The sequence below is a fragment of the Camellia sinensis genome, chromosome 4 (assembly GCF_055761805.1).
Source record: "Camellia sinensis isolate YWXY chromosome 4, ASM5576180v1, whole genome shotgun sequence".
In the NCBI taxonomy this organism is placed as follows: Eukaryota; Viridiplantae; Streptophyta; class Magnoliopsida; order Ericales; family Theaceae; genus Camellia; species Camellia sinensis.
In genome coordinates this window covers 154,882,843-154,954,931 of record NC_138964.1, presented here as the reverse complement: position 1 = coordinate 154,954,931, position 72,089 = coordinate 154,882,843, and the positions used below count along the sequence as shown (strand labels likewise).

General features: G+C 37.8%; 3 protein-coding genes and 1 non-coding gene across 9 annotated transcripts; 2 read left to right on the top strand and 2 right to left on the bottom strand.

The window, feature by feature from the left end:
- Nucleotides 1-1,531: 1,531 nt before the first annotated feature.
- On the bottom strand, nucleotides 1,532-1,605 carry TRNAI-AAU (transfer RNA isoleucine (anticodon AAU)). Its single transcript has one exon. It is a non-coding gene; the product is annotated as a tRNA-Ile (tRNA).
- A 13,202-nt stretch (nucleotides 1,606-14,807) lies between these two features.
- Nucleotides 14,808-18,296, top strand: LOC114315117 (thioredoxin-like 1-2, chloroplastic). Its single transcript, XM_028261687.2, has 4 exons — nucleotides 14,808-15,511; nucleotides 15,627-15,809; nucleotides 17,443-17,607; nucleotides 17,727-18,296. The coding sequence occupies exons 1-4, from the start codon at nucleotides 15,293-15,295 to the stop codon at nucleotides 17,985-17,987; spliced, it is 828 nt and encodes a 275-aa protein (XP_028117488.1). The 5' UTR covers nucleotides 14,808-15,292; the 3' UTR covers nucleotides 17,988-18,296.
- Nucleotides 18,297-18,847: 551 nt separating this feature from the next.
- LOC145789609 (uncharacterized) lies at nucleotides 18,848-23,442 on the bottom strand. 6 transcript variants are annotated; one of them, XM_082866610.1, is made up of 4 exons: nucleotides 20,726-23,441; nucleotides 20,146-20,407; nucleotides 19,978-20,069; nucleotides 18,848-19,846 (listed from the first exon to the last, which is right to left on the bottom strand). In XM_082866610.1, the coding sequence occupies exon 4, from the start codon at nucleotides 19,655-19,657 to the stop codon at nucleotides 18,938-18,940; it is 720 nt and encodes a 239-aa protein (XP_082722736.1). In that variant the 5' UTR covers nucleotides 19,658-19,846; nucleotides 19,978-20,069; nucleotides 20,146-20,407; nucleotides 20,726-23,441; the 3' UTR covers nucleotides 18,848-18,937. The 6 variants fall into 6 exon arrangements, with proteins under 6 accessions (XP_082722736.1, XP_082722737.1, XP_082722739.1 ...); XM_082866611.1 differs by having other exon boundaries at nucleotides 18,848-19,822; XM_082866613.1 differs by having other exon boundaries at nucleotides 18,848-19,822; nucleotides 23,261-23,441.
- Nucleotides 23,443-65,849: 42,407 nt separating this feature from the next.
- On the top strand, nucleotides 65,850-68,387 carry LOC114315115 (thioredoxin-like 1-2, chloroplastic). The gene is made up of 4 exons (XM_028261686.2): nucleotides 65,850-66,644; nucleotides 66,750-66,932; nucleotides 67,540-67,704; nucleotides 67,824-68,387. Exons 1-4 carry the CDS (start codon nucleotides 66,426-66,428, stop codon nucleotides 68,085-68,087), a joined length of 831 nt encoding a protein of 276 aa, XP_028117487.1. The 5' UTR covers nucleotides 65,850-66,425; the 3' UTR covers nucleotides 68,088-68,387.
- Nucleotides 68,388-72,089: the final 3,702 nt, after the last annotated feature.

Genomic DNA, 72,089 nt, shown 5'->3' with positions numbered 1-72,089 from the left:
AAATATTAAGAAATAGACTTAAAGCCTAAGTGCTCTAAAAAATAAACAAATGTTATGTGATTGTATTTACTCTAATGAGTGGTTTGGCAAGCATCTAAAATAGTCAAAAAGTCATTACAAAAAAGTTTTTTTTTTTAAATATTTATTTTTTTTATATCTTTTTGTAAAAAGTTAAAAAATTAATTGAAATAATTATTTCCTAAAACAACCATAAATTTTAACTGAGATTATTGTAATTTATCATATTTTATATGGTGTTATTAATTAATTAAAAATTACATACAAAATTAAATGAAGACTTCTATTAATGTAATCATATAATATCCTTGGCTATTGCAAAATAAATAAGATGGTTAACATAACATTTCCAACCTCGATATGATTGATATCCAAAAAGTTTAGGTGCACGTAGGACTAAGGTCTTATTTGGGATGTTTTAATAAAGTCAAAAAATTACTATCTTATTTAAGTCACATCACCTCTCTATCACATCACTTCAAACTCAACTCATATTTTATAAAAAGTCAAAAAGTACACTTATTTAGAATATCACAAACAATCTCTAAACATAGAAATTGTGCATTCGGTCGTCTGGTTAAACGATTGCTCAAACAATTAGTTAGAATTTATCGATCACAACTATTATGGTATCTTTCGATCGTCTAATAAAATAATTTTTATATTTAATTTTGTATTTAATTCTCTGTATATATAGCTAGACTGATATTGCATAAGTAGGGGTGAGGTTCTAGACACTCATACTTGTCATGCTATCATTCCTACTTATTGTCCCGTTATCATTTCTACTCATAACATCTCATCCCAATTGACAAACCCATAACTCTCTCTCTTGTGCATTTTTATTTTGTGTGTTTTATTATTATTATTAATAGTAGTACTCTCCTTCACGTGCATTTTTAATTTGTAGACGTGTTTTATTATTATTAATAATATTATTGTTAAGACATAATTGGAGAAGGAAGAAGACAAGTTTTTTTGGGTGAAGAAGAAGAAGAAGAAGACAAGTTATTGAATAATAGTTTATCCAAATTGATAGTAATGGTTAAATACTATTTTTAATTTTATTTTTTACAACTTTTTAAATTTTATTTTTTTATAATTTTTCACATAAATTTGGGAGTTATTTGGGATGATTTGAGTAAGTATACCTTTGACTTTTTACTAAAAAATGTGCAAAAATGATAGTTTGGAATGATCCAAATAAGTATACTTTTTGATTTTTTATAAAAAAATTGACAGAAAAATAAAATTATAATATGACTCAAATAAGTGTTTTTATATCAATCATACCAAATAATCCCTAGCCTTTACCAAAAATGTAAACAATAATTTTTTTTCCCCTCTTTCTAAATGGATTTCGACAAATATCCCATTGGACTCGAAGCAGCCCACTCCAACTCTTTCAGGCCCATCAGAAATGGGCCACATTGTCCTTCAGCAGACAAAATGAAGTGAAATAGAAAAGCCCAGTCCATCAGCAAGATGCAATAGATAAAAAATGAAAACATGATGGCCCATGCAGGTCTCGAACCTGCGACCTTCGCGTTATTAGCACGACGCTCTAACCAGCTGAGCTAATAGGCCATTTGAAATTTAGATTCAATATAATTAATTTAACATTAACTAAAGTTAGGAAAAGATTTAACATTAACTAAAGTTAGGAAAAGCCAAAGCAATTGCTCAAATCAGGACCATTAAACCAAATTTACTTTTTCTATGCATGAATGAAAAGAGTACTTGTGATGGGTGATTAAAATTTGGGGGACTTGGGCCAATTTGGTTTGTTCTATAAACCAGATTTTAATATTCAACAAATATTGTTTTAAGTTAATAGGATTACATTTTCACATTTACACTCACAATCTAATCTATCAACCCATAATTCTTAATTTGCACTAATTCTTATCACGGTGGTGTTACATATACCAATTAGTATACATACTAGTGTACTAACTGGCGTTATGATATTATTATTAACCATATTTAGGGGTTGTTTGGGATGACCTAAATAAGTGTACTTTTTGTCTTTTTATGAAAAGATGTGCACAAAAAATAGAGAGGTGATGTGATGGAAAAAAGATAAAAAGATGAATTATATTGGAGTTGTCAAACTTGGCCTTATTATACAAGTTACAAATATCCAAAATCATATAAATGATGTCACATCATCTGTTAGTACACTAGTGTGTGCATTAATTGATATATATAGCATTATTCTTCTCGCAATAAACTTTTTGTTTTTTCAACAACAAAAATTATGACTTTCATCAAGATTAATATGTACATAAAAATCTCATTCAAGATTTATCGAGTAATAACTCTAATCAATAAGGCCGGTTGGTAATTTTCTCTCAAAAATTTTTACTATAAAAGAAGACTAGAAATTATTGTACTGTATTGTTCAAATTTAATTGTAGGGTATGTAAAATGAAATTCCAAAAACAATACTCCGAAATCTGTGGTGTGGGCAAGTTCTAGAAGATTCACATGCCTTGGCATATGGGCAACCCACAGTTCCAACAAAAACAATGGGCCATCCATTGCAATCTCTGAGGGGGACACAAATAGGATCTCCTCTCTCCTCAAAAACCATTGGCAGCTCATAAATATCCCTTTACCTCTGCAAACTTTATCCCCCAAATCCATCTCTATCCACTATCCAATTCCAATTTAAAAAACAAAGATAAAAACAAGGATTTCTCAAACTCATATCTCTGGACTGAGAGAGGAGTGGGCAGCTTATCTGCTACCATCTACATCATCATCATCTTCTTCCTCCCAAACAAAAAAAATATCTCCCCAAGTCAATTTGAGAAATTCCAATGTGTGATATTTTGGCGGTTTGATAAGTTATTTTAATTTTTGATTATTTTAATAGGTTAAAATTTTTGTGTTTGGAAAGATGATTAAGGGCTTGTTTAGTTTGTATCTTAATATATAATTTTTGAGAAAATTTTTCAAAATTATGATTGGTTCAAATTTTTTGAAAAAATTTTTCAAAATCATTTTCTTTCTCTCCTATACATTAATCAATCACTTTTTCTGTCTTCTTTTTTATTTTCAATCACTTTTTTTCTCACACATATCTACTCAACTATAACATAATATCAAATCATCCCAAACTCCCAAACTCTAAAATTATTTTCAAATTATACAACCAAATAAATCAAAAAAAAATTCTAAACTCTCTCTCCAAAAGTTTTTTTAAAAATTTATCTCAAAACACAAACCAAATACATCCTAAGTTTTTTTGTAGTTGACGTGATATTTGTAAGAAAAAAATAAAATAATTATAAATTTGACGTGATATTTTATCTTATTAACTATTTTAATTTATTTTATAATCTTCACTCAAAAAGCAAAAAAATGGCATTTGCCAGAAGACTCACAAAACATAAAAGTCGGATCAAAAAGCATTCACCTGTTAAAATTTATGTAAATTATGGACATATCTTATGAAATGAACTTAATTATTTATAAATTTTATACATTTTTTAATACATTAATAAATTCTAAAATATTTTATTGATGTCAACACTTTTAGAAATATTAATAGGTGAAAAACAGAACAAAACTTACGAATAAATAAGTATAAATAGGTTCATAGACCCTGCCAAGTTATACTCATTCTTCTATATTTCAGATTTATTTATTTATCTGTTTTTAATAATGAGTAATCTCTCAATCAGTTGGAACTACATTTCAGGGTAAGTTCTTATCAGGGATATAATTGGTTAGGTACAATCGATATTTAGGTAAAATTTTATATCAAATCGATAATTTTAGTTTTATTATTTTGAACACTGATACAGATCGTTTCTCTCATCAAATTACATCAAATTGTACCAATTGAAATGGTTCGGTTTAATGCGGTTTAATCGGTTTAGTATCTTTCAAATTTAAACTATTTTTGTGTATAGTCACTAATTTATATAAAATATGAAATTAGCCCTTTGTCAACCATTTCAAACATATCCTATCTATCCATTTAATAGATATTTTACAATTTCTAGATAAACAAAAATACAATAAAAAACTAATAGTAAATATTAAGATTTCAAGAAATAGTGAGTTAAAGTCAAGAGTATAATAAAGGTAAACTTAGGTAATAGAGATAATAGAGTTAATTAATTGAGATTAATAATTTATTATACCTATTACTATTATTATATTATTAAATTATATATATATATATATTATAAATATAATATATGTTGAAATGGTTGGTTTCAAATACGAACTGAAAATCGAAAAAAATCAAATTAAAAAACCGTACAAATCAACTTTTGCTAATAAACATACCAAATACAGTCGATTTGATTCGATTCAATTGATTTAGTCAATTTTTTTAAATTTTCTTACCTCCCTAGTTCTTATTCACAAATTATAGGTATTAGTTAAGTTCAAAAGACACCAACGGAAATTGAATTCAAATGTCTAAATTTACCGTCCATCTCAAAATTTGTTATAGGGTACTCCTGTTGCAACCTACCAACTTTAAATGGTGCCAGAAAATAATTTTTGATTCCACATTCTTTCTTTCTTTTTTTTTTTTGCCCTTTTGTTTTATTTCAATTGATCCTGCTCTATGCTCTAAATCTGGTCAATGGCATGGAAAACTACCCATGCATGCATACACATTAACGTTATATTTGGTTTAAAGATTTGGAAAGTGGTTTGACAAGAAAAAGAGAAAATAAAAGAGAAAATAATAATAAAATATGAATAAAATATATTTATATTTTTCTTAATTTCACATATATTTTCTTTTTTTTTTTCTCTTTCTAAATTTCTCTTTAAATCTATAAACTAAATACACTAAGGAGCAGCATACTCATCATGGTGGATAGAGCAAGCCTCAAAGATTTTTTATTTTATTTTTATTTTATATCATTTCCCCAATCTATAGTACAAATATGTTACAACTTTATCAAGCACATTCTGGTTAGTTTTTATAAAATAATATGAAAAAAATAAAGAGAGTAATATGATAATTTCATAATGACTTTTTAACTAAAACTCAAGTTGTCAAATTAGGCCTCATCTATATTCTCATAAAAATATATAATTTTTTGAATTACTTCTTTTTAAATACATTTTTTCAAATAAAAAATAGAAGTCTACAATGAAGATTAGGCGATAGTCATTTAAGCCAAACCCTAATGTGTCTGTATCCCGTTTGGTAGAGTTGTGAGAAAGTGATTATAGCTTATAGCTTATAACTGTGAACATAAGTTGATTTTTGACTTATAAATTAAGCATCTCTTTCCCCACTCAAAAAATAAGTTAATTTTTGACTTACAAAAAGTTATAAGCTATATTATTAAGCTGAACCAAACACATCAAAATAACTTAAATTAAGCTAAAAACTAAAATAAACTGGAAATAAATCCTACCAAACAGGGCCTGTGTAAGGATAAGATTAGTTGGATATGTCATCAATAATGCTATATTTCATCAATTTAGAATTTCAAAATCAACCTCAAATGACATGACAAGTGTTTATTGGTAATTTTTATATTTTAGTGAAATTCTCTAATAATATAACTTATGTCACATCACTTAAAATTAATTTAAAGATTCAAAATTAGGGTCGAAACCGTTTTCCTTTTGTCATTGACAAAACCCTAGGGAGGGCACTAAGCACAAGACATTTTTAATAGTGATTTATTTGTTAGGGAAGAAAACATGCAGAGATGACTTGGGTTTTAATTGGACACCCTAATATTTTATCAATATATGCATTAAAGGGTCGCTATGTTTTGTCTATGCCAAAAGACAATTTTGCCCATTTTAGAATATGCCTTGAAAGTAAAAATAAATGTTAGAACAATTTGCTATGTCTAGGTGGTCTAATTTGGAATTACAAGTGCTAGAAGCATTGAACACACACTTTATTTTATTTTTGGGAGTAGCCTTATTAAGGAGGGTCACACTGGACTCAAAACCATATACAACAAAAGAATAATGTTATATGTATTAATTAATGTACACACTAATATATTAATAGATGATGCGATATCATTTGTGTAATTTTGAATATTTATAACTTATATAATAAATATGGTCAATAATAATATCATAATACTAATTGATACACAGTGTATACACTAATTAGTGCATATAACACCACCGTATAAAAATGTAACGCTAATTTGACTTTGAGATCATTTAAGCTTACTATTCATTCCAAGACAAATGCCCCGTTTGGTGTAGCTGTTAGAACAGCTTATAGATAATAGTTTAACAGATTATAGATTATGACTTTAATAAGAAGTTGTTAATCTGTTTGGTGTAACTGTTAGATTATAGATTTAAGTTGCTGAGTAGTGTTTGTTAAATAAGCTGTGAAATACCTTTTTCAATTAATTTTTATTTTTTGTTTGTCTACATTTCTCATAAAAAATAATAATAATAATCTATAGCCCATTTGGGTCTTTTTCTATTTTTAAAAAAATAAAAAATAAAAAAATTTAAGAGTAGAACCAAAAATTAATATGTCCACAGCAGAAACTGATAATCAGAAGCAAGGGGTGAACAGCTTCTCAGAATCAGCTTTTTTGTATTAAAATAAGTTGTTAGAATCAGAAGCTGTTTGAAATAAGTTTAACCAAACAGTCCAAAATAACTTTTTCAAAGCTAAAAGTCATAAGTTAGTTCTGAAAAACTGAAACAAACACCCCCAAACTCATTTACGATTGGACTATTCGTTTGATATAATTTATTGAGAAAACTTTTAAGTGTGCATTACATTATATATGTGTTTTTATTATATAATTTTGTGATATGAATTATACATTTTGTGAAATGACTTATGTAAATTTATAAAAATTTACATGATTTTATAAATTTTAAAGCTTTTATAAATCGACTTATTGTGTTTAACTTATGTATTTTTGTGAAATTAGTTATATAAATTTTTTTTTGTGAATTGTGCATATGGTGTGCAACCCTTGAAGTTGGTTATAATTTAAAATTTTGAGTTTTTGTTAGAATGTTTAATACAGTTTCTGCTTATAGGTTATGAAATAAAAATAATTTAAATAAATTGAAATAATTGATAATTAAAAAGTTGAAGAAGATATGTATTTTTGCTTTTACCTTTTAATTATTAATTTTCAATTTATTAGAAATTACACTAAACAAGCTGTGATGATGTATTTTCTGAATACCAACACATGGCAAGGTGACACCGACGTGTCAGTTGAGATGCCACGTGTCCAGGTTGTGACGCCGAGGTTATCTCGGCAAGGCCGAGGTTATCGCCGAGAATATCGGAATCCGAGATAATCGGATAAAGGATAAGGGACAAGAGTCCTAAAGTAAAGAGGAAACTTAACCAAGATAAGGATAAAGCTCTTAGAGAGTTTATCTTTATCTCTTGAGGAGTCCAAAGTAAGTACTGAATTGGAGTCCATAGAAGTCAAGCTTCTAGTGGGACTAGGATTGAGTAAACTATAAAAGAGAGGCACCCCCGTGGGTCTAAGGTACGCAGTTTTATGCTTTGAATAAGTGAGTTTAGCACTTGATTATATTTGAGAGATATACTAACTTGATCGTCGGAGTGCCCCCGGGTGAAAGAGCCACCACCGGAGCCTTTTCTTTCTGTTGCAGGTTAGCTGAATCCATCTATTCTGCCGGTGCTCTCCAGCTGATTACTAGGCGGGCAGTGTGGTCAGAAAATCACTCACACAATTTGGCGCTGTCTATGGGAATCTTAGAAGAATAGATGGCCAGTAACGCACATAAGGAAAACATTGGGGGCGACACTCCTGCTGGGAGTGGCAGACCAATTGACCTTGACGTTGAAGAAGACAACCACAATGCAGAAACTCATGACCAAGGCCACGGTGAAAAAGACATCGGCCAAGAGGGCGATACTTCAAAGAGAACAGACCAAGGCAAGTACTATCACAAAGACAACCTTCACGTATGGAGGGAGAGGTGCCTACGGAGGGATGAGGAAGTAAAAGAATTGGCGAACAAGTTAGCAGACCTATAGTCGGTCGTCAACTTCATGATGCAAAACAATGTCATGCAGCCACCATACCCGCTGCAGGATACGCCGATGCCAGCAACTAACACCTAGAAGGGAGGAGGAAAAACAATTCCCGAAGTCCCTCAGCACGCCAGGAGCGGAAGACACTCTCACCGACTTTCTAGGGAAGTCGGACGAGAGGAGCCGAGACAAGAGGAGTCCTGAAGAACGTATCACACGAAGGACACAGAGCCCAAAGAACATCGGCATGTTCAAGGGCAGGCGCTCTGCTTTGACACAACACATGGAGAGAGATCAAAATGAGCCCACCACGAGGCTGAAAGTAGTGTGCCAAAAAGATTGAAGTCCAAAGATAGCCGAGCTACAGGAGGGAGTAAAAAAGACTTGAGAGATTACCTCAAGAGGAAACAACAGAATGTTGAAGCCGAGGTAACTTCCCCGGTTACGCCGAAGACACCGTTCTCGGTGGAACTGGACAAATTTCAAGCACCAAAGAGATTCAGTATGCCGAGGTTCCAAATATATGATGGTAAGTCAGATCTCAATTTTCACGTTGGCCTATACCTGAATTCAATGGCGTTATATAGTGGGAACGAGCCGTTACTCTGCAAAGTATTCCCCTCATCCTTCGGGAAAATTGCATCAGATTGGTTCCATAAACTACCGAAGGAAAGTGTAAAGACTTGGGAGGTCGTGGCCGAGATGTTCGTGGCCAGGTTTGTGACAAATAAACTACAACCCTTGAGGGTCGACGCACTGATGGCTTTAAAGATTGCCAAGGATGAAGGCGTTAGGGCCTACGCAAAACGCTACTACGAGGTGTTCAATCGAATACCCGACTACAACCAAGAGGTGGCGGTTGTGTCATTCAAGAACGGCCTGAAAGATGACTGTCCATTACGGAAATCTTTGGCAAAAACATTGCCAAAAAGCATGGAAGACCTCATGGCAAGAATCGAGAAGCACGCCAGAGCCGAGGAGGATACATCGGGACATAAAGAAATAAAGTAGGAGAAAGGAAACGGCTCGCCGAAGCGAAGCCGAGGTAACAACGGACCGACCAAGCAAGAAACGGACTTGAAGGCAAAACAGGCAGTAACGACCATATTCCGAGTCCCGATCCACAAAGTCTTGGACCAAATACGAAACCAACCATATTTTAGAGGACCGATAAGAACACCAGGGGAATTCATGGGAAGAAACGTCAGTAGGCGTTGTGCTTACCATAATGAAGAAGGGCATCCAACTCAGGGCTGCAGAGCCCTAAAAGCACACTTAGAAGACTTGGTAAGGCAAGGACATCTGAGGGACCTTGTTGTTGAGGCCAGGACTAGAGAAGAACAGGCAAGATTGCCTCGAGCACCAGCAGCTCTACCTCCCCCAGCACAGTAACCACTCGCAGGAGGACCACGGGTGGTTAACGTAATTCACTCAAAGGTGAACGAAAACGACATACAAGGGGAGACCCAGAAGGTAAAACACCTGCAACACGTAAACCAGGTTGGACATAAACGACCTCGGCTTGAAGAATGCCAGGGACCACCGATAGCATTTACTGAAGCCGACCTAGAGATGGTCCAGCATCCACATAATGATGCCTTGGTAGTATCCCTCCAGGTTGGGGAGTACCAAGTAAAACGTATCTTGATTGATCAAGGCAGCTCTTGTGACATCATGTATGTTAGATGTTACAAGGAGCTGGGCGCCTTCATCCTGACGACTTGGAACAATCCAATAACCCGATGGTCGGCTTCAATGGAACGCCGACGTGGCCACTTGGCGCAACAAGCTTGGAAGTACAAGCTGGCACTAAGAAGATCAGGACAGAATTCATGGTGATTGACACACCTTCACCATATAACATCATCTTGGGAAGACCATGGTTACATGCAATGGGGGCAGTTCCCTCAACATTGCATCAACTACTGCGGTTCCCAACAGAGCAGGGGATTGAAGAAGTCAGAGGAGATCAATTGCAGGCAAAAAGTTGCTCCATGGCAGCAATGAAGTCTACTTGCAGTGTTCGAGAGCCAAAAGAGGCAGAAATTGAAGATGAGGACGTGGAATTACTAGAAGACGTCAGCAAAGAACCAGCCGATAAGAGCAAAGAGGCGCTAAAGAAAATCCTCATCTAGGATGGAGACGAAGAACGCTTTTTTCTTCTCGGCTCGGGCTTAGCCGAAGAAGATGAAAAAGAGTTGGAGACTTTTTTAAGAGCCAACATTGAGGTGTTCGCCTGGACACCTTACGAAATGCCTGGCATTGACCTCGAGGTCACTTGCCACAGACTGAATGTCGACAGGTTGGCAAAACCTGTGATTCAACGAGCCAGAAGATCAACGTTGATGCACGTCGAAGCAGTAGAAGAAGAAGTGGACAGACTTCTGGAGGCCAGGGCCATCCGAGAAGTTCATTACCCGACATGGCTATCCAATACAGTAGTGGTAAAGAAGAAGAACGGTAAATGGCGGGTCTGCGTAGATTTTACAAGCTTGAACAAAGCTTATCCCAAAGACTGCTTTCCTCTACCCAAGATTGACCAATTGGTAGACGCCACATCTGGACATGAAAGGATGAGCTTCCTGGACGCTTACAGAGGATACCACCAGATAGCCATGTACCCTCCAGACGAAGAGAAGATAGCGTTTATCACCCCGAAAGGACTATATTGTTACAAGGTAATGCCTTTTGGGTTGAAAAACACAGGAGCAACTTACCAAAGGTTGGTAACCAAGATGTTCAAAAATCTGATTGGCCAAATAGTGGAAGTCTACATTGACGACATGGTCATGAAGACCAAGGATCCAAAGGGCCATCTTGCCGATCTAAAAAAGGTCTTCGATATACTCAAAACATACCGGTTCTGACTTAACGCATCAAAGTGCGCGTTTGGAGTTGGATCAGGTAAGTTTCTGGGGTACCTGGTAACAAGAAAGGGCATTGAGGCCAGCCCAGATCAAATCAAGGCCATCCTAGAGTTGAAAAGCCCGACGTCGGCAAAACAGGTTCAGATGCTTACTGGAAGGGCCGCAGCCCTAAACAGGTTCATCAGCAGAAGCTCAGACAAATGTAAACCCTTCTTCAACCTGGTGAAGAAGGCCACGGACTTCCTATGGACTGAGGAATGTGAGGCCGCTCTGGCCGACCTAAAAAAGTACCTAACCACGGCTCTAGTCCTCTCAACACCTGAACCTGGGGAAGAACTGTTTTTGTATTTGGCAGTTTCAGAACACGCAGTAAGTGCAGTGCTAATCCGAGAGGAAAAGGGGGAGCAAAAGGCTATTTACTATGTAAGCAAAACCTTGGCCGATGCAGAAACAAGGTACCTACCACTGGAGAAATTAATGCTGGCCTTAGTAATGGCTTTAAAGAAGCTGAACCATTACTTTCAAGCGCACAAGATTGTAGTGCTAACTGAGCACCCATTGAAATCCTTGTTACAACAAGGAAACTTAACAGGAAGAATAGCAAAATGGGCAGTGGCCTTGGGCCAGTGCGACCTGGAGTTTAGGCCTAGAATAGCAATTAAGGGCCAAGTTTTGGCCGACTTCGTGGCCGAATTCACGCCAGAATCCATCAAACATCAGGCTCCGTTGAGCCAAGACGAATAATGTCCAAGCAAACAAAGAGAAGCCCAGCCAAAGACAAAAGAACAAGGAAAAGAGAAACTAAGACCCTGCAGCATTTACATCGGCGAATCCTTTCGCCTGTTTGTCGATGGGAGTTCAAACCGGCAAGGAGCGGGGGCAGGAGTAGTGTTAATATCTCCTGATGGGGAGATATTGGAACAGTCTATTCAATTGGGGTTCAAGGCCTCAAACAATGAGGCAGAATACGGAGCACTAATTGCAGGACTGAAGCTAGCAGTGGCAGCAGAAGCAGATGAGGTAATAATTTTTTGTGATTCACAACTTATAGTAAATCAAACAACATGAGAGTTTGCAACCTGACATGAGAGGATGTCGGCATACGCAAAGGAAGTCGTCAGGCTGGCAACCTTGTTTCGCAACTGCCGACTTCTTCAGGTCAGCCGAGATGATAATAACCACGCCGACGCGTTGGCCAACTTGGCAAGCTCAATGCAAACTGGAAAAATAAGAACAATAATGATTGACTATCTGTCAAGCCCAAGCATAGAACAGCCGATCACAGAGCAAGAAGCAATGTGTGTGGACTTGGGTCCAAGCTGGATGGATGCAATTGTTGCATTCCTGAAAGAGGGAAAACCACCAGAAGACCACAAGGAGGCACACAAGGTCAGATTGAAGTCGGCAAGATTCAGTCTGACCGCGAACGGACGTCTATATAGAAGGTCTTTCACTGGACCACTTTTAAGGTGCGTACACCCTTTGCAAGTTGAAGATTTTCTTTACGAAATTCACGAAGGGATTTGTGGAAGCCACGCTGGGGGCAGATCGCTAGCTCACAAGGCTATTACCCAGGGGTATTGGTGGCCCTACATGCAAAAAGATGCCGAAGCATATGTGAAGAAATATGAACAATGCCAGAGGTTTGCACCTTTGATACCCCAGCCAACTGCTGACCTGAACCCTGTATCCAGTCCTTGGCCATTTGCCCAATGGGGCATGGATCTCATTGGGCAATTGCCCCAAGCAACTGGACAAAGAAAGTACTTGCTGGTAGCAACAGACTACTTCACGAAGTGGATAGAAGCAGAACCTCTTGCCAAAATCCGAGATGTGGACGTCAAGAACTTCATATGGAGAAACATCATCACCAGATTTGGCATTCCAAGAGCAATAGTTGCCGACAACGGAACGCAGTTTGACAGCAAACTCATCAAGAACTTCTGTGCAAAATTCAAGATAAAAAATTACTTTTCAACACCACAGCTATTGCAAGTGGATTTGTTACAATATTTTAAGGCTTTATATTATGTTTTTGACTTCCCACATTTTACACAAGTACCAAATTATCAGGAACGATATCTTAATGAAAGACGTTAATTCTTATGCCAGGATCCTATTAGAACCGCACGCTCGAGTGCAAGGAGGCCCGCTCGAGCGCCAAGAAACAAAAGCGAAATACATCCGCTTGAGCGCGAAGAACTAGTCCGCTCGAGCGTAGATTTTCATCTCTCAGAACTTTTTCAGAAAAGAACTACCCGCTCGAGCGCTACCCGCTCGAGCGCAAGAAACTCGCTCGAGCGTAGAAAACACACCTGCAGAAGTTTTGCAGGGACACGAAATGCTGAAAGGGTGTAAACCCTGCTCGAGCGCAAAATGACCTGCTCGAGCGGACCATTCAAAAACTGGGCAACAACAATGGGAGCCAAGCTCTACCAAAGGCCAGCAGCATGCCATGCCAAGGCCAAGGCAGCCAAGCCAAAGCCAGCAGCATGCCGTGCCAAGGCCAAGGCCAGCAGCATGGCCTTGGCCCGCATGCCTTGCCACGGCGTTGCCCAACATGCCATGCCACGGCCTCGGCCAGCATGCCTTGCCACCGAGTTTTGATGTGTTTTCCAGCAAACTAGCCCAAGAGGATCGATATTTATGTTTTAAAAGTTGAATTTGAGCTTGAGGTTCAAATCTGGGAATTCCAGATTTGAGGCCCATTTTGATCATTCGAACTGTTTATATTTTAGTATATATCAAGTCGAACATGCTTGCAAAAAAATCAAGTTAATCAGATATTGTTTACCCATTCATCCACTCACAAGACGCGTCTTGAATTTCGACTCACCAACGACTTCAGCGCAAGAGACAATGCGAGCGATCATGGAACAAGTAAAACAGAATGAACAAAGGCAGGCAAAAGGGTAGTCGCTACTTATTAATTTTTTATTGCATTTGTTGCCTTCTATTTCTCAATTTTGATTGCTTCTCAATTTTTAATTTTTTATTGCATTTGTTGCCTTCTATTTCTCTCATGATTTCCCCTTTTTACTTTCTATTATGTTAATTATGTTCTTGGCTGGTATCCCTTTTCTTCATATACACCATTTAAAAAAATAAAAATAAAAAAATACATCAATTCACACAACGAACATATGATACTATATAGAATACACTACTATTTTATGAAATAAGATCTTTTAGCCTCCGTTTGGGAAGTGGGTTGGCTTTTTGACTTTTTGACTTTTTTGGCTATTTTAGCCTGGGCTAAAAAGCTTGGTTTGGGAAGGGCTTTTTGACTTTTTGGCTTTTTTGACTTTTTTTGTGAGAGAAGAATGTAATGATTATAGGTTGGATGTGATGTTTTGTTTGTTATGGTTAAAATAGCCTATTTTGTTTTTTGTGACTAAAATAGTCAAAAAAAACCTGAAAAAGCCCTTGCCAAACACAGGCTTATGCGTATACAAATATGTCAGCTCACATACTCACGGAATAAATAAATAAAAATTGTCAAATATATTAGGGCCATGGCAGTAAAATAAATAAAATTATTATAAAATATTTGATTTGTTAATAACTTATTTAAATTGTCTCGTTATAATCAAACTTCATCATATTTTAAATATGGTTAATTTTTTAACATCGATTCAAACTCGACTCAAAAATATTATCTACATTATTAAAAAAATTAAGTAATTCAAACTCAAATGAAATTTATCTAAAATCAGCTTAAAAACAAATAAATTAAATTCGTTAAAAATTTAAACAGCTTTAGTATTCTCTAACTTAACTCAACTTATTTTTAAAATACAAAAAATATCATTTTCTATTAATTAAATACTTTGGAGTCTTATCCAAATCGGAAGACACACAGTCAGCAACACCATGGATTGCCAGTTGCCAACTGCCAAATCGCACCCCCATGATTGAATATGGGTCAGTTAGTTGAATATCAAAAACAAAACACCCAAACAAGGCCTACATCAAAAACAAACATCCACATTAATATATTTTTTATAAAAAGTCAATTATCCGATTGGTAAAATCTTTTCAAAATTTTGGATAAAGGAATAAAGAAAAATCCAAATCATTGTTCATTGATTTCACCTACCTTTCTCACTTTTTCCTTCTTCGAATCTTTGAAGCTTCAAAACTAACGCAAAACGCTCCAACTCTCCCTCTCTCTCTCTCCCTCTCTCTCTCTCTCAATATTTTTCTGCAATCCCTCACATTTCACTGAAAATAAGTGTGAGTCTTTAGATTTCTCTTTTCTGGGACATAAGCCTTGTTTGGCTTGACTTCTCATTAGAAACAGAAAAAAAGTGAGAAAAACTAGTAAAGTAGAGGTGGGTTTTGTTGGGTCTTTCTTGTTTGAGTCTCTCTATCTAGTTTGAGAAAAGGTCTAATTTTCACAGCCATGGCTTGTTCATTGAAGACTGGTCTCTCTGTTTCTGGGTCTAATCAGACCATCCCCAGGTCCAAAACCAAAGGGGTTCTGCAGCTTTCTCCTTCTAATCACTCTCTCCAATTTACAGACTCACATTCAAAGGATTTTCTGGGAAAACCCATGTTTGTTGCAGATCACAGGGGTTTAAGAGATTGGAATTCCAAACCCTCCTCAAAATATGCCATTCATGTATGTGAATCTGCAAATCTCTCTCTCTCTCTCTCTCTCTCTCCCTCTCTGTGTGTGTGTGTTTCTTGATTGTAATTTTTTGGGTTTTGAAGTGACATTTATTCAACAATTTCAGGCACAATCATCGATTTGTGTGAGCAAAGCTCTGCGTTGGTGGGAGAAGACACTGAAACCTAATATGATAGAGATCCAATCAGCACAAGAACTTGTAGATTCATTGTTGAGTGCTGGTGATAGATTGGTTGTAGTTGACTTCTATTCCCCTGGTTGTGGAGGTTGCAAAGCTTTGCATCCTAAGGTACTATTCCAACAATCTATACATTAGTTTATTCACCAAACGGGTTGGTTAAGTGGATAAGACCTTGAATTCCTCGCTTAAGGCTTAGGTTTGAGTCTCCATCGCCTTTGTTGGGACTAAACATACTCTTTAGCGCCTGTCCTAAGCTTCAGTTTTGACGTAGGTGCAGGGGGGTGCTCTATCTGTAGGTGCGGTGGGACAATATTGGCTGTTGAATATATTGGAGTAGTATCCATTTTGTTGAATAAAAAAAATATAGGTTAGTTTATTCGGATACCCATTTCAATTTTAAGTTAATCTTCATAGATTTTGCATTTAAAGTTCAATTATTTTGGGCTAATTTCTTAATGGCTTAATTTTTCTAATCTTTCGGATTATTGGTGATCTTTGATGTATCATAGTTATTGTATGGGGTGAAATATTCTCGATCCTCTGTATTCCTTGAATCCAAGCTTCGCGTAGCGTTGCTTAACTTGAGAACAGAAAGACGGTGAGCTGCCCGACGGTGTGCTACCGGATAAACCCTCCGACGATCAAGTCAGCACACTAGGAGAAGAAGAATAATGAATCAAGCGCTATAAAGAAAGAGAGAGTTGGAAAATCTTTCAGGTTTCTTACCTCTAGCGTCTCCTTGTTTTTCCTTTTCAAGGCTGGCCATGCAGCGTCAAAGATTGTGGGCGCACTACCTCTGTTGTCCTTCTCTGGACAGACAGCTATGCTCCCCTTTACCTTTCTTACACGTGTAGAGACCAAAACTTTCAAAAAGTATTTGTTGAACTGCCAAATGGTATTAACGCATACCAGTAGTAGATTTCCCCTTTCTTACCATTGGTCCAGTAGCTTACACAACCGAGCTATCACTTGAGAGACAGACATCACAATGGACAGTCATAGTCTTCGAGCAAAATCAAACCGATCTATCAAAGCCGACAAGTCGCGGGGCACGCCACTTGGCATCTCGGCCTCACACCGCACCCTCAAGGGTCGTCTATTTCTACATTCGCGGTCCGAGGCACTTATAACTCGGTCAAATAAATCTCAATCCGGTCTATGGGCCCGCTCGTCCAAGCCCGGCCCAACACCATAACCTGCGTGGGCCAAGCTCGGTTTGACAACGTGTTCTGCCTTAGCTCGGCCAAGTGTATCTTGGTCAATACTAATGTTCCGCCGCACTCGGCACGAATCCAATTTGGTCTCGGCGCCCCAAGCCCTCCCTTCGAGGCCTAACACCATGTTCAGTGTTGGTATAGATCGGCCAGCCGTTCAGCGCAAATCTCCCCTCAGTTATGATGTCTCAAGGTCTTGGGCTCTATATTGTTTCTTTTACTGCTTTTGCATTTGAAATTCGATTGTTTTCATTTGATAGCTTGATATACATTATTGGACTAATTATCTAATAGCTTAAGCCATAATTGGTGATTTTTGATGGTATCATAGTTATGATTCTAGGCTTGAATCTTGTTATCTCTCATTATGCACTCAGTCTAAACACTCAATCTGTACTTATATTTCCTCTACGTGGAGAGTGATAGCTTAATATACATTGTTTAGCTCATTTACTAGTAGTTAAAGCTTTTTAGATAACTGGTGATTAAAATGTTGATAGTCTCTCTCCTTTTGTATCTTGTATCAGATCTGTCAACTGGCTGAATCGAACCCAAATGCGATTTTTCTCAAAGTTAACTATGAAGAGCTCAAGAAAATGTGCCATTGTCTCCACATACATGTCTTGCCCTTCTTCAGATTCTACAGAGGTGCTGAGGGCAGGTTGTGCAGCTTCAGCTGCACCAATGCAACTGTAAGCATTTTAAATCGATTTTAGTCCATATTTATAAAAATCCTCAAAATTTAATACCAAGCTATTAATGGGTTTCTTGTAATTTAGCTGATAAAATTTGTGAATTTGTGTGTAAACAGATCAAGAAGTTCAAAGATGCATTGGCAAAACATGGGACTGATAGATGTAATCTTGGCCCTGCAAAAGGACTTGATGAGTCTGAGCTATTGAGTTTAGCCTCAATTGGTGAGATACCTATAAATTCACCATTTCCATCAACCAAGGAAGAGAAAATGGAAGACTTGGTTCTGAAAAACATAGATTTGATTGGTGCATTGGGCAAAGCAAGCAATGATAAGATAGGACTTGAAGCAGAGAAGGGTGCAATGTTGTTGGCTTGAAAGCTTGATCCAAGATTATTGGATATGGTTATGGTGTAAAGCAGCTCCAAATTTCTATGATTTTTGTTTTTAGTGTTTTTGGGGCTTGTTTGTATATATACGGTCCCGTTTGATAGAGCTGTGAGAAAGTGATTATAGATTATAATTATAACTTACAGCTGTGAACATAAATTGGTAACCTGTTTGGTACAGGTGTGGGATTATAAATTTAAGTAGCAGAGTAGTGTTTGGTAAATAAGTTGTAAAATAATTTTTTGCTGTGTAATTGTCATTTTTGCCCTTATGAACATAAAATTTATAATTTTGTTATTTTCTTCACTTTAAATTTTGAAAAAATTATTTCATTAATGGAAGTTGATATAATTAGTGCCTAATTTGATACATTTTTCCGTTACCCAAATTTTTTTTTTTTTTAATTTTATTTTAATATTGAGTTCACAAAGGAACAAAAAAATGTCATTGTAATAAAAATGTCATTTTTTTTTTAATATTGAGTTCACAAGAGAAGCCTAGCCCTTACTCATAATTTCTTTAATTATACCTCATATTGTATTTAATTATGATTTTTTTTTTCAATTATGACTTAAAAAATTAAAATTAATTTTTTTTTATAATTATAAGATATATATGGTTCATACATAACGTTTTCTCTTCTTATTTACACTTTATAATGTGAATGTTATTTGATCAAATTGGATAGGCCTGTGATGAGAGCAAAATTAGTAAATAAAATAAAATAGATAAACACATAGGGGGCATTAAAATTAATATTTTATCAACCTTAATACTTTTTTGTTTGTATCTTAACCTCAATTGAGAAAATAAATTAGGCAACGCAAGTTCAATACAACTGAAATCACTTGCCAAAACACCTTCAACAACTCCAATTTTTATATCGTTCACTTCCATTAACCTGAACATTAAAAATAAAAATACATCAAATTACAATTCTAAACAGTTTTAAAGTACATTTGACTCCTTAAAGTAATTTTGCATTCTTTTCCACTAACAGTAGCAGCCACTAAATATATGGCACCCTTTTGAATGCTTCCAACATTTCCCAATAGCGTATCTTTGTAGTCCGTCCAAACATCAACTGCGAAGAACCGATCTACAACTTCTATACCATGACGAACGTACTCTTTGTCCTTGCCACCAACGAGCTTGAATCTCATTTTCTTTAGCATCTGAAAACAGTCGGACTGGTCAGGATCAACAATCCAAGTCTCAGGATTACCCTCGCCAACTCCAATAAATATCTTGTCAGGGGTAGGGACAAAATCTGACGGACTATTATCACTGATGACAAAAAACAACACGTGGTGGACCACAGCTTCGTCCTTAGCATCCTGTCCCAATTGAACATTACCAATGAATTTGATACCCTTAACCACGATCTTGTCTGATTGACGGTCAGATCTCTTATTACCCAACTCAATACCATTAAGTAATCTCGTCACGCCTTTATTATCAAACTTAACGTCCCTTAATTGTTCATCGTATAGCTGTAATTTCCTTACTCCCCTCTTAGTCTTCTTAATAAATCGGGGAATATTCTGAACGTACCGTCTGCGAACATACTGGGTCTTAAAAGGTGCACGACTACGGTAACTACGCCTATATCCACTGGCCGCCGGTGTCCTTGACCTCCGGTGTCCTATTCCTTCCATTTTTTATAAATAACTCCAAATCTTTTATACGAACACTTCTACAGGATCTGTTACCTCTGCTAACCCTTCTGTTCAGACACCTTAGCTTTGATATTTTTGCCCTCTGCTCTTCGTACACCGGAACAAACTTCACCGGAGCTCTCCGCTGGCTCTCTTCCCACAGTCCTAGTTGCCAAGTCAAAAAGCGATCTACACATATTTGAGTGAACTGCCCGTAATTCTCGAGATACTCTTCTAAGGAGTACAACATTGTATACCAAATAAATCGACAAAAATGACAGAAAGAAAAGGAGGGACGAAACAAGGTACCAAAAAATCACCTCGGTGTAATAACTCTTTAACTGCAAAAGCATATCTCTCTTATCTCTCTCCACCGACAAATATCTGAGGTTGTACCCAGATATATAGACAGCTGCAAATACGGAGATTCGGAATTTAAAATTTGAATTCCTGCCCATTACTGTTCATTCACGCGGAATTCTGTGCACCTTTGCTTTATATCCAAGCAAAACCACCACAATCGTGACACGTGGGTGGACAGGAGATGGCCACGTCTACTCACACCAAGCCCCGGCTACTCACACCAAATAGTGATTACTATTTGGTGTGAGTACGGATTTAATCTCCGCCTTACACGTCACCATCCGTACGTCCATCAACGGATGAAATTGCCTAACGGGTACAATTTCAACAGGGGGCGCTAGTAATATTATATATAGCGCCCCCCCTCCCCAGCTGATGTGACCTCCCCTATATAAATCGCCAAAAAAATCATCAAAACTTTTCATATAAGAACACTAAAACAATACTTCTATCAAACAAGTTTTCATGATTTTATTTTTTTTTCTTTTCAAAAAACAAAAAGCTATAACAAACATCCTCTAAATTTGGCAGTAGCTAAACAATACAACCAAATCTAAATTCCATCTCTGAGTAGTCTTGAGAAAATTGTTGATGCTATTTGCTAAGCAAACCAAACATATTATCCCCATTAGCTTCTCTTCACTCCCAACAAATATGAAATGCAGAGAAGCTGTGAGCTCTGAGTATGTTGAAGTAAACTCAGACCTGAAATCCATGCCCACTATCAACCTCACTCTTTCATCGCCACCACCATTGATGTCCTTTATCAAAATATCTATATATTCATAATCGCCTGTAAATTCAAACATTTCATGAACACAACACACATCAAAAAATGGGTCCTTACCAAAATCCACAGAGAGAGAGATGAGAGAGAGAAAGAGACCTGAATGGCGGCGACCAATGGTAGCAGGCCAGGAAGTTCTACAGAGAGAGGCTTCAAAACCATCCCTAATAAGCCTCAGGACAATCCATTTCTTCAAATTGCTATTGGTTTCATCTATGAATTCGATGTCTCTCAGGTAGATTAAGATTTTTTCAAGGATCTGAGTCTATGAATTTGAAGAATTGAATCCAAATCCTCTAAGGATAAAACTTGTTAATAGTCAAAACTGCAACATTTGATTTGTTTAGTGTTTAAAGGACACTCAAATAACCGTAATTTTCTTTGGTCCTCTCCCTTAAGGCAAAAAATTTAGATGATAATAAATTACATGGACTACATTCTGTTGTATTCTCCACTTAACTAGTACCACATTCTATTCTGGGCTTTCTGCAAGATCTTCCAGAAAAAAAATAAAAAAGCATTCAACATTTGATCATAATCCCATGGACCTTCTAAACATTATTCACAATTAAGAGTTAGAGAACAGGTGACCTTCTACCCTTATCCTAAACATTATTCACAGTTAAGAGTTTGAGCAGCATTTGCAAAAATTCACATCAACCATTCATGTGCTTGTGAAATTTCTTTTAATACTTTTTCAGGCTGAGATCTGTCATTACTCTAACAAGGCTGGTTGTTCTTTCATTGTTAAATTTTCACCAAGTTTCAAACTTAAATCAAAATTAGCTCAACTAAACTTAAATCAGAATATTTACAATTAGAAAAGTCATAAAATGAAAACAATTAACAAACATAATTTAATTTTCAAGCTAGATAAAGTTTTAAAGATTTGTTGTGTAACGATAAATTAGAGGATCAAATACTGTTTTAAACCCAAGTTCTACATACATTTGATGCTTCCCAGGTAAAACTATCCCCATTCCCAGGTAAAACTATCAGATTTAAAAACATCCTTCGCATAAATTTGTTACACAAAATATTCCCATACCATGTACTAAGATAAGTTTTACTTGTTACTGAACTTATCAGATTAAAAAAGTGATATGTAGTGTTAGTGACTTTATTAGCTAAATAGTTTTTTTTGTACCAGAAAAATCTGTGGAATGCATGGATAACAATCTCAGATCTAAGATATGTTTGAGGTTTCACTCTTATTCTTAATTTTGAATCCTGCTGGAACTTTTAGGTTGAAAATACATATTTGGCTTGGCATTATATTTGGTCTCCTTTGTGCACATTGTTCTTTGGTATCACTTTTCTGGACGGACCACTTTCAATATGAAAAACACTTGAAGATTCAAATTAGTAGTAAATTTTTACACATTTATCTAAATTAGAAAAGGAAGTTGAATGCATATCTAACTTCATTTACTAAAGAAAGATTGGAATTACAGAAAGAGTACTTCATTGGTTTAGGTTGTAAATTGGGAATTAACATATATTTTAGAATACACTTGCGGGTACAAAATATTAATTACACAAAACATCCTTCACATGATCCAGGTAAAACTATGACCATTCCGAGGTAAAACTATCACCAATTTGTGTCGTAACAAAAACACCACCAGAAAAGTCTCAATAACCAAATTATAATTTATAACACAAATTTAACTTCCCAGCAGCACCAAATTTGACACGTGGTTGGTTCTTCAATTGGTTCTTCAATTTTAAAGACCTGTTCTCCACAACTGCCACTACTACTACTAGAAATAAGGTTGATTAAACACATTGAATTTCTCCATTCCATATATCCTAGCAATTGAACCTTTATTAATAACAAATAAGCATGATCTGTTTATAAGCCTTGTGATCCAGATGGACAAATCACTAAATCTTCTCAAACTTCAAAATGAATCGAATAGCATATATTATTTCATCTAAGGTAGCAAATTATGGATTCAATCAACCTAATCATGGTGAAAAGCCAAACAACCAATTTCTGAAATATGGGTCTTCAAAAAAATAAACAAGTACATTGCTCAATCCAGAGAACAGCAAACGTAGTTGAACAAATACAATTTTGTCAACTCTGATAGAAATTATGACATATCTTGGGCAGATTAAAGACATTTGGCTTGGATGAATTCTCATACTTCTTAGGAGTTTTCATTTAGCTTTTCTACCTACTTTTGATGACTTTGTGTACACTGATTTTTAGTTTCACAAACACAATTAAGCACTCACATTGCAACCCAAATTTCACCTACTCCAATATTAATGAAGCTCGTGAAATGAATCTCACTTTTTTGAACTCAAAATTGAAAAACATCAAACAATTAAATAAATAAATAACAGATCGCAATAAAAAGGGGGTTTTCAACCCTAATCAGAGAGAGAGCCAGAAGAAAACCCTAATCGATGTCCATACATGTATCACAGTCATGAAATCTTACCTTTTCAGCGCAGATGAACGGAAAACAGGGGGACGATTGTTCTTGGAGAGGTAGACGACTGTTCTACAAGCACGATTTGCTGCGATCGGAGAGGTCGACGACTGTTTTAGTGGGTGTTTGGTAAAGCTTCTTCTCAGTCGAGGAGAGGAGAATAGGAGAGAAGAGTGTGAGAGACGAGAGTAAGGGAAGAATGACCAATCAAACGGTATATATAGTGGCATTTGCGTAAATAATGAAGTTTGGGAGGGGCATTTACGTCATTTAACCCCTCCAACGCCAACTGTGCGCTTAAGCTAAAATATTAAGCACCCATGGACCAATTTTTCAAAAGAATTGAAAATTAGTTTTATTTAAGTTATAAATTGGTCAATTTAAACTGATTTAAGCATTATTTTTTTACTTAAATTAAGTTAAAAGTTAAAAGTTAAAATAAGTCGCTTATAAATTCTACCAAACACCTCTTACATCACTTCTTGGGTTTTTCCATAAGCAAGGCTTATGGTTTTTTTTTTTTTTTTTTTTTTTTTTTTTTTTTTTTTTTGGGTGTGTGTAAGCCCTGCATGTTTGGTAAATCTAGGATTCTGTTGGATTGGATATTTTGATCTGATTAAGGAGTTTTATCTCATCTTTTTAGCTGGAGATAATATTTAAATTTCATGACACGTATCTCTTCTTTTCCATTGTTTATTTATTTATTTTTATTTTTTTGAGGTTATTTGTTTTGTCTAAGCCTCTGTTTGGCAAGTGAGGTTGGAGGCTTTTTTGGCTATTTTAGCCACAAAAAACAAAATAGGCTATTTTAGCCATAACAAACAAAACATCACATCCAACCCATAATCATTACATTCTTCTCTCACAAAAAAACTCAAAAAAGCCAAAAAGCCAAAAAGCCCTTCCCAAACCAAGCTTTTAAGCCCAGGCTAAAATAGCCAAAAAAGCCAAAAAGCCAAAAAGCCAACCCACTTCCCAAACCAAGCCTAAGAATGTCTTGTTTTTTTAGTGCTCATTTTGCAAATCTAGGTTAAAGGCGTATACTCTATTCTTTTTCTTTTTTTAAAAATTCGTATTTTGTATTTTGACAAAGATTTTTTTTTTTAAATGTAAACAATTTATAAAATTTTAAGAAACAAATATTTTTACAAGCTCTCGCCCTTTGACAATAAATATATTTTCTTCTTTTCATTTTTTGCTTTTTTTAAAACATGTGTACTAACTACTAATATGATTTTTTTTTAATTTTATAAAAAAAATAAAGATAAATGTGTTTCGTGAAAACTTATTTCAACAATGATTCATCCCACTAAAAATATCACCACTAATAGCACTAATGCATTAAAAAAGTAAAAAAAAAAAAAAAAAAACAACTCCAAGACCAAAACATCACATCATTAATGGCGGGACCCACTGCCACCTAATTAGTGGGAGCACTAATTAGTGCTCCCAAGCATTTTTCAACTTATTTTACAATTTTTAACTTATTTTTCAAATTCATATTGTGTTCAAAATGCAACTTTAAATTAACTTATAATAAAATTTATCGTTGGTATTTTGAAAATAGGGATCATTGTTGTTGCATGTGATGGTTGAAAAAGTGATTCTTTAAATGAGGAAATACCTTTAAACGAAGAAATACACTTTTTAGTTAAAATTTGAGAAAAAAAAACTAAGGGGCCATTTGGGATCATAAAAAAAAAAAAAAAAAAAAAAAATCAAAAGTTATCTTTTAATTCATTTTGAGATCTCCCACGTAAACAAGCCAAAAAAAAGTTTAAAAAGCTGAAAAATCAACTTTTAACCAATTTTTCAAATCACCCATAAGTATTGCTAGAGACGCTCATTGATACGAAATTTTAGTAAACAATACATATTCTCTTTTGATTGTGCATGAATGAATGGGATGAAAATTTCAATTTCCACAAAGTAATTTTTGATTAATCTCATATAACAAACACACCACGTGATCGAGTCATTTTTAAATTGATTTTTTTAAAAATTAGATAAATTACATTTTACCTCCTTTATATTTGTTTACTTTCTCACTTTAATGGTTAAAGTTTATTTTTTTTTCTCACTTTAGCTCTTCATGTTTCAAGTTTTTTCCAATTTAATGTGAAACTAATTTTTATTCAAAATTAGAAGAAAAAAAAAATGGCACATTAATAGTCACGTGATATAAAAATATTTTATTATATATAACTTATATTTCTTACACAAACTCAAATCTCAATATAATAATATATCTTTTATATTATGTGACAGTATCGTGATATTTTCTGTCTAATTTTGAATAAAAATTAGCTTTAGTAGTAAATTGAAAAAACTTAAAAAATGAAGGGCAAAAATTAGAAAAACAAACTTTAAAAGTCAAAGTGAGAAAATGACTAAACATAAAGGGGACAAGGCATAATTTACCCAAAAAATTTTGCGCTTCAATAACATTTTTTTTTTTTCAAATTTTTCTAAGCATTTAGTTTTTAGTCCAAAAATCCATTTAATATATGAGAATGAGAGTTTACATATACTACGATAAAATAAAGGGTAAGACTATGATGCACACTCTTCAAATGATGTGTACCGTATGTACCTTATAATTAAAGAAGAAAATAATATAATTTCATATTTTTTAAGTCGTGACAAAAAAAAAAAAAAGTCATAACCAAACAAAACATAAGACATAATTAAATATTTCATGATTTATAACTAAAATAGAATAAAGTGAGTTGTTTTACTTACATAAAGTGAATCTTATATTTCCATTTAATATTATAGTGTTGTGGATGTTTCAATTCAATATAATTTAAATTTTAAAATAAATTTTAAAAGTTTTAATTAATTAATTTTTATGTAAGTTGGTTGGTTTTTTGACCTAGCAAATTCAGTTGAATTATTTTTAGTTTGACTAATTTGTTGGTTAACCATAATTTTAACAGTTTTATCAAAATATATTGATTAGATTTGTTTGATTCAAAATAAACTAAAAATTGATCTGATTAAAGATTGAACGACTAAGATTGCTTGATTAGAAATAAACTTCCCACCCAAACAATTGTTAACTTTTATTTTATAATCTCACATCAGGAAATAAAGGAAAAAGTGAGTCGTTTCACTTATATAAAATGAACCTTATGCTCCCATTTAATATTATAGTGTTATACATAGTTCAATTCAAAACAGTTTAAATTTTAAAATTAAAATAACATTTAAAGCTTTAATTAATTAATTTTTGTATAAGTTGGTTGGTCTTTTGTCCTAGCCGATTAGGCTGAACCATTTTTGGTTTTACTGATTGATTGGTTTAATCACGATATTAGCGGTTTTATCAAATATATTGATTAGATTTGTTTGATTAAAAAAAAACTAAAAATTGACCTAATAAAAGATTAAATGACTAATGTTGTTTGATTCGAAATAAACTTTTCGCCCGAACAATTGTTAATTTTTATTTTGCACAATCCCAAATCGATAAAAGAAAGAAAAAACTAATTGTTTCGCTTATATAAATTAAACATATGCTCTCATTTAATATTATAATGTTATGCATGTTCCAATTGAAAACAATTTAAATTTTAAAATAAAATAGATTTAAAATTTTTAATTGATTAATTTTTGTGTAAGTTAGTTGGTCTTTTGACCAATTTTAACAATTTTATCAAAAAAATATACATTGTTTTATTTCTAAAAGGTATGTTTAAGGTTTATAACAAACTTTAACATAGAATAAACTAAATTTTAAAATTTTTAAAAATGAAATTTATTTTTATTTTATCATGAAAATAATTTTAAATTTTTTTTTTATCTTTATCAATTAAATCATGACATCTATTTCTTATTGTGAACTTAGAATATACAATTAATGATATAACAATTGCAATACATATATTTTCTAATAAAATGGTTAAAATTTAATCCATTCTAAATTATTTTTCTATACTTTTTAAATAAATTTATGTTATTATTTAATTTTAAAATTATTTTTAATTATTTGTTTAGTCTGCGTGTTGGATGAGTTTATATGCTAGTAATTTAAAAAAAAAATAACATAACCTAAAAGTGTATATAGTAAAATTTTTCTAAAATAAAATACTCTGGACTCATCATTTGAGTGTACTTGTAAATTAAAAATATATATATATATTTATTTATTTATATAACATTAATTCATTTGAAAAAAATATAAATCAATGATTTCATCAACGACAAATTATCTAAATTGCAGACCAACCAGACATACAAAAAAACAGAAACAACTCACATCAGAGATCCACTTGTGATCTCTCAGTCATTCCTCGTGGATGCCTCTATTCCATACCCTATATTTTGGGGAATTTAGCATTTAGTAGTGTTTTGAAAAAATTATTATAAAAAATTTAAATTTTTAATTCTTGATATTTATAAAATTTACTACTTATAACACTATTTTTTAGAATTTATTAAAATTCGAGAGAATTACGGTGGGGACACAATTTTTGAATGACAACACGTGGCCGAAGTGTCATCGAAGTGCCAGCCGAGGTGCCATGTGTCCTGGTCATGACGCCGAGGTAATCTCGGCTAGGCTGAGGTTATCTGCGAGAATACCAAAATCCGAGATAAGCAGATAAGGGACAAGAGTCCTAGAATGGAAGAAGACTTCAGTTTGGGTCTCCGAAATAAGCGGATAAGGGACAAGAGTCCTAGAATGGGAGAAGACTTCAGTTTGGGTAAAGATAAGACTCTCAGAGAGTTTATCCTAATCCTACTGGGAGTCCAAGATTAGCAGTAATCCTAAATCCATTAGAGCTAGGCTTCTATTGGGACTAGGATTGAGTTTGCTATAAAAGAGAGGCACCCTCATGGGTCTAAGGTATGTCTTTTATGCTTTGTCCAGTGAGTTTAGCACTATTGATTATCTTTGAGAGACATACTGACTTGATCGTCAGAGTGCCCCCGAGTGGACGAACCACCGCCGAAATCTTCTCTTTCTGTTGCAAGTCAGACAGGTGCCATCTATTCTGCCAGTGCTCTCCATCTGAATACTAAGTTGGCAGTGTGATCGGAAAATCACTCACACAATTTGGCGCCGTCTGTGGGAAAGAAAGGAGAATAGATGGCTAACGACGGACAGAAAGAAAAGGTTGGAGATGACACCCCTACCGAGAGTGGAAAACATATTGACCTTGACGCCGAAGAAGACAATTGCAACAAAGAGACTCATGATAAGAATCACGGAGGAAAGGACGTCGGCTAGGAGGGCGGCGTACTGAAGAAATCGGACTGGAGCGGGTATTATAACGAGGGCGACCTCCAGGTATGGAAAGATAGATGCCTGCGGAGGGACGACGAGATAAAGGGAATGGCGGACAAATTGGCGGACTTACAAACGGTCGTCAATTTCATGATGCAGAACAACGTCATGCAGCCACCGTTCCCGCTACAAGACACGCCGATTCCAGCGGCCAAGAAAGGTGCCCAGAAAGGGGGGCAGAAAAAGGTTCCTGCACTCCCTCAGCATGGCGGGACCAAGAGACATTCTCAGCGGCCTTCTCGGGAGGTCGAGCATGGAGAATCCCAGAAGACACGTCGAACAAAAGAAACCTGTACCAAAAAACATCGGGATGTTTAGGGAAAAGAACTCTGTTTCGACACGACCAGTGGAGGGAGGTCCAAAAGGACTCACGATGACACTAGAAGTAGTGCGCCAAAGAGGCTGAAATCCGGAGATAGCCGAGCCCTTGGACGAACCAAAGAGGATCTAGGAGATCACCTACAGAGGAAGCAACAAGATGCCAAGGTAACCTCCCCGATCAAACCGAGAACGCCGTTCTCGGAAGAATTAGACAAAGTTGAGGTCCCAAAGAGATTCAGTATGCCGAGGTTCTAGATATACGATGGGAAGTCGGACCCCAACTTTCACGTCGGATTATACCTGAACGCGATGGCGTTATACACTGGGAACGAGCCGTTGCTCTGCAAAGTGTTCCCCTCATCATTCGGGAAAATTGCATCGGACTGGTTTCATAAGTTGCCGAAAGGAATTGTGAAAACTTGGGAAGGCCTGGCCGAGATGTTTGTGGCCAAGTTCGTGACAAACAAACTACAGCCATTTAGGGTAGACGCCCTAATGGCCCTGAAGATCGGCAAGGATGAAAGCCGTAGGGCCTATGCCAAAAGGTATTATGAGGTATTCAACCGAATACCAGGATGCAACCAAGAGGTGGCGGTCATGTTGTTTTAAAAACGGCTTGAAGGATGACTGCCTGCTTCGAAAATCACTGGCAAAGACATTGCCGAAAAGCATGGAGGAGCTGATGACCAGAATAGAAAAGTATGCCAAAGTCGAGGAAGACACGCCGGGGACAAAGGCGTCCAAACAAGAGAAGAGAAATGATTCGCCAAAGCAAAGCCGAGATAATACTGGACACGAGAAGACAAGAGCTTAGCTCAAGTGAGCAAATCCTAGATTCCAGATCTAGAATCCCAGATCCCAGAAGACAAGATCTCGGCTTAGATGATTAAGTCCGAGAAGAGAAGAGCTTGGCCTAAGTTAAAGAGTTTTTTCCACAAAGGAGTATGTGGAAGCCATACAGGGGGCAGATCCCCTGCCCATAGAGCAATATCAAGGTCAAAGCCACGTGCCTAATGAGAACCCAAGTGGAACTTAAGTTCATATTAGGGGGCAAATGATTGAAGAATGATGCTTGAGAGTTGGAATTTCACAAGCTGAGATTATGTTTAACACTTGTTGAAACTTGAGAAAAGTTTACAAGTTGAAGTTAAACCGAGATGATGTTTAACACTTGTTGAAACTTGAGAAAAGTTTTCAAGTTGAAGTTAAACCGAGAGTAAGGTTAAACACTTGTTGAAATTTTTTGAAAAAATTTACAAGCTGAAACCAAGGTTATGCTAAGAAAAGTACTTGGGTACTTGCCAAGGTAAATCATCAGTTTGTATAACCGAGGTATGTCACCCCAAGAAGGTTGCACAAAGATTGAAGTGTATATTAAAGATATGCAAATTATTTTTAGTATAGAATCGTACAAGAGTAAAAAGAAGACACATACAACCACGTTGAAAGAAGAAATTAAAGAATGCATTTAGAAAAGGAAAGAAGGCACTTTGGCCTAACATTGAAGAATGATTGTTTAGATTACAAAAAGGCCGGTGTGAAGTACGCCGGTGCCAGACAGTAGTAATGAGCAAAGAAGTGCAATGAAAACAGCAATAAAGGATTTGAGAGAATTTTTTTTTGATTTTGATCAAAAACATGAAAAATGGCAATTATGGTGCCTTGGATGACGTGCTTGACAGACGGCGCGCACAAAAATGATGCGACTTGATGGCGTGTATCAAATCCGGTCCAGTAAGGGAAAGACACATGGTGAAAACGGTTGAAATACTGTGCGTACCAGCTCATACGCATGCTGGAACTCTTGGAGTTCTTGATTCATTGAAGCAAATACCTCGGCTAGGAGGACGATTTCGGTTGAGAAACTTGAACGAACTTGGTCGTTGGTTCTAAAGCATTTATGAAAGCAGACTATAGGTCTTGGTCATATTGAGCCGACGAGTTCTGACTTCGGCAATAGATGATGAAGCGAGCTTAGCCGACGTGCTAAATGGAAGAAATGATATAGGTTCCATCACCTCAGGATGCCAAGGTTATAGAACCTAGGGGCAGTTGTGGGGACATAATTTTTAAATGACAACACGTGGCCGAGGTGTCATCGAAGTGCCAGTCGAGGTGCCACGTGTCCTGGTCATAACGCCGAGGTAATCTCGGCTAGGCCGAGGTTATCTGCGAGAATACCAGAATCCGAGATAAGCTGATAAGGGACAAGAGTCCTAGAATAGGAGAAGACTTCAATTTGGGTAAAGATAAGACTCTTAGAGAGTTTATCCTAATCCTACTGGGAGTCCAAGATTAGCAGTAATTCTAAGTCCATTAGAGCTAGGCTTCTATTGGGACTAGGATTGAGTTTGCTATAAAAGAGAGGCACCCTCATGGGTCTAAGATATGTCTTTTATGCTTTGTCCAGTGAGTTTAGCACTATTGATTATCTTTGAGAGATATACTGACTTGATCGTCGGAGTGCCCCCGGGTAGACGAACCACCGCCGGAATCTTCTCTTTCTGTTGCAGGTCAGACAGGTGCCATCTATTCTGCCAGTGCTCTTCTGCTGAATACTGAGTTGGCAGTGTGATCGGAAAATCACTCACACAATTACAATACATTGAGATAGAAAAAAATTACAAAAATATACCACTTATATAACTATATTGAGACTTATCATTTTAAAATAAAACATGGATTGGTTAGTACGTATCATAAAAACATCTTAACTTATTGGCTTTAGTTCATAAAAATTTAGAGATTTTAATAAAATATATTAACATCAAGATTGAGGAACGGAGTATAATACTCTTGCCTTTTATTTTAAATTAGGTACACTATTTTTTTTTTCCTTCTTGAAATAGTAATTCTTTTCTTTTCTTTTTTTCCTTATTGAAATAGTAATCATTTTCTACTTCTTTTCATCCATGATTAAACATCTCCAAAGTGTCTAAGTAAATATTGCTTCTCAATTTTTAATTATTTATTGCATTTGTTGTTGTGGGGACATATTTTTTAGGCAGTCCACGTGGCTGAGGTTGTTAGCCGAGGTGCCTTGTGGGCAGACCATGGTGCCGAGATATGGTACGATAATACCGAAATTTGAGATATTTGGCTAGAGGACTAGAGAACTAAATGACATCAAGCTACCTATTTGGATAGAGATAAGACTCTTGGGGAAGTTCATCTTAATCTGAATAGTGTGAGTTATGATAGATGTTATCATTGTAAAGGATAGAGTCCCATGAAGTGAGACTTCTAGGGGAAGTTGGACACTGACCATTATAAAACTGAGGCACCCCCGTGGGTCTAAGCTATCCTTTTATTTGTGATGCTTTGACTTGTGCATTGAGTACTTATTTGATATCTTTGAGGGATAAGTTGACTGACTTGATTGTCAGAGTGCCCCCGGGTGGACGACCACCGTAGTATTCTCAACTTCTTGTTGGCAGGTGGTTGGCTTAATCTATTTTACCGCGTGCTCTCCAACTAAGTTTCTTGTTTGGTTGTGTGGTAAAAAATCAACACCTACAATTTGGCGCCATCTATGGAAACTTAGTTAGAATAAATGGCCATCATTGTGCAAGATCAACGTGTCGGCAACGATGAGTTCAGTGAAGATGGACATTGCATCAACATTGACATAATGAAGACCCTTCTAGAAGGGATGAATGCAAAGATAAGGGGGCATGAGTGCTCCCAAGAAGACGAAGATGACCTTCAAGTAGAAATGACATTAGCTTAGGTGCAGCAAATCCAAGATAGAAGAGCATGGCCTAGGTAGAGCAGATCCCAAATCCCAGAAGATAAGATCTTGGCCTAGATGATTAGGTCCGAGAAGACAAGAGCTCAGCCTAAGAGAGCAGATCCCAGATCCAAAAACAAGATATCAGCCTAGATCATTAGGTTCGAGAAGACAAGATGTAACGACCCCATCACGTATAATGATTGATACTTGATTAATTAAGAGGATTTGAAACTTAATTGCTGAGTATTATAATTTAATTTGGGATTTATGAGAATTGTGTATATGATTCTATTAAAGATTTATTTTGGAATTAAAAATTAAATATCCGATTCAGTTTAGTAAAATTGAGGTTCGATTAATTAGATCCTAATTAGAGTTAATTAAGCTAATTAAATTATGAAGATTGAGAATTGTGATTATTGTGAATTAAATTCATTTAGGTAGAACCTTTTGGGAGTTGATTAAAAATCTGATTCAGAATGATAAATTTAGATATAATTAATTGGGCCTTATAGAAGTCAAATTAGACTAATTAAATCATGTAGGAAATTGTAATTAGTTATGATTAATTAACTTACGTGCTAATTAGGATTAATCAAGACTAAGTGATGTTTAATTAAACTAAGGTGTGATTAGTGTGCTAAACTAATGGAACATGGGTTCATATTACATGGACAAGTGTCCCACTAATGAAAAAATAAAATAAAATAATAAGAGATGGCAATTGAAATCAAAATGGTGCCTTTCTGTAATAACCCTCACCACTGATTATCGTTAAACATTGATTACCGTTAAACTGAACTGATTATGACTGATAATTGAACTGATTAAAATACTGAACTGAGTGACTGAAAACTGGAACTGAATTGACTGAGTATGTACGTTTGAATTGCATTCTATCTGTTGATTGTTTATTTGATCTGTTCGTATTTTAGTGTTTAAACTGCTAATTGAAGGCCTTATCGACGGCCGAATCCGGAATTGATCGATGTTTTATGATCATCATAATTAATGTGATTTTACGGTGTAATTATCTGAAACTGATTAGGTATGATTAAATTAGATTAAATATTAACCAATTGTAGAGTTTGACTCATTTACAACTTTGCCCTTGAGTGGGCCACTATCTATACACATGTTGAGCCTTGTACACACTCATACATACACGTTTCTTCAGCTCATTTTGAGCACCACCGACTAGAGAGAGGGAGATTGGAGAGTGAGAGTGTCTTCATCTCTTTTGCTTGATCTTGCTTGGATTGAAGTATAGATTGCATATTGAGTTCCTAGTCTTCTAATTCAAGACTTAGGTAAGGATTTCATCTTCTCATTCTTGTGTTTGAACTAATTCTTGCATGGTCCATGTTAAATTGTAGAGCTAAGTCATGTTTTAGTTCATACATGTTGTCATAGAGCATAATTCATGCATGCATGTTCGAATTGTTGAGTTGTGAGTTGATTTCATGGTGAAATGGTACTTGCATGTCCATAACTTTGTAATGGTCCATGTTTTCAACTTGTTTTTGGATCAATTGGCTCCTTAGAGCATCAAATTGGAGCTTCAAAATGATTTCAATTCATGCATGTTTGCATGTTCATCTTGTTCTTGAAATTGATTTGAAATTGGGTTTGAATTCAACACCCTTGGGCTTTGATTTCTCAAATTGAGTTTTGAACCATGTTATTCCATGTGTTTATAAAGGTTTTCCAGAAAAATGGGCCCAAGAGGATTGGTTTTGATGCATTTGAACCTGGTTTTGGCTTGGAGGTGCAATCTGGAATTCCCAGATTTTGCACTTCCGCTCGAGCGGGGAAAGTGGCGCTCGAGCGTGGAATCCGAGCATCCAGTATTTCTCTGCACTGTTTTACAGTCCGCTCGAGCGAAAGATTGGGCGCTCGAGCGGAGGATTGGGCGCTCGAGCGGAGGCATGTGTCTCACGATCGAGCGGGCGTAGAGCGCCCGTCGAGCAGAGATTTCACCCATCCAGTACTTTTATAGTACGCTCGAGCGGGAGAGTTGACGCTCGAGCGTGTACCTTTGTTGCATGACCGCTCGAGCGGGGAAACCTGTGCTCGAGCGGGACTCTGTTTTCTGATAAATTCTGAAACTGCTTTTTGAGTACATCTTTGCATCCTCATCCCATCCTAGGCATGCTTAGGCCTAGTTTAAGGCATCTTACTGAGGATATAGATGTAGAACACACCGAGGCATGAGGGATTAAGTTATTATCTTTCCCAACTGTGTAGCTTAGTGTGTATTCAATCTGTTAACTGTGTAGGGTTGGCGACTGGGGAGGCACGCTCTAGCATACTGTAGCCCAAACTCTGTGAGTAACGATTGTGTAAAGATATGTTCACAAATGATTATTTTCTAAACAACTGAACTGTACTGTTTTCTGAACTGATTATTGTTAACTGAATGAATGTATGTCCTATATTCTGAACTGTATTGTGGCATCCTTAGCACCTACTGTTTACTGCTACTGCGACAGAAATCTCTGTCGGTTCCCTTGTTGGAACCACTACTGTTACTGACTGATGGCCATCATTACTGCTCGGTCTTTTAAGACCTACTGTTTACTGTACTGTTATGCTAATGGGTGTACCACATATGACTGTACTGACTGAACAACTGGAATACTGTTTAAATGAACTGTTTTCATACTATAAGGACATTCATTCTTAACCTCTTTACGCATTATGTTATTCACTGGGCTTTAGCTCACTGCTCATATATATATGTAGGTGTACAGGCACCAGACCGCGGCTAGGAGCGTCAGGGTTACTCCAGTTTTGTCAAGCCAGCCTATGTGCCTCACTGCGAGGTTCCAAGCCTATTTTGCCAAGGCTTAGGGGTGTTTTAGATTTCTCCCTTCTGTACTGTCTTACTGTTTTACGAATGGATTGTATAGACTGAATGTTTACTGTACTGTTATGCAGGGATTGAGTCCCTAGTCTGAATGATTGTAAATATTGTGCATACTGTTCTGTACTGTTTACGTATAAATGTATGAAAAGTCTTTTTGCATACAGACTGTCGCAGCTCATTGGGCATTGTTTCTTTACTGTATTGGCTTCCGCCAGGCCCTGTACTCTGTATTACTGTACTACTGTTCTGCAGGCCTTCGGTAATCTCGGATTACCCGTAGGGCTGGGTTTGGGTCGTGACACTTTCACTCTGCTGGAAGCAGAGTTAGAAAAGAGAAAGGAAGAGAGAGCTCGGCTGAGATGGGGAAACCGGGAGGAAGGAGAGAAAAAAAAAAAGGGGGGGGGGGGGAAGAAAGAAGCCTTGTGGAATACCAAGATTCAAGCTTAAAATTGTGGAAAATTCATCTTCAAGTAAGAAATTTCATCCTTTTCTTAGTATTGTTTAAATAATCTAGACATAAATTGATTTAAGATGAATTTTGAGAGGATTAAAAATGAAAATTTGAGGATCAATTATATAAATTGATGAAAATTGGGTTTTGCATGTAATAATAGTTAGCTTAAAGATTATGAGTTATGATTCTTTAAATTTGTTAAGTTTGAGTTTAATTTTGAGAATCATTCTTGAATTGTGTTATAAAAATTACATGCAACAATGATGTATTGAAGATTTAATCCATGCAATGGAATTAGGTTCAAATTTATGGAAATCAACTTAGAAATTAATTATTTTGGATTTGATTTTGCATATGTTATATGAATTTGAGTCTTATTTTTTTACATGCATGCGATTTGGTGAAATTAAAGAATTAATTCATGAACATGGTTAAGGTTAATCAATATAGAAATAACTATAATTCTTCAATTGAGCTTGGGTTTGGAAACCTTGGTATATATGAGAAGTAAATTTACATACATCATGAATTGGGAAAGTTGTGAAATTAGTCTCATGGATTTTGAAGAAATTGAACCATTTAAGTTCACATTTTGAAGAGAAAAAGGAATGTTTTATGAACATCAAGTTTATGGAAATTTAGAATTAATCCTAACGTTGGATAAAGTTTTTGATTTTATAATTAGATTCGTTTAATCCATGCAAGTAATGTAATTTAAGATTTTATTATTTAAATTAATCATATTTTGGAACACTTATGATTATGAATTAAATTGAGGTTATAAATTAAGTTAAGTTTAAGATTATGGAAATTAGTTGGAAAATTTATAAGACTATAAAATTAGTAATTTTGATGTCAATTTCATACATGTGAATAATTTTCTAAGGAATTTATGACTTTAATTTCATGCTTTGAAGGAAATGAAGTCAATTTTATGTAACTAAAAATAAAATGAGAGATTGGAGCCATGTTCAATTTATGGAGATTAATTTAGAGGTTAATCATTTTGGGTTTGGAATTTGGCTTGATATGGAGAAAATGAATTAAAACTAAATTTGGCAATTGGAGCATGATTTTGAATAAATGATTTTTTAATTGAGAGTGTTTAACTAAATTATATAATGGTTCTCCATGTTTGTATACTAAAGTACATGTTTTGAGGCTTTGAATACCAAATTTGAACTTCAATTGCAATTTTGGAATTTCAGAATTTACATTGTCCACTCAAGCGAGGAATGTCTCGCTCGAGCGTGAAAATCGAGCTCCCAATAGTTTTTCAAATTTTGCAGTCCGCTCGAGCGACCAAAGAGGCGCTTGAGCGGAGACCCATTTTCAGCATATTTTGGAAAGTTGCATTTAGTTCACATTTTTATTCTCATCTCTTTCTAAAGCATTCTAGACGTGATTTATAACTCAATAAAGATTAATGAGCTACCAATCAACATAGATTAGTTAGTTAAAGAATGAATAATTGATCTAGTGGTAATTGTTTAGGAAGCCAAGTAAAGGATCAATCTATTTGGAAAGGAAGGACTTAATAATGAAAGAATATGTGAAATAAGAACCCTGTTTATTTAAATGAGAAAGAATAAGCGTAGTAGAACTTCGGACTATTTAGACGGAAAAAGACAAGAAAAGTCAAGTTTGATCAAGGAAGTAATATTATATTTCAATGTGTATATGTTATGTGCTTGTGTAGGTCACGCGCTATTGCCTGCCTGATTGTGATCTATCTGATCTGCTTCTGCAACTATCTGTGAGTAATAACTTTGTAAAGTTATGTTCAATGTTAAATATTTTCTGAACATTATGACATAAAATGATTAGTCTTCTGAAATGCTACACTATGTTTTGAATGAATGAATGATTGTCCAAGATTCTGAAAGTTATGCGTGGCATCCTTAGCTTCATATGATATGCGTCCCTTCATGGGTCATCAGGTCCCTTTATGGGTCATCGGGTCCCTTTATGGGTCATCAGAAACGTCTCTGTGCATATGAGTCATCGGAATGCCTTTAAGGCCGTCCCTTTATGGGTCATCGGATTTATTAAAGCTAATGGATGTACCACGTATGATTATATGCGAAAACTGAATATGGAAATGATTATGAGTATGTATATGAATCTGTTTCTAATTTGGAATCTGAATATGCGTAAGACTCTATTTCTGATAAGAATTTGATTTCTAACTCTGTGATGGACATCATTCATTAAATCCTTTAATCTGTTATTATTCACTGGGCCCCAGCTCATTGTTTATATATATGTATGTAGGTGATCAGGCGCATGACCAAGCTTAGAGGTGTCTGCCTGGAATCAGTTCTTGATAACCAATCTATGTGCCTCCCGTGGAGGTTCCGGTCATGACTAGTGGTTATGGCTAAGTGCATGAGTTGAAGTTTTATTTTCCTGTCCAGCTAGACAAGTCCTTGTGTATTGTGTGAATAAGGCTAAGTCCCTTTTGTCTAGCTTATATATATATATATATATATGATGATGTGTATATAAGTATATAAAAAGGTTAAAAATTTTCTGTCTCACATAAGTCTGTACAGCTCAATGGACGATGTATATTTGTTATTTGCTTCCGCTAGCCCCTAATATTACGTTAATTTGTCTCAGAGGCCTTCGGTAATCCCACGATTACTGGCCGGTTACGATGCTAAACCTATAGGGGCGGTTTGGGTCGTGACACAAGATTTCAACCTAAGTGAGCAGATCCCAGATCCTACAAGACAAGATATCGGCCTAGATGAGTAAGTCAGAGAAGACAAGAGCTTAGCTTAAGTGAGCAGATCCCAGATCCCAGAAGACAAGATTTCAGCATAGATGAGTAGGTCTGAGAAGACAAAAGCTTGACCTAAGTGAACAGATCCCAGATCCAAAAGATAAGTGTGACAACCCTCACTACTGATTAGTGCTAATCTATGATTAAGCATGTTGATTGACTGACTGACTGAATTACTAAACTGATTGATTGATTGTGCTAGTTTGAATGCAATTCTATCTGTTGACTGTTAAATTATCTGTTCATGTTTTATGCTTTAAACTGCAAATTGAATGCCTTATCGGCGGCCGAATCTGAAATTGATTGATGTTTTGTGCTAATTAAGATTTATATGATTTTATGGTATATTTAATTGAAATGTGATTTGGTATGATTAAATTAGATTTAATAAAGCTAAATTACAAGAGTTGGCCTTATTTAGAACTATGTCACTTAGTGGACTTTCATGAGCCTCTTAGTTGATCTCTAATGCTAGCATTACAACACTTCATCAGCCCATTTTTCTTAGACTTAGCCGACTAGAGAGAGAGAGCTAGGAGAAGAACTTGATTTCAACCAAATTGCTTGGAAACTTGGTAGAATTGAAGAGAGAATTAGCAAATTGAGCCTCTAGACTTGTAATTGAGGAACCTAGGTAAGGATTTCAACCTCTCATTGATGTATTTATGTATTGTCTTGCATGGTTCTTGGGAGTTTAGTGATCTAAGTCAAGTTTTGGTCTAAAAATGTTGAATTGAAGCTTATCTCATGCATGCATGTGCATCTCTTGAAGTTTGAGGTTGTTTTCAAAGAAATTCTTGCATGCATGTCCATATTATTGTTATAGTCCATGAATTCATCTTGTTATAGAAAGAATTGGCTCATTTGTTCATGTTTTGGAAGCTTGAAGTTGATTTAATTCATACATGTTATGTTTTACATCATGTTCATGGAATTTGTTTGAATTTGTGTTCAATTGAACTACCTTTGGGCCTTGATTTTACAAATTGAGTCTTGAATCATGTTAAACTATGAATTTACAAGTGTTTTCCAGAAAATTGGCCCAAGGGGATCGAATTTAATGCATTAAAACTTGATTTTGAGCTTGAGGTTTAAATCTGGAAATTCCAGATTTTGGACTCCCGCTCGAGGGGGGTAAGTGGCGCTCGAGCGGGTGTTGAGCGCCCATTGAGCGTAATTTTCACACATCCAGTACTTTTGCACTATGCTCGAGCGGGAAAGTTTACGCTCGAGCAGATCCTTTTGTTTGCATGTTCGCTCGAGCGGGGAAACCCACGCTCGAGCGGGACCTCTATTTTCTGAAAATTCTGAAAATATTTTTAAAGTGCATCTTTGCTTCCTCATTCCATCCTAGGCATTCCTAGGCCTAGTTTAAGGCATCTTAATGAGGATATTGATGTAGAACCACACCGAGGCAAATTAGGGATTAAGTTATTATTTCCCAACTGTGTAGCTTAGTGTGTGTTTACTCTGTAACTGTGTAGGGTTGGCATCCGAGGACGCGTACTAGCTTATCTGTAGCCCAGAACTCTGTGAGTAACAATGTTGTAAAGATATGTTCAATTGAGATTATTTTCTGAGCAAATGGCTGTACTGCTTTATGAAATGACACTGTTTACTGAATGAATGTTTGCCTTATTTGTGAACTGTATTCGTGGCATCCATAGCAATATACTGTTACTGAACTGTTACTGCTACTGTTACAGAGATCTCTGTCGGTTCCCACGTTTGGAACCATTACTGATGGCCATCATTGACTGTTCGGTCTGTTAAGACCTACCGTACTGTTTTGCTATTGGGTGTACCACATATGACTATTATAGTTTCTGAATGACTGATATACTGTTTAAATGGTTATTTTCAATACTGAAAGGACAGTCATTCTTAACCTCTTTACGCATATGTTATTCACTGGGCTTTAGCTCACTACTCATATATATATATGTAGGTGTACAGGCACCAGACCGTTGCTAGAAGCGTCAGGGTAAACCCCAGTTTTGTCAAGCCAACCAACGTGCCTCACTGAGAGGTTCCAAGTCCTTCAAGCTAGGGCTTTTGGGGTGTTTTAGTTTTCCCCCTTTTTGTTTATGTTCTGTATAGACTGAATGATGTTGTACTGTACTGTTCTAATAGGGATTAAGTCCCTGTCCTGAATGATTGTATATATTGTACATACTGTTTTGGTACTGATTGTATATATATATATATATATATATATATATATATGAAAAGTCTTTTTGCATACAGACTGTCACAGCTTATTGGACATCTTTTAATTACTGTTTTGGCTCCCGCCAGCCCCTGTACTCTGTATTACTGTTAAGCAGGCCTTCGGTAATCTTGGATTGCTGGCCAGTTATGGTGCTAAACCCATAGGGGCGGGTTTGGGTCGTGACAATAAGATCTCGCCCTAGATGATTAGGTCCTAGAAGACAAGAGCTCAATCAAAGTGAGCAGATCCTAAATCCAAAAAACAAGATCTTGGCCTAGATAAGTAGGTCTGAGAAGATAAGAGCTCAGCCTAAGTGAGCAGATCCTAAATCCTAGAAGACAAGATCTCGGCCTAGATGAGTAGGTCTGAGAAGACAAGAGCTCAACGTAAGTGAGCAAATCCCATATCCCAAAAAACGAGATCTCGGCCTAAATGATTAGGTTTGAGAAGACAAGAGCTCAGCCTAAGTGAGCAGTGAGCAGATCCCAGATCTTAGAAGAGAACATCTTGGTGTAGACGTCCCCGAACGCCCCGGGAGGATGAGTCCCGTTCTGTTCGTTTGGGGTTCACTACAGTTCGGACTCAAATTGTCACGGTTCTAAATCTGAACCAAAGAGTCCAAATCCGGCAAATCGTTTTGAGAAAACAGATTTTGAAAGAAGTGCCAAACATGGACTGCTTTGCCAGATACAGAGTCGCCACCTAAATATTTTACTTTAGGAAATTTAGGAAACCCTGACTCGGTGCCAAAGGCCACATGTCCGTCATCACCAAAGTTGCCTCGGCTCGGGAACTTGGGTACGATTGGGGAAGGTCAGCTATAAGCACCCCCTCTCGCCCGATCTGAAGATCGGCCTCTACTAACCATGATATCCAGTTTTGAAAACGTTATGTGTTCTTATTCCATTTATTAGCCTAGAATTACTATGTTATGCGCGCAGCAAACAAGTATAGACTAGATCGCCTGAATTGGAACAAAACATCTCATGTTTGTTTAATTGAAAATGGTTTGATGGTGCTACCCGCAAGTAGGCTAAGACGTGGATTTGCCACCCTCGGATGGGCTTAGAAAACATGATTTTGCCACTATCTAGTGGGCTTAAAACTCACAATTAATGAATTGTTCCAATTCAAATAACCCAACCTTCACCCACAGGCATTCAAACAGTTATATCATATAAGCACATAGCCTCATGGTAAGCATACTATCATGGCAGTCACTCACACACATGCAAGGATGCTAAAGCATAAACACTTACCGAGTACTCCAAGCCAAAACAAAAGCTATGTTAGAAATCCATGCATGATCCTAACTATACAGAAATGCCTAATGTAACACATGCAAAATGCAACTAAGATAGGCTCGGCTATTCTAAGGATGGCATGTGAAATGCTACAACTAACAAGTATTCAATTTGGAATTGAAATACAAATGCAGTTAGTATGATGCGCAGGGCCCGGTGCATGCAAAACGAATGAATGAATGCAAACATCCTATCATACTGTATGCTAATTGAAACATGCCCTAATCTAACCATTATAAGCTAGTAAATAAAAGGGAGAAAGACGTGGGGTTGGAAAACATACACACACTCACGCACACTTATTACACAATTGCCCTCGCTCGGAGGATCCGAATAAATAATACAGATTTAACTAATTAACTAGCCGACTAACTATTTAATTAATTACAAAACTTCTAATTAATCAACAAATTAATTACAGAAACAGTCTAAATATGAAACTAAAGAGACCGCCACAGCTCTGCCTCGGAATGCGTGGATGATGCATGCTTGACTCGCCATGCTCGGAAACCCGTGCCATGCCACTGTTGCCTCTGTTTACACTGCTCTGCTCCTCTGAAAATTGTGCAACTCCCAAGGTGCACTCTCTGGACACTGGGGAGAATCATCGACCAAGTGGGATCACCACTGGCCATGTCCGGATGGTTATCGGCCATTTTTAAATCCATCGGCAAACAATGAATGGCCGGTCCGCAGTATAGGTGGCCGGCCGGCCAAATCTTCCTGCAGAACCTGTTTTTGACAGCAGCAGAGGGCAGACAGTGCATGGCAAGGAAATTCAAAGCAATGTATGCATGACCATTCTCCCTATCATGCAATGGACTTAAGGGAGCATGGCCTTCGACCCTCGGGCCATCAATCACGCATTTCAATGCATGATGGCTCAAAAGCCAAGTGTGCATTTCAATGTCAAATGCAATACACACAAAACATACAAGGGGCCCAACCTCAATCATGGTTGATCAAGAGGCGAGGCAATGCACAACGATGCACATGCGACCTAAGTATGCAAGCAAACATACTAACATGCAATGCAACTACATGGCACACACAATGCTAACAACATAACATGCACAACGTATTGAAACATGGCATACACAATGCAGGATGGACTTATACCAATGTGAGTGGACCTCAGCCACACTCACATCAGTGGCCAATAAGATGGAAATGAGGCAACCGAAATGCACACAAACATGTCCAGTGCATGGACCGATCCTAAGATACAACACGCAACTCTAACTAAGCATGGAAAATGATGAAACATGGCATATGAACATGCAAATTCCAGTACTGAAGCATGATGCTAAACATCCCCAAAACATGGAAAAATGGCACCCGATGCATGAGACGAAACCCGCAACTCGAAACTAGGCACACGGAATGACTTACAGCTATACAAAGCATGCATTATTTGATCATGAAGCATGAAGACAGATGAAACACAGTCCCAAAACATGCATATTTCCAGTTTATAACAAGTCTCAAAAATGAACACAAATAGGGCTAATCTATCATGCAAAAATGGCCCTAAGAGAGAGATTAAACACAAAGGGACAGCAGCTGGACCCAAATGGCAAAGATCCCTTCAACAAAGTTGAAGAGGGGCTCAAAAAAAGGCACTTTACAGTTTACATCAAGCCACAAAAATAATCAAAAATAAGGCCAAACTATCATGCAAGAAAAGGCCTAAAAGAGGGGTAAAGAGACAAGTGGTAGCTTCTGTTCTCAAACAGAGGAGAGCCCTTCAACAATGTTGAAGAGGGGCTCAAAACAAGATATTTCACAGTTTATGGAAAAGTCCAAAACAGCTCACAAGTAAGCCTAAAATACTATGCAAAAATTGGCCTAAAAGAGAGATAAAGAGGCAAGTGGTAGTAGGAGACGTCAAAAAGCAGGAGATCCTTGATCAAACATGAAAAGGAGCTCAAAATATGACTATTTACAGTTTGGGTCGGAGCCCAAAAAATCTAGCAAGTATGGCTTAGATACAAAGCAAAATAAAGCAAGAAAAGAGGAGAAGAGGACTTACCCTTGAAGACCAATGAACCAGCAGCTCTTGGACCAAATTTTTGAGCCTTTAACCTCTCCAAAACAATCCCAAAGTGCTGGAATGAAGGATGGAGGCCTTGTGCTATGAGGTGTAGGGTAAATGGTGCAAGAACCTTAGGATTTGAAGGGTTTGGGAGAGAGAGATAGGGAGAGAGCTGAGAATTTTTTAGAGAGAGAGGAAGTTCTTCTTCCTCCAAGTTGTATCTCTCTTCTCTTCTCTCCTTTTTGTCTCTCTCTCCTTTTGAGAGAGCTTGATTGATATAGATATATCAATCTGCAGCCCCCTCAGAAGTCCCACGTCCAAGCATGGGCCGGGGTATGGCTTGGAATGACAGCTGCCAACTGTCTGCAGAAATATCTGTTGAAAATCACATTTGGCCGGCCAGCCATCAAAGTGGCCTACCGGCAGTCAAATTGGCCGGCCGGCCATCACATTTGGCCGATTGAAAATCAAGGTGGCCGGTGGGCAGGAGACTTGGTCGACAGGCTCCCCCTTGTCCTCGGGAACACATCCACAAGCTTTTGGTGCAAAACCAGACACAAAGCAGTTGAGTCGAGAGATTTTGAGGCAAGGCGTGCAGCCGAGGCCTCCGGGAACTCAAGACGAACACAAACATGGATGATCACCGAGTGTTCAAGCGGTGACGTCCAAGTCTTGAGGACGGTCAAAAATGGGGTGTCTACAGTTGCCCCTCTTTGACAGAACTCGAAAGTCATAAGATGACAGGAGTGAATGTCAAAGCCCAGAGACGACCCATTTTTGACAAGGCCGAAGACTTAGACAAACAGGCAAGATAACAAAGATGTGCCCGCAGGTAGGGGGCAAGATGCAAAATGATACGCACAAAGCTGGACGTAACTCATGATTATGCAAAACAGCAAGCATATACAAATCTAACTACATTTCATGCAGTAAGGATAATGTAAATAAAGCTGTAACGAAGCAAATATTCACAATAAATGCGACAGTTTTAAGCGGGAAGGCAAATCAAACTACATTTCATGCAGTTATGATGCAATCTTAGCGAGCATGTGTGATAGATACACAAAAGTGAAGAGAGTGTGCTGGATACACTATATGAATAAAGTGTGATTGATACACTAAGTGAAGCAAAGTGTGATAGATACACAAAGTGAATACAAAGTGTGATAGATGCACTATGTGAAGCAAAGCATGATGGATATACGCAAAGTGTGATAGATGCACTAAGTGAACAGAGTGTGATTGATACACTATATGAATGAAGTGTGATTGATACACTAAATGTGAACACGAAGTGTAATAGATGCACTTAGTGAACGAGTGTGATGGATACACTAAAAATGAACACAAAGTGTGATAGATGCACTTAGTGAACAAAGTATGATTGATATACTGAAAATGAACACAAAGTGTGATAGATGCACTATGTGAACAGAGTATGATAGATACACTAAAAGTGAGCACAAAGTGTGATAGATGCACTTAGTGAACAAAGTATGATAGATATAGTAAAGGTGAACATGAAGTGTGATAAATGCACTTAGTGAACAAAGTATGATAGATACACTAAAGGTGAACACGAAGTGTGATAGATGCACTTAGTGAACAAGTATGATAGATATACTAAATGTGAACACGAAGTGTGATAGATGCACTTAGTGAACAGAGTATGATTAATATACTAAATGAATAAAGTGTGATTGATACACTAAATGAACACGAAGTGTGATAGATACACTAAACGAGAACGTATGTGATAGATACACTAAAGTGAATATGTACATGGTAGATACACAAAATGAGGATGTGTGTGATAGATACAGAAAATGAGAATGTGTGTGATAGATACAGAAAATGAGAATGTGTGTGATAGATACACTAAAGTGAATATGTGCATGGTAGATACACAAAATGAGGATGTGTGTGATAGATACAGAAAATGAGAATGTGTGTGATAAATACAGAAAATGAGAATGTGTGTGATAGATACACAAAATGGAAGAAGTGTGATTGACACACTAAGTGAAGAGAGTGTGATTGATACACTAAATAAATGAAGTGTGATTGATACACTAAGTGAGTGAAGAAAGTGAAGTGTGATTGATACACTAAGTAAATGAAGGAAGTGAAGTGTGATTGATACACTAAATAAATGAAGTGTGATTGATACACTAACTGAATGAAGTGTGATTGATACACTAAATAAATGATCTCAAACGGAACTTCTTTGAATGAACCGTACATACAATATTGTGCATGAATGAGAAAGAAACTTGATAGGTATAATGCAATACAATGCATGATGTTTAAGGAACGCAATAAACAAGCGTAGCAGCGCTTTAGAAAGCACCTCACGGGGTGAGTGGCGATGAACTACTCTACTGTGACGGGGATCTCCCCTCGTGCTCTTCGAACACTTACCTTCAACTTACAGTACAAAGGCTCTGAAATACTGACAAGGGTTCTTCATGTAGAACACTTTGGATGTTGCCATTCTTCCTGATCATATTCACAACTTTCCCTATTCTCCAACGGGGTGACAGACTAGGTTGGTTCAGTATCCAGAATTGAGGTGCATACACGCTATCTCAATCTATGGGGCTTCCATACAGATTTCAAGTCGGAGATACACCCCTGGGTATTTAAACCAGACTTTAGTCTCGGAAATCCCGAACCTTTGCGTTCTAGGCAACAGCCATTTGAACTCTAGTTTCCACCGTCGCAGTTGGTCTCTTAGGAACTCATTGCGAATACAGCCAAGATGCCTCTGGTAGGGAATGGTACTTAGGGAGAGCACTTTTGATCACCATTCTGACTTGAAGCAGACTTGATCTTGAGCTTGAGGTAGAGGCACACTCATACTTCGGAGCATTGGCAAGACCTGAAGAGGTACACACGGAATGTAGTCTCGGAACTTACTGAAGTTGAAACAAACTCAGATGCTCGACATTTCCTCTTTTCTTTTGCTTTGCAGTCTGGAACCCATATAGCTTCAGATAGCTCCTGGTTTTATTGTTCCCACATGACCTGGGTTGAACCCTGCGGTTTTTATGAAAGAACAAATCTTGTTTTGCACAGATGTGGAGAACGGCACGGCACTCTGAGCACAAAATGATTTTATTTTGAAATTGATAAATGAGTTCTCGACCGGGTATTGAGCTTACGACTGAACATAGCGCACTACGACTCAACAACGGAAAACAAAAGGTAAACAACCTAAACACAAGCACAGACACTCAAAAACGACTCAAGACAAGAATCGAGATAAAACAAAAAGACACGACACTCAGACGTGCACAGGGAGCCTGCTTCTCTGGGTATTGTTTCCCACCCTTTCTCATTTGTGATTCTCACATCACTCGGCCCTCAAGCTCTGTTTTTCTGAAAAGTCCTTTTCCTCACTTTTTCTCTCAGCGCACATCTCTCTATTCTTCAATCTCTCTCTTTTTTTTTATCCCTCCCCTGGGTAGTTGATGGATAAACAAGAAATTGCAGGCTCTTGTCCTTAGCTTGCTGCTAGATTCTTTTTGTTTCGCTTACAGCCAGTGAGTTCCTCCCACAGAGGGGTTGCACTAAGACTGGGTGTGTAGCAAATCTGCAACTGACATCGGTTGATGATGCTTTGCCGGGGAGTTTGGACGTGATCAGATCTGTCCAGACGATGGAGTGGAATATCTTGCCCCATTCCAGTTCGTGCTTCGCACTTGGCTTGATACCTCGCTGCACGGAGGATATGAGAGCTTTCAGCCCTTTTGTGGTCAGCTTCAGCAGTCCTCCTTTCTGGGAGGTAGAATGCCCTTCTTGGCAAGTACGGTGCCCTTTCTGGCAAATGCATTGGCAACGGGGAACAGACAGGAAGCCTGACTCAACTGTGCCCCTAGTTCATCATTTTGACCATTTTTGTTTTTGGCTTTCGACTAAAACAATTTTGACCGACATGAGAGTTAGATTAACATGCTTGTTCGATTTTCTGATTTGAAATCATGCAAGTTAGGTTATGAGCACTGAAAATTTTCCTTTTTTGGGTCCAAGAAAAAGGTCCAGTTTTGGAAAAATGGAATAGTTTTCGAGAGAAACTCAGTCAACCTTAGTAAAAATTTTCAAAAACTGTTTTTGCAAACGGCCACTGCTCAACGAGCATAGAACCCACTCTCGAGATGCACAACCTCAGATTCGAAGGAAAATTGCCCCTTACTTGAAGGGAGCTGCATGGCAACGGAAAGTTGCCCCTTGTTTGAACGGCGCCACGGCGCATTGAATGGCAACGGAAAGTTGCCCCTTGTTTGAATAACGTCACAGCGCGTGGTATGGCAACAGAAAGTTGCCCCTTGTCTGAATGGCACTGCAGCGCATTGCAATCAACCCTCAAGGTGATGATCACAACCGAATTCTCAGATACAGAGAAGACAAAGATGACCAGAACCATCACATGGACACAGTCGGATTTGAAGTGTTTTACGGATGCACTTCAGAATGAAGTTGCCTATGTATCCCAAAGATGGGAATCAAACCTCACGTAGTTCGGGGTTAAGGTACACTCGTGTATTTAACCTCTCCTTTTACGCTCTAACTTTTGCTAAGGCCGCCCTTTGCGGGTTTTCAACCTTGCGAGCTCAGTTCTTCTTCTTTTTTTTTTATCTTTTCTTTTTATTTTCTTCATTTTTCTTCTTTTCTTTTCTTCATTCTTTGCATTTTTCTTTTTTCTTCTTTTTTGTTCTTTTTCTTCTTTTTCTTGCTCTAACTTTTGGCTGGGTCGCCCTTCTGGGTTTTCGGCCCAGCGAGCCTCTCAAGGGTAAAGGTGCAGCTTTGTCCATGTCAAATGGTTTTGAGATCCTAAAGTCATCTGAATCCAGGAGAATGGCTGTTGTTTGTTGACTATGTAGAAGTCCATCCAATGGATGGTGAATTTGCCCCCAGTGTTGTGGATAGGAACTCGGTTGTCCTTCAGCAATGTCTTCTTCTTTCCTCCCTTCTGGGGTTTGGCATTCTTGCCGATCTTCGTCTTTGACTTCTTCGAGCACATCTAACATTTTTGCCCTTAGTTTGAGGGGTGCTCCTGATCTAGCTTCACAAGCTTCTTGATTTGACTTTTCTTGCCCCTAGTTCGCGGGCTGCTTCAAATCTGGCCACACATCATGATTGGCCTTGGAACATTCTGAATCCAAGTTCAAGGTTTTGAAATTAAGAGGGGTCGAGTCTCGAGGCTGAGATCGATCCTAAGCTGCACAATCTCAAGAGTGATTCCACACAAGTCTTCGTAGGACCGCGCAAAACATTTTTTGAAATCTTTTAAGAAAGCGACTAGTCGCTCGCGCGGAAGATAACGTTGAACCAATCTGGATCAAGCCAGGATCCTTCTCAGTACTCACATTAACAAGCATGATTTCATTCATTAAAGGCTTAGCGTGCTTCTCTTTCTCTCAATTGATCAAACTTCGCAAAACCCGAGGAATTCCTTCCTCTTCGTTTTCACCGCAGTGTACGAAAAAGTTTTGAAAAACTTAGGTCAATACAACAATTTCAAGGCACAGAAGAGCATGTGAAAAGTACTGCCGCTCTATTCAAACTTTCTGGCACGACTGGCGCAAGTTAGAAGCAAACACAAGAGTGTGAAAATCACTGCTGTTTCATTCAAATCTGTTGGCACAACTGGCTCCCCGGCAGAAACAGACTCAAAAGAAAACAAAAGGACAAACACAAAACAAAATAGTGATATCCGAAGTAACTCCCCCGGAATCACCCGACTCTAACAAAACAGGACTGACTCGATACAACAAGACAGACCCTTAATCAAAAAGACCGACTCAAAACAAAGAGACAGACTCAAAACAAAACCACAAAACTGACTCAACACCCAAGTCAGAAGCTACAAAAACTAGTATTCACAAATGCTCAAAACAGTGCGTGCCACACGCCACATCTGGAGTAAACTGAGTACTGTCCGCAGGTGGTTCATCCCTTGATCACATCACATTATCCCCCACAAGTTCACTAATCAAGTGCCGATAGACTTTGCTGAGTTTGTGCGACGATGACCTTGTTATCAAACAGATCTTGTACATCGTGGCGAAGACGAAAGCAACTGTCAGTGTCATGACCGGTTTGTTGATGGTACGCACAGTACTTAGTCTGGTCATGCTTTGGTGGGAGAGGATCGGGTAGAGGCCGTTGTTCCAATGGTTTCAGATGTCCTTTTCGGGTCAAGACCTCTAGAGCCTTTGACAAAGGCATATAAAGTGGGGTAAAAATCCTCTTGACTCGAGGTGAATATTTGTTTTTTTGTGAGCTACTTCCGAACGCACCGGTGAATGGGGTAGCTATTTTTGATGCGGTGGTGGTAACCATGCCCACTTCAGAAGATCTGGCAGCTGCATCACCACTGGTGGTCGCATTTGAACTGCGGGAAAACGCCCTCTTGGGCTGCTCCTTCTCCTGGTCAAGAAGGCCTTGCTTCATAGCGTCCTCGATCTGTACTCCCATCTCATGTAAGTCTGAAAAGGTGGGGAAGGGGAGAACGATCATTTTCTGTATAAGCTTGGGCTGGAGATTGCACACAATCATCCGAATTTGATCTTTGTCAGTGGGCCTAAGGGTCATCATCGAGGCCTTGGCCCTCCAGCGGGCTACGAAATCAGAAAAACTCTCCTTAGGTTCTTGCCTTGTTGTCTCAAGATCATGGGTTTTGACTTCGATTTACGTGTTATAGGAGTACTACGCAACGAAGGCCTCGGCCATCTCATCCCAGTTCCGTTTGACATCGTCTTCTAATTTTGCATACCAGATAGCGGCCACACTCGACAGGGTCCGGCCGAATAATGAAAGTTTCTGCAACCTGGTGAGGCCCATCGGCCTTAGTATGCCCGAAAACAACCGGAGGTGCACTATGGGATCGCCAGATCCATCAAATCGGTCGATGTGTGGCATCTTAAATTTGTCCGGCAGCGTCACAGCTGCGTCGGTATACCCGTCCTCAATGTCCGGAATGGATTTTACTTCCTGAAATTTCTTGAACATCTTTTCTAGCTTGCTCACCTTCAGTGCTGTAGGGTCTAACTCGAACTCAAAGGGTGAATCTGGCAAGTTGATCGGTGCTTTAGACAGCTGGGGTAAGATTGGGGGCAGAGCCGGTCCTGTCGGAATGTTCGTATCTCCCTGGACATTTGGTGCCTCCTCGGGTGCTGGAACTCTTGGTGGGGGAGGGGCTTGGTGCGAAGCAGATGCTCCATTTTGCTGTTGCAGCCTGGTGATTAGCTCAGCCTGCTGGGCCATGATCGCAGCCTGCTGTTTGGCAAATTCCGTCTGCCGGGCAGCGTCTTGCTGCATGAGTTTCATACTTTCTTGGAGTTGACGCATCATTTCCTCCATCCCTGCCATGTTCTGCCGTTCCGGTTGACTGACTGGTGAGGTGACTAAAAACTGATAAAAACTGAGGCCTTAGCCTGACTATTCACTGGTAGGGTGGATAAGAGCCACCGATCTGGTAACTGCTGGACTGGTGATCTGTGCCTGACTGGCCCTTTTACCCTACCTCTGGCAAAGGAACACTGATTGCCTTTGAACTGAATCTTCTACCTAACAAAGTCTATCAGCACAAGTCCGATGAACCTCGGGGGATATTGGAGCCTTCTGAAACTATAGTTCCAAGACCACCCCTGGCAAAAGACAAAATAGACAGCATCTCAGCCTGATTTCAACCTGAACAGATACGAGCATAGTTGAATGAGTGTACTCTCTACTGAATTCTGCCCAAAATTCTGCCTGTAAACCGATACCCTCAGGTAAAACTGATTGCCCCAAAATACTGATGCCCACAGGCCTGATACTCAGACTTGCAAACTGATACATGCAATCCTGTAGAGGCCAACTTTAAAGCACATAGCAGATAAGTGAGAGCCAAAACACCCCTATGTTGGGGTAGGGTTTCCCTGTCCTATTTTTGTCAGGCGCTAGGGTTTCACTATGCACGTAGCAGTTTTCAAACAACCTAACAACGGGTAAGCAACCTGTCCTAGTTTGGAATAGTCACTATGGATTTCAATATGCACTAGGTCCAATGGTCGAAAAGGGTGCCCCGGTAAAATCGGGGTTTGTGTTCCCATACTGTCTGAGCCCATAACCGGTCAGCCTTATGGCATGTTTTGACAAAGTCAAGCCTCCGGCAAACCGTTCAGGAATGTCAGATGGCAAACACGGTATCCTAGGCGCACCAATGCACATGCAATGCAAAGAGACACATAATTGAAATCAAAATAGGATATCATGAGTTCGAGTCAAGCTCTCTAAATCCCCAGCAGAGTCGCCAGAAACTGTAGGCGTCCCCGAACGCCCCGGGAGGATGAGTCCCATTTTGTTCGTTTGGGGTTCACTACAGTTCGGACTCAAATTGTCACGGTTTTAAATCTGAACCAAAGAGTCTAAATCCGGCAAATCATTTTGAGAAAACAGATTTTGAAAGAAGTGCCAAACATGGACTGCTTTGCCAGATACAGAGTCGCCACCTAAATATTTTATTTTAGGAAATTTAGGAAACCCTGACTCGGTGCCAAAGGCCACATGTCCGTCATCACCAAAGTTGCCTCGGCTCGGGAACTTGGGTACGATTGGGGAAGGTCAGCTATGAGCACCCCCTCTCGCCCGATCCGAAGATCGGCCTCTACTAACCATGATATCCAGTTTTGAAAACGTTATGTGTTCTTATTCCGTTTATTAGCCTAGAATTACTATGTTATGCGCGCAGCAAACAAGTATAGACTGGATCGCCTGAATTGGAACAAAACATCTCATGTTTGTTTAATTGAAAATGGTTTGATGGTGCTACCCGCAAGTAGGCTAAGACGTGGATTTGCCACCCTCGGATGGGCTTAGAAAACATGATTTTGCCACTATCTAGTGGGTTTAAAACTCACAATTAATGAATTGTTCCAATTCAAATAACCCAACCTTCACCCACAGGCATTCAAACAGTTATATCATATAAGCACATAGCCTCATGGTAAGCATGCTATCATGGCAGTCACTCACACACATGCAAGGATGCTAAAGCATAAACACTTACCGAGTACTCCAAGCCAAAACAAAAGCTATGTTAGAAATCCATGCATGATCCTAACTATACAAAAATGCCTAATGCAACACATGCAAAATACAACTAAGATAGGCTCGGCTATTCTAAGGATGGCATGTGAAATTCTACAACTAACAAGTATTCAATTTGGAATTGAAATACAAATGCAGTTAGTATGATGCGCCGAGCCCGGTGCATGCAAAACGAATGAATGGATGCAAACATGTTATCATACTGTATGCTAATTGAAACATGCCCTAATCTAACCATTATAAGTTAGTAAATAAAAGGGAGAAAGACGTGGGGTTGGAAAACATACACACACTCACGCACACTTATTACACAATTGCCCTCGCTCGGAGGATCCGAATAAATAATACAGATTTAACTAATTAACTAGCCAACTAACTAATTAATTAATTACAAAACTTCTAATTAATCAACAAATTAATTACAGAAACAGTCTAAATATGAAACTAAAGAGACCGCCACAGCTCTGCCTCGGAATGCGTGGATGATGCATGCTTGACTCGCCTTGCTCGAAAACTCGTGCCATGCCACTGTTGCCTCTGTTTACACTGCTCTGCTCCTCTGAAAATTGTGCAACTCCCAAGGTGCACTCTCTGAACACTGGGGAGAATCACCGACCAAGTGGGATCACCACCGGCCATGTCCGGATGGTTATCGGCCATTTTTAAATCCATCGGCAAACAATGAATGGCCGGCTGGCAGTATAGGTGGCCGGCCGGCCGAATCTTCCTGCAGAACCTGTTTTTGACAGCAGCAGAGGGCAGACAGTGCATGGCAAGGAAATTCAAAGCAATGTATGCATGGCCATTCTCCCTATCATGCAATGGACTTAAGGGAGCATGGCCTTCGACCCTCGGGCCATCAATCACGCATTTCAATGCATGATGGCTCAAAAGCCATGTGTGCATTTCAATGTCAAATGCAATACACACAAAACATACAAGGGGCCCAACCTCAATCATGGTTGATCAAGAGGCGAGGCAATGCACAACGATGCACATGCAACCTAAGTATGCAAGCAAACATACTAACATGCAATGCAACTACATGGCACACACAATGCTAACAACATAACATGCACAACGTATTGAAACATGGCATACACAATACAGGATGGACTTATACCAATGTGAGTGGACCTCAGCCACACTCACATCAGTGGCCAATAAGATGGAAATGAGGCAACCGAAATGCACACAAACATGTCCAGTGCATGGACCGATCCTAAGATACAACACGCAACTCTAACTAAGCATGGAAAATGATGAAACATGGCATATGAACATGCAAATTCCAGCACTGAATTATGATGCTAAACAGCCCCCAAAACATGGAAAAATAGCACCCGATGCATGAGACGAAACCCGCAACTCGAAACTAGGCACACGGAATGACTTACAGCTATACAAAGCATGCATTATTTGATCATGAAGAATGAAGACAGATGCAAGAAAGTCCCAAAACATGCATATTTCCAGTTTATAACAAGTCTCAAAAATGAACACAAATAGGGCTAATCTATCATGCAAAAATGGCCCTAAGAGAGAGATTAAACACAAAGGGACAACAGTTGGCCCCAAATGGAAAAGATCCCTTCAACAAAGTTGAAGAGGGGCTCAAAAAAAGGCACTTTACAGTTTACATCAAGCCACGAAAATAATCAAAAATAAGGCCAAACTATCATGCAAGAAAAGGCCTAAAAGAGGGGTAAAGAGACAAGTGGTAGCTGCTGTTCTCAAACAGAGGAGAGCCCTTCAAAAATTTTGAAGAGGGGCTCAAAAAAAGATATTTCACAGTTTATGGAAAAGTCCAAAACAGCTCACAAGTAAGCCTAAAATACTATGCAAAAATTGGCCTGAAAGAGAGATATAGAGGCAAGTGGTAGTAGGAGACCTCAAAAAGCAGGAAGTCCTTGATCAAACATGAAAAGGGGCTCAAATTATGACTATTTACAGTTTAGGTCGGAGCCCAAAAAAGCTAGCAAGTATGGCTTAGATACAAAGCAAAATAAGGCAAGAAAAGAGGAGAAGAGGACTTACCCTTGAAGACCAATGAACCAGCAGCTCTTGGACCAAATTTCTGAGCCTTTAACCTCTCCAAAACAAACCCAAAGTGCTAGAATGAAGGATAGAGGCCTTGTGCTATGAGGTGTAGGGTAAATGGTGCAAGAACCTTAGGATTTGAAGGGTTTGAGAGAGAGAGATAGGGAGAGAGCTGAGAATTTTTTAGAGAGAGAGGAAATTCTTCTTCCTCCAAGTTGTGTCTCTCTTCTCTTCTCTCTTTTTTGTCTCTCTCTCCTTTTGAGAGAGCTTGATTGATATAGATATATCAATCTGCAGCCCCCTCAGAAGTCCCACGTCCAAGCATGGGCTGGGGTATGGCTTGGAATGACAGCTGCCAACTGTCTGCAGAAATATCTGTTGAAAACCACATTTGGCCGGCCGGCTATCAAAGTGGCCGATTGGCAGTCAAATTGGTCGGCCGGCCATCACATTTGGCCGATTGAAAATCAAGGTGGCCGGTGGGCAGGAGACTTGGTCGACAGGCTCCCTCATGTCCTCAGGAACACATTCACAAGCACTTGGTGCAAAACCAAACACAAACCAGTCGAGTTAAGAGATTCTGAGGCAAGGCGTGCAGCCGAGGCCTCTGGGAACTCAAGACGAACACAAACATGGATGATCACCGAGTGTTCAAGCGGTGACGTCCAAGTCTTAAGGACGGTCAAAAATGGGGTGTCTACACTTGGCCAAGATGATTAGGTCTGAGAAGACAAGAGCTCAGACTAAGAGAGCAGATCCCAGATCTAGAAGATAAAATCTCGGCCTAGATCATTAGGTTCGAGAAGACAAGAGCTTAGCCTAAGTGAGCAGATCTCAGATCCCAGAAGACAAAATATCAGCCTAGATGAGTAGGTCGGAGAAGACAAGAGCTCAGCCTAAGTGAGCAGATCCCAGATCTAGAAGACAAGATCTCGGCCTAAATGATTAGATCTAAGAAAACAAGAGCTCAGCTTAAGAGAGCAGATCCCAGATCCAGAAGACAAGATCTCAACCTAGATCATTAGGTCCAAGAAGACAAGAGCTCAACCTAAGTGAACAAATCCCAAATCCCAGAAGACAAGATATGGGCCTAGATGAGTAGGTCGGAGAAGATAAGAGTTAGCCTAAGTGAGCAGATCCTAGATCCCAGAAGACAAGATATTGGCCTAGATGAGTAGGACCGAGAAGACAGGAGTTCGAGCTGGAAAACAATTTTGAAAAGATCAGAACTTACAGTAGGTGAACAAATTTGAACTAAGTTTGCGATATTTCGGCATAAAACATGACGAGTAACTTAGACTTGTCATATGGTAGAGTTGAATTAGACTTGCTATATGGTAAAGTTGAACTAAGTTAGCAATGTTCCTATAATGAGCATGAGGAGTAACTTAGACTTGTCATATGGTATAGTTGAACTAAGTTGGCGATGTTTCCGAATGAAACATGACGAGTAACTTAGATTTATCATATGGTATAATTGAATTAGACTTGCCATATGGTAGAGTTGAACTAAGTTGGTGATGTTTTCGAATAAAACATGACGAATAACTTAGACTTATCATATGGTACAGTTGAACTAAGTTGGCAATGTTTCTGAATGAAACATGACGAATAACTTAGACTTGCCATATGGTAGAGTTGAACAAAATTACCGATGTTTTCAAATGAAACATGACGAGTAACTTAGACTTGCCATATGGTAGAGTTGAATTAGACTTGCCATATAGTAGAGTTGAACTGAGTTGACAATGTTTCCGAATGAAATATTAAACTTGCCACATAGTAGAGTTGAACTAAGTTGGTGATATTTTCGAATGAAATATGACGAATAACTTAGACTTACCATATGGTAGAGTTGAATTAGACTTACTATATGGTAGAGTTGAATTAGACTTACTATATGGTAGAGTTGAATTAGACTTGCCATATGGTAGAGTTGAACTAAGTTGGCGATGTTTCCGAATGAAACATGACGAATAACTTAGACTTGCCATATGGTAGAGTTGAATTAGACTTGCCATATGGTAGAGTTGTACTAAGTTAGCGATGTTTCCGAATGAAACATGACGAATAACTTAGACTTGCCATATGGTAGAGTTAAATTGAGACTTGCCATATGGCAAAGTTGAACTAAGTTAGCGATGTTTCAGAATAAAACACGATAATTAACTTAGACTTGCCAAGACGGTAGAGTTGAACTAAGTCAGTGATGTTTTGGCACGAAACATGGCGAAACTGGCCATAACCTAATTAGTTTGTAAGAAAAGTCGAGGTAGTTAGTACTCTCGGTGCACTAAGATTAAGCTTAAAGTGCTTCGTTTGGGCGAGCCAAACATGATGATCTCGGTTGAGATGGTGATTTCAGTTGAGATGTTGATATTGGGTAACATGATGACCTCGGTTGAGATGTTGTTCTTGGTTCCTGATGAGTTGATACTAGGATCTTGATGTTCTTGAACTAGTATGTCATGATCTCTGCTAGTAGTGCCATCTCTGTCGAGATGTTAGACTTAGATGAGATAGAACATGATGGTTCTTGGTTTTTGATTCTTGATTCTTGTCGAGTGGACATTTGAGTCCTTATTTCTTTATGTCGGCGAGTCGTGATTTTATTCAGAAGAGTATCTCTAGCATGTTGTTTAGCCGACATATTAGAAGATGAAACAATATAGGTTCCATCACCTCAAGTTGCCGAGGTAATAGAACCTAAGGGGCAGTTGTAAGGACATATTTTTTGGACAGTCCACGTAGCCGAGGTTGTTAGCTGAAGAAAGATTGATTTTGTATATTATATCATCATACCAAGATTCATTTTACAAATCTGTATATATATAGGAATGCTATAACAAACTCACTAAACAAACTCTAACTAACTAACCATATTATCTAACTAACTAACCTTACTAGTACAACTGCATTTTGCTGAATTGCTAATATAACAGTGGTGTGACTTAAGAAACATCACAGTATAATGCTGAGCTTACAAATGTGTTTGTGCCTCCTCTGCCTCTTGTATCTTATCAGCTCCCCGCAAGCTGATGGGAGAAGGAAGGAGCATCAGCTTGTCTTTGAGATAATGAAATCGAGAACCAGACAATGGTTTGGTAAACAGATCAGCTAATTGATCAGAGGTAGGAACATGCTTAAGAAGAATTTGTTTGGAAACAACTCGCTCGCGAATGAAATGACAGTCTATTTCAATATGTTTAGACCGGGAATGGAAAATTGGATTTGAAGTAAGAGCCATAACAGATAAGTTGTCACACCATAAAACTGGAATAGAAGAAGGAAGAACCAAAAAATCCTTAAGCAACTGCTGAAACCAACTATCTTCAGCGACAGTATTAGCTAAAGACCGATATTCAGCCTCAGTGGAGGAACGAGAGACCGTAGGCTGCTTTTTAGCAGACCAAGAGATCAGATTTGGGCCTAAAAAGATACAGTACCTTGAGGTAGAACGTCTATCCAAAGTATCACCTGCCCAATTTGAGTCAGAAAAGACATGAAGAGTGAAAGGACCAGGAGTGAAACTCAATCCATGAGAAACGATGCCTTTAATATAACGGAGAAGACGTTTAACATGTTGAAAATGGGCATTGGTAGGAGCATGCATATGTTGGCATGCTTGATTAACAGCCAAAGACAAGTCAGGCCGAGTGATGGTAAGATGTTGAAGACCTCCAACTAAACTGCGATACAGAGTAGGTTGAGCAAAAGGAAGAGCATCTGAAGGAGAGACAAATGACTTCACAGCCAATGGTGTAGAACAAGGCTTGCAATCCACCATTCCAGCTTTAACAAGCAGATCAGTAGCATACTTTTGTTGACATAGAAAATAACCAGAATCTTGAGCAATGACATTGATGCCCAGAAAATAGGATAAAGAGCCAAGTTCTTTCATAGAAAAGACCGAGTGCATCTGCTGAAGAAGCTGAGTGAGAATAGTAGAGTCACTACCAGTCAAAAGTATGTCATCAACATATACAACCAGCAGAGTAAGACTGGTGGGAGTCTGTTTGACAAACAAGGAAGTATCTGACAGACTGTTATGAAACCCCTGTGAGAGAAGAAAAGCTAAGAAAGTGGAATACCAGGCTCGAGGAGCCTGTTTAAGGCCATAAAGAGCTTTCTTAAGTTTTCACACATGAGTAGGATAAGAAGGATCCACAAATCCCTGAGGTTGAGTCATGAAAACTTCCTCTTCAAGTGAGCTATGTAGAAATGCATTTGAGATATCAAGCTGAGTAATGGGCCAGTTATTATGAAGAACAATGCAAATAAAAATACGAATTGTAGGCTGCTTAGCAACGGGACTGAAGGTCTCATGAAAGTCTATCCTCTCCTATTGCAAATAACCTTTAGCCACAAGTCGGGCCTTGTACCTGGCAATACTACCATCAAAATGACGTTTAATGCGAAAGACCCATTTACAGCCGATTGCCAATTTAGAACAAGGAAAGGGAACAAGAGTCCAGGTACCCTGAACTTGAAGAGCATCATACTCATCTTGCATAGCTTTAATCCAGACAGCAGATTGAAGAGCTTCTTTGACAGTACGAGGTTCAGAAGTGAGAAGCTGAGTAGAAAGATCAGAAACAAATGTAGCTTGAAAACACACAGGAAGTTTGTCTTTAGACCGTGTGGTCATAGAATGATAATTAAGGGAGACCGTAGAGATGGGAGCAGCAGACTGCTGTGATCTGAGAATAGCAGATGGCTGTGAAACAGGTGGAAGATCAATGGTAATAGAATTAATGGGAACAGAAGGAGAACAATTGGAAATATATGGAAAACTAGAAGAAGGAGAAGCTGAATTTGGTGAGACTGAAGAAGTAGAGGGTGAAGACCAAAAAAAGGAATAGAAGAAGAACAAGAACAAGAAAGAGATGAAGAAGACGATAAGGAAAAAGGAAAACAAGACTCATTAAAGAGAACATGCCTGGAAATGTAGATTTTACCAGTAATAGGGTCAAGACACCTATATCCTTTGATAGTAGGATGATACCCAATAAAGACACAGGGAATGGACTTGGGCTGAAGTTTATGAGAGATATATGGCTTAAGCCATGGAAAACATTGACAACCAAAGACCTTAAGCGAAGAGTAATCAGGCACAGAATGAAATAATGCTTCAAATGGAGAAACATTGTTAAGAACAGAACTGGGTATACGATTAATAAGAAACGCAGCCGTGGCAATTGCATCAAACTAGAAAGACAAAGGCAAAGAGGAATGGTGAAGAAGAACAATGGCAATTTCAGTAACATGCCTGTGCTTTCTTTCGGCAACACTATTTTGAGCTTGTGTGTATGGACAACTGGTTTGATGAATGATGCCTTGAGAAGACAAATAAGAATCCATTCGTTTATTCACAAACTCAGACCCATTATCTGTTCTCAAAATTTTGAGGGAAGTGTTAAACTGATTTTCAGCATATCTTTTGAAATCAAGAAATTTAGCATAAACTTCACTCTTGTAAAGTAAAGGATATATCCAAGTGAATCTAGTGTAATCATCAACAAACAAAACATAGAATCGAAATTTGGCATTAGTAGTAACAAAAGGTCCCTATATATCACTATGAACTAAAGAAAAATGAGAATTCACAGAGGAATTTGACAATTTGAAAGGCAATCTATGTATTTTGGACATATTAAAATCAATGCAAGGTATAGTTTTATTGTTGCCAAAAAAAGAAATAGGTAAATGAGAAGCTAAATTTTGAAATTTTTCATGAGAAATATGGCCTAGCCTTTTATGCCACAGTGGATCAGAAGTGGAAAAGCAGGATTGATAAGCATGTGGTGAAGAAGGAGAAGAAGAAGCACTGAACTGATAGAGACCATTGTTATTAACTCCTTTATGCATAACCTTTTTCGTGACTTTGTCCTGAACCACAAAAGAATGAGCATCAAAAATAACAATGCAATTGTGATCTTTTGTCAACTGATGCACAGAAAGAAGATTAGAGGAAATTGAAGGAACATGGAGAAGATTGTTAAGATGAAAAGAATAAGTAGGAGTAGGTAAAAGACCTTGTCCAATATGATGAATAGGTAAGGAAGTACCATTACCTACAGTTACTTGATCATGTCCAGGATAGGCTTCATACAAAGAAAAATTTGCAAGATCATTTGTCATGTGATTTGTGGCTGCAGAATCAATGTACCAAGGCACGCTTGTTTCATTTGAAGCTGATACAGATGCAGAACTAGAAGCTACAGAGGCTGTATAGGCTTTAGAAGGACCAGGCCTAGAGGACTGATAGGACTGAGAAGTCTGTGATGTTATAGGTTGAAAATTTGGGTCCATACGGTACCAGCAGTCAAAAGCTGAATGACTGAGACCACCACAGATCTGACAGCCTTGAGAAGAGGCAGATCTACCTTTATTTCAATTGTTGAAACTTCCTCGAGATTGCATATATCTGCCTTCTCTTCCTCTATAAGTGTTGCGACCTCTAGATTGTGAATAACCACCTCTTTCTGATCCAGAATGGAAAGATCGAGAATTAAAACCGGAGTACAGATAGTGTTGAGTGGATCCTTTAGCTGCTGTGTAGGCAACATTGAGATCATTACTGGTGTTGGAATCTTTCATCTTAGCCTCAATATGAATATATTCGGAACATAACAATGAGCATAGCTCATCCATAGAAATAGCTTCAGATCTGGCTCGAATAGCAGTAGTGAATGCATCATATTCACTAGGAAGATCATTCAAAGTCATTAATACCAAATCCTCATCATCAACCTGTGCAGAGGCTAGTGACAATTGATCTGAAATTTCTTTGATTTGGAAGAGATATTCTTCCATTGAAGAGGTTTTCTTGGAGACAATTTGAAGCTTATTTTTTAGTTGATGGATATGTGATCTAGACAAAGATGTAAATCGTTTTTCAAGTGCTTTCCATACCTCAACACTGTGTTGAAGATGAAGAATAGATGAATACACAATAGGAGATAGTGTAGCAGTCAAACAACTCAAGAGATGCGCATCAATTGTTTTCCACTTTGCATAATCTGGATTTGGAAGTGTTTTTCCAGATGAATCCATGATCTCTGAAGCAGGACATTGAATCAATCTTGTGACAAACCCTAAGAGATTCATAGCACGTAGCATGTTTTGCATTTGACTCTTCCATATCAAGAAATTTGTAGAATCAAGCTTGACAGTAACCAATGATCCAAAATTTGAGATGAGAAGATTAAGATTTGATGGTAAAGAAGATGAATCTGCCGTTGATGAAACTTGCTCGTTGGAGCTTTATTGAAGCTTTGATACCATGAAGAAAGATTTATTTTGTATATTATATCATCATACCAAGATTCATTTTACAGATCTGTATATATATAGGAATGCTATAACAAACTCACTAAACAAACTCTAAGGTGCCGTTTGGTAATACTTACGTTTTCAGTTTTCTGTTTCAATTTACAAAAATTTTAAAAACTCAAATAAAAACTTGTTTGGTAAATTTTTGATTTATAAATCAGTAGTTTCAGTTTATAAATTTTGTCAAAAAATATAAACTCAAAAAATGTGTTTCCGTTTTGAGTTTTGAGTTTTTTTTTTTTACCACCCAACACTAGCCACCACTCGCCACCATTTTCCACCACCGTCTTCCGCCACCACCACCCACCCCCCACCACCACCACCCGCTACCACCACCCACCTGCCACCCACTCGCCACCACCACCCACCCCTCGCCGCCACCACCACCACCCACCTGCCATCCATCCGCCACCACCCGCCACCCGCAACCTGCCACTACCATCCATCGGCTGCCACCACCACCCTCCACCTACCCGTCACCTACCCACCACCACCATTCACCACCCGCCACCACCATCCACCTGCTACCCACCCGCCGCCACCACTCACCACCCACTACCATCATCACCTACCACCCACCCGCCACCCACCTGCCACCACCACCCACCCGCCACCGTTACCCACCCACCCACCACCACCACCCGTCACAACCCGCCACCTACCCGTCACAACCCGCCATCCGCCACCCACCTACCACCACCACCACCACCTGCCACCGTTACCCACTCACCCACCATCACCACCTGCCACATACCCACCACCACCCGCCATCCGCCACCCACCTGCCACCACCACCCACCACCTGCCACCCGCCACCGCCACCACCACCCACCACCCGCCATGTCACCCACCCACCCACCCACCACCACCACCACCCACCCGTCACCACCCACCACCACTCGTTACCCACCACCCACCGTCACCACTTTCCACCACCGTCTTCCGCCGCCACTTGCCACCACTTGTCATTTCTCACTCTTTTTTATATTTTTAAAATTTTTTAAACATTTTGTCAATTACCAAACGCGTTTGTAGTTTATGTTTTTTTAAAAATAAACAAAAACCAGTTTATGAAATTTTTGTAAATATAAACTGAAAACGTAAACGTTACCAAACAGACCCTAACTAACTAACCATATTATCTAACTAACTAACCATATTATCTAACTAACTAACCTTACTAATACAACTGCATTTTGCTGAATTGCTAATATAACAGTGGTGTGACTTAAGCAGCATCACAGTCCAATGCTGAGCTTACAAATGTGTTTGTGCCTCCTCTGCCTCTTGTATCTTATCATTAGCCAAGATGCCACGTGGGTAGACCATGGTGCCGAATTGGATAGAGGACTAGAGTCCTAGATGATATCAAGCTACCTATTTGGATAAAGATGGGACTCTTGAGGAAGTTTATCTTAATCTGAATAGTGTGAGTTGTAATAGATGTTATCCTTGTAAATGATGGAGTCCTATGAAATGAGACTTCTATGGGAAGTTGGACACTGACCATTATAAAACTGAGGCACCCGTGGGTCTAAGATATGCTTTTATTTGTGATGCTTTGACTTGTGCATTTAGTATTTATTTGATATCTTTAAGAGATAAATTGACTAACTTGATTGTCGGAGTGCCCCCGGGTGGACGAACCATTACGGTATTCTCATCTTCTTGTTGACGGGTGGTTGACTTAATCTATTCTGCCGCGTGCTCTCCAACTAAGTTCCCTATTTGATTGTGTGGTCAAAAATTAACATCCACAGTTGTCTTCTATTTCTCTCATGATTTCCCCATTTTACTTTCTATTCTGTTAATTATGTTCTTGGCGGTATCCCTTTTCTTCATATACACCATTTTTTTAAAAAAAATTACATCAATTCACACAACGAATATATAGTACTTGCATATAGAATACACTACTATTTTATGAAATAAGATCATTTATGTAAAGGGTGTAATTTTGTCCCGGCCCGGCCCATTCGGGCTCGGGCCGGACCAGGCCCATGTCAGGCCTTGCGAGCTCCCGTCAAAAAATCGAGCTAGACCGAGCCGGCCCACGGACCAGAAAACTAGGCCCAAGCCTAAGGGTATTCGGGCTTTGGACGGGCCAGTGGACCGGGCCTTGGGTCGGGTACTTGGGCTTGGGCCTGGGGCTCGGGATTTGGGCGAGCCTAAACAATTTTTTTAAATTTTTTTCACCAAAATTTTATTATTTTTCATTAAAAATAACACTGGGCCTCGGGTTTTTTGGCGGGCCTTGAGCGGGCCGGGCTGGGCCGGTCTTCAAAACGATGGCCCAGGCCCTGGCCTAAGGCCTCGGGCTGGGCTTGGGCTCGGGCCTTAACCGGTCGGGCCCACCTCGGACTGCAGGCGGATTTTGGGCCGCCCACGGGCCGCGGGCCAAAATTACACCCTATTTATGTGTATACAGATATGTCAGCTCACATATTCACGAAATAAATAAATAAAAAATGTCAAATATATTAGGGCCATGGCAGTAAAATAAATAAAATTAGTAGAACTTGACACATTTGATTTGTTAATAATTTATTTAAATTGACCCTTTATATAATTAAATCAAATTTTATCATATTTTAAATATGATTAATTTTTTAACGACGACTCAAAAATATTATATACACTATTAAAAAATTAAGTAATTCAAAAAATAAAAAATTAGCTTAAAAACAAATAAATTAATTGTTAAAATTTTAAATAGCTTACTACTCTAACTTGACCCAAATTATTTTTAAAATAACCACCAGGGTTGGTGGCCTGGTGGAAGGACGCAGCATGTTCCCCAGCCGAGACCCAGGTTCGATTCCTGGAAGGGAGCCGTTTGTTATCTCTACGGAGAGCTCGCCCTTTACTCCCCTCGTTCCTAGACTCTGTTGCGGCGTGTGTCTGCCCTCTACTGGTGTCCTGGTGGTGGGTCCCTCACTTGGTGAGGGTTAATTCCTGGCTGGCAACCGGTTACCCCGGAGCCAGGACCCACAGGGACCATGATGACACCACATAGCCCTTTTTTTTTGTGTTTAAAAAAAAAAAATTATTTTTAAAATACAAAAAATATCATTTTCTATTAATTAAATACTTTGGAGTCTTATCCAAATTGGAAGACACACAATTAGCAACACCATGGATTGTCAGTTGCCAACTGGCAACTGCCAAATCGCACCCCATGATTGAATATAGCTCGGTTAGTTGAATATCAAAAACAAAACACCCAAACAAGGCCTACCCCAAAAACACACATCCACATTAATATCCTTTTTTTATAAAAAGTCAATTATTCAATTGGTAAAATCTTTTCAAAATTTTGGATAAAGGAATAAAAGAAAAAAAAAAATTCCAAATCATTGTTCATTGATTCCACCTACCTATCCCACTTTTTCCTCCTTCCCCTCCTGTGAAGCTTCAAAACTACACACAACGCTCCAACTGTCTCTCTATATCTCTCTCAATAATAGTCAAAGAGCACATCCCTATCTTCAATCCTCCAATTCCACTGAAAAAAACAGGTGTGAGTCTTTATTAGATTTCTCTTCTCTGGGTTCATAAGCCTTGTTTGTCTTGATTTCTCATAAGAAACAGAAAAAAATTGAGAGAAACTAGTAAAAGTAGAGGTGGGTTTTGTTGGGTCTTTCTTGTTTGAGGCTCTCTATCTAGTTTGAGAAAAGGTCTAATTTTCACAGCCATGGCTTGTTCATTGAAGACTGGTCTCTCTGTTTCTGGGTCTAATCAGACCTTCCCCAGGTCCAAAACCAAAGGGGTTCTGCAGCTTTCTCCTTCTAATCACTATCTCCAGTTTACAGACTCACATTCTAAGGATTTTCTGGGAAAACCCATGTTTGTTGCAGATCACAAGGGTTTAAGAGATTGGAATTCCAAACCCTCCTCAAAATTTGCCATTCATGTATGTGAATCTGCAAATCTCTCTCTCTCTCTCTCTCTCTCTCTGTCTCTCTCTCTTGATTGTAATTTTTTGGGTTTTGAAGTGACATTTATTCAACAATTTCAGGCACAATCATCGATTTGTGTGAGCAAAGCTCTGCGTTGGTGGGAGAAGACACTGAAACCTAATATGATAGAGATCCAATCAGCGCAAGAACTTGTAGATTCATTGTTGGGTGCTGGTGATAGATTGGTTGTAGTTGATTTCTATTCCCCTGGTTGTGGAGGTTGCAAAGCTTTGCATCCTAAGGTACTATTCCAACAATCATATACATTAGTTTATTCACCAACAGGGTTGGTTCAGTGGATAAGATCTTGAATCCCAGCTTGGGTCTGAGTCTACAATTTGGGGGGAGGGGGGGGATCAAAAAAAATATACGTTAGTTTATTCAGATAGCCATTTCAATTTTAAGTTAATCTTCATAGATTTTGCATTTAAAGTTCAATTATTTTGGGCTAATTTCCTAATAGCTTAATTTTTCTATTCTTTCGGATTATTGGTGATCTTTGATGTATCATAGTTATGATTTCAAGAGGTCTTGGGCTCTATATAATTTCTTTTACTGCTTTTGCATTTGAAATTCGATTGTTTTCTTTTGTTAGCTTGATATACATTATTGGGCTAATTATCTAATAGCTTAAGCCATAATTGATCTTTGATGGTATGATAGCTATGATTCTAGGCTCGAATCTTGTTATCTCTGTCATTAGGTACTCAATCTGTACTTATATTTCCTCCACGTGGAGAGTGATAGCTTAATATACATTGTTTAGCTCATTTACTAGTAGTTTAAGCTTTTTAGATAACTGGTGATTAATATGTTGATAGTCTCTGTCCTTTTTTTATCTTGTATCAGATCTGTCAACTGGCTGAATCGAACCCAAATGTGATTTTTCTCAAAGTTAACTATGAAGAGCTCAAGAAAATGTGCCATTGTCTCCACATACATGTCTTGCCCTTCTTCAGATTCTACAGAGGTGCTGAGGGCAGGTTGTGCAGCTTCAGCTGCACCAATGCAACTGTAAGCATTTCGAATCGATTTTGGTCCATATTTATAAAAATCCTCAAAATTTAATACCAAACTATTAATGGGTTTCTTGTAATTTAGCTGATAAAACTTGTGAATTTGTGTGTAAACAGATCAAGAAGTTCAAAGATGCATTGGCAAAACATGGGACTGATAGATGCAATCTTGGCCCTACAAAAGGACTTGATGAGTCTGAGCTATTGAGTTTAGCCTCAATTGGTGAGATATCTATAAATTCACCATTTTCATCAACCAAGGAAGAGAAAATGGAAGACTTGGTTCTGAAAAACATAGATTTGATTGGTGCATTGGGCAAAGCAAGCAATGATAAGATGGGACTTGAAGAAGAGAAGAAGGGTGCAATGTTGTTGGCTTGAAAGCTTGATCCAAGATTGTTGGATATTGGTTATGGAGTAAAGCAGCTCCAAATTTCTATGATTTTTTGTTTTTAGTATTTTTGGGGCTTGTTTGTATATATATGTATCACTTCTGGGTTTTCCATAAGCAGGCTTATGTTTTTTTTTTTTTTTTTTGTGGATAAGCCCTGCATGTTTGGTAAATCTATGATTCTGGTGGATTGGATATTTTATCTCATCTTTTTAGCTGGAGATAATATTTCATGACACGTATCTCTTCTTCTTTCTTTTTTTTTTAATATATATTTTTTTTGGTGGATCTGATTAAGGAGTTCTATCTCATCTTTTTAGCTGGAGATATTTTCATGACACGTATCTCTTCTTTTGTTTTTTTTTGCTTTTTGTTTTTTGTTTTTTTTGAATCTCATTAAGGAGTTCTATCTCATCTTTTTAGCTGGGGATAATATTTAAATTTCATGACACGTGTATCTCTTCTTAAACGCGTTTACTCTTTTCTGTTTTTTTTTTTTAATTTTTATTTTGACAAAGATTTATTTTTTATTTTTTTAAAATGTAAACAATTTATAAAATTTTAAGAAACAAACACAAGCTCTCACCCTTTGACAATAAATATATTTTCTTCTTTTCGTTTTTGGCTTTTTTAAAACTTGTGTACTAAACTACTAAATATGTTTTTTTTTTAATTTTATAAAAAATAAAGATAAATATGTTTCGTTAAAACTTATTTTACAATTTTTAACTTATTTTTCAAATTCAAATTGTGTTTCAAAATGCAACTTTAAATTAACTTATTATAATAAAACTCATTGTTGGTATTTTGAAAATAGGGATCATTGTTGCAAGTGAGAGTTGAAAAAGTGGTTCTTTAAAGGATAAAGCTTGGGAGCTCAAATGAGCTCCCTCGAATCCCCCGAAAATGGAAACAGAAGGAAAAGAGGGTGAAGGCGAGAGAGAGAGGGAAAAAGAGAGAGAAGAGGAGAGAGGGAAACAGAGAGAGAGAGGAAGAGAAGCTCGGCCGATCGCCGATGATCGCAGCAGCTCGCCGATCGTCGTAGCAGTTCGGCCTCGCCTCCGCCCCTAGTTTATGCCCCCTCCTGTCCAGTTCTCCCTTCTCCCTTCCCTTCTTCTTCTTCTCCCTTCTCTTCATCTTCTTCTTCTTCTTCTCCCTTCTTTTTCTTCGTTTCTGATTCAACCCAAAAAAATAAAAAAACAAATGAAAAAACGACGTCGTTTTTTAAATTAGGGGGATTCGGGGGGTTGATTTTGAGCTACGTAGCATTACTCTTCTTTAAATAAGGAAATACCTTTAAAGGAAGAAATTCGCTTTTTAGTTAAAATTTGAGAGGAAAAAAAAAGTATTGCTAGAGATCCTCGATCATACGAAATTTTGGTAAATAATACATTTTTTTTTTTGATTGTGCATGAATGAATGGGATTAAAATTTCAATTTTCGCAAAGTAATTATTGATTAACCTCTTATAACGAATACATCACATGATTGAGTAACTTTTAAATTGATTTTTTAAAAAATTAGATTAATTATACTTTACCTCTTTTATATTTGGTTACTTTCTCACTTTAACTATTAAAGTTTGTGACGATCCCATCACGTATGATATTTTACATTTAATTAATTCTTATTCTAATTCAATTGTGAAATTCTCAATAAGGTGAAATTGACGATTGAATTATTTTAATTTCGAGTATCGGACCATAAATTAAAATTAAACTCAAAGTGAACTTAATTATTAGTAGAGAAATTAATCAGTGGGCCAAAGGTAAATAAAAGAAATTTGAGAGTGAAAGTAATAAATAAATATAAATATATATATTTATATATAATGCCTTGTCATCACCCTAACATATAGGGCGGTGAATATGCACTTATAGCTTAGTAAGGTCATCGAGTCGGACACGGGGAAGTGGGCAACAATGCCACCTGTGGGACAGGTGGCCTAGCTTGAAATTGTCACCTGGCAAAAGTTAATGAAGCCCACCAACTACAAATAAGTTGCCAATTGCTGGGCATAAACAACGAAAACAAAAACTACGGTACGGTAGACTGGTAGCAGAAAATTAATTCTAGAAAAATAAAAGATAAGGGTTAATATTAAGATAAATTATATTATATTTTGATTTATTATAATATATTTTATATATTTTTTGAGTTATCATAATTTGTTTTACGTAAATTATGTTTTATAAATTAAATTAATATTTCAATTACGTTAATTATTTTATGAACTCTAGTTGCTTAAAATGAAACCCATGGATATGTTTGTTTAAATTTTAAAAATTATTTAATAAGGATTTTGTAAACAATTATTTTCTGTAAGTACCACCACGGGAGTCACATCTCTTGGGAGACTTAAATAACCATTGGTCTTTGTTTGGCCACTTTGTGGTCCTCTGTTTGTCATGGATCCATTGGCCTCTGTTTTGACTGTCACTCCAGTGACCTTTGTTCTGTTCTATTCTGTACCGTAGTTATGGTTATTTATTTACATAATTTCTATATTTCAGTTTCTGCCACTGAAATAATTTGTTTGTTCAAATTAAGTTGTGTTAATGTTTTAACTTAAATAACTATCCATTTTTATTTTGTGTCCCCTATACTGTTAGCATAATATTTCTCACTCTGCTATGTATTTATAGTTGTTAACCACTTTCAGGTGACGTGTCAAAACCAGTGCATGGGTGTCACGACCCAAACCCGCCCCTATAGGTTTAGCATCATAACCGGCCAGTAATCCTTGGACTACCGAAGGCCTCTGAACAGATTAACAAGTTTAAGGGGCTAGCGGAAGCGAATACATAAATATAGTTGTCTAATGAGCTGTGCTGACTTATATGAATAGAATATTTAAACTTTATATACATAATCAAAAATCATTCATACATTATACCCACACACATTACAGTATTTTAAGTACAGCCAACGACATCAATCAAGTCTTATATATACAGAGACAACAGAACTTAAACACTGGACGCTTCTGGAACCTCCACGTGAGGCACAATAGTTGGCTGACAACAGAACATGGATCCAGACAAAAGCCTTCAGGCTCGGGCTCTAGAATGCTCACCTATACATATATATACACACAATGAGCTAAAGTCCAATGAATAACATTAAGGTAAAGGGGTTAGTGAACGAAATCCGAATATATTATAAGCAGAAAACAGACCAGAGCATAATCATTCTCATATCAGAACATAATAATGGTACATCCCATAGAACACATCACAGAACGTCTTCCGACTAGAGTAATCGGTTCCGGATACCGATTAAACACATATCACCACAATGAAGTGGCTAACGAGATCTCGTAATTACTTGTATGTCATGAACCCGTATTTTCATGTCGTCCCCCATGACTTGGGACTATCTATGGATGCCATAATAGATTTCAAACTTGGGATGTTCGTTCACGTAAACAAATATCATTTCAGAAATCATAACTTATCACATTTCATTTGGAACATAATTCATATCAACATATCTTTACAGAAATGTTACTTACAGTGGTTCCAGCAATGGTCAAGCAACCCTCGAGTCTTGACCTACAGTCACAAAATACATAACACAAGCATGCCTATCATTACACATTCAAGAGGTCATTAAGGCTTAGCTTTTATTACACTGATTCTTAACCTTTCCTATCATAATGCCTAACACACACACACTTGCAGTCTCGGAACTTAACACATTCTTTTCTGAGTGTGTTTCTAATCCATAACCTTATTATCAAAGCTTAATTAAGGCTTAGAAATGCCTAAGATGCAATGAGGATGCCAAAACAAACCTTGGGACACTTAGGAAAATTTCTGAAAATAAGGTCCACGCTCGAGCGTGGCGGTCCTCGCTCGAGCGTGGCTTTCCCCGCTTGAGCGAACATGCAGACAAAGAAGTTTCGCTCGAGCGTGGACTTCCCCGCTCGAGCGGACTGCAAACTTATGACACGGATTTATATGCTAGTAATTAAAAAAAATGATATAACT

Coding starts and splice junctions, on each gene's coding strand:
- LOC114315117 (XM_028261687.2), top strand. CDS start 15,293: ATGGCTTGTTCATTGAAGACTGGTCTCTCTGTTTCTGGGTCTAATCAG. Junction 15,810..17,442: donor GCAAAGCTTTGCATCCTAAG/GTACTATTCCAA, acceptor ATCTTGTATCAG/ATCTGTCAACTGGCTGAATC. Junction 17,608..17,726: donor TCAGCTGCACCAATGCAACT/GTAAGCATTTTA, acceptor GTGTGTAAACAG/ATCAAGAAGTTCAAAGATGC.
- LOC145789609 (XM_082866612.1), bottom strand. CDS start 19,657: ATGGAAGGAATAGGACACCGGAGGTCAAGGACACCGGCGGCCAGTGGA.
- LOC114315115 (XM_028261686.2), top strand. CDS start 66,426: ATGGCTTGTTCATTGAAGACTGGTCTCTCTGTTTCTGGGTCTAATCAG. Junction 66,645..66,749: donor CCTCAAAATTTGCCATTCAT/GTATGTGAATCT, acceptor CAACAATTTCAG/GCACAATCATCGATTTGTGT. Junction 67,705..67,823: donor TCAGCTGCACCAATGCAACT/GTAAGCATTTCG, acceptor GTGTGTAAACAG/ATCAAGAAGTTCAAAGATGC.